Source organism: Arachis hypogaea, chromosome 18, assembly GCF_003086295.3.
Source record: "Arachis hypogaea cultivar Tifrunner chromosome 18, arahy.Tifrunner.gnm2.J5K5, whole genome shotgun sequence".
NCBI lineage: Eukaryota > Viridiplantae > Streptophyta > Magnoliopsida > Fabales > Fabaceae > Arachis > Arachis hypogaea.
Genome location: NC_092053.1, coordinates 65,972,641 through 66,044,729, shown reverse-complemented (window position 1 = coordinate 66,044,729; position 72,089 = coordinate 65,972,641). Strand labels below are relative to the sequence as shown.

Below are 72,089 nucleotides of genomic sequence, written 5' to 3'. Positions count from 1 at the left end.
TGCAAAGTTGTGGGAGCACAGAGAATATGTTTACGAGTTGAGTTGTTAGAATTTATTTCTCCCTCGCCTTGTTAGTTAGAGTTTTATTCAGAGGAGTAGGTTATGTAATTGCTTTTGTATATAACACTACAACGTATTATTAATATTAAGTATGTGAATATGTGTTGTTTGTACTTGTTGGAAAATTTATAATTTTAGTAAAACCATCAATAGATTTATGCGTAAAGGCTCAATATTAAATAGATAATAAAAGGAATTAGGTTAGTAACGCCTTACTTTTGGTACGATCATGAAGTGCTAAAATTTAGGGTGTTACATTATGGTATCAGAGCAATTTGTTCCCGTTAGAGCCTTGGGAATGGAGTGGCTATGCTCTACTGCATACTCTGAGTGTCTGTCATGCAATAGGACTTGTCCTATTGACAAGAGTTTGAGTTTCAAACGCATGATTGTCTACTGATTAATGCTGTTAGTCAACCGTTGCATCTCTCACGGTATTAGGTCTGGCCAACTTAATATTGATGATTTATGCATATGTTACTAATGTATTGTCATAGACGAAATAGAATTAATAGGTGATGTGAATTATGGGTTTTAGGAACGTTAGAAGTTGCATCTCGGGGTTGCTCGGTGATGAAAGGAAAATTATTTCGGTATAGAATTTCTCAATGAAATCTCGTTGCAAGTATAGTTCTAAACCAACAAACAATCCTCAATCAAAATTTAATATGGTTGTCACAAGAACAAACCCCAATAGAAATAACCGAAGTATTTAAATCTCGGGTCGTCTCTCAAGAAATTGCAGGGAAGTGTTCATGTTATTGGTTATGGGTTGTATATTTTTGGGGTTTTGAATAAGGGACAAGAAATGCAAATGACAAGAAAGTAAATGAAACTCAAATGATAGAAAGGTCTTGGCAAGGGTTGATAGTTAAGGATCTTTATCCTTGTTACTAACCACAACATGATAATTGCAAGGATCAATCCCATTAAGTCATCCTCTAACAAGTGAAGGAAAGTCAAATGAGCTTTATCAATCCTAATCCATAAGTTCTAGCCACCTCACTAATTAACTTAGTGGAAGCTAGAGTCAATGGACATCAATTATCAATCACTTGGACATTAGCAACTCAAGTTCACCTAAGTTACCATCCCAAGCCAAGAACACAAAAATCTACTCTAACATCCTTCCAAGCATTTTGTCAAATACTTGGGAGGCATAAAAGGAAAGCAAGATAAAATTGCAAGAAATGTAAATCTACAATTATCAATTGTAAGGAATTAACAACAACAAAGCAATTAAATAATGAAAGAAATCAAATATAAATTGCATTAACGAATAATAAAAAGAACAAGAGTGCATCAACAACCAAGTAAACAAATACAAGGAGTAAATATAAAACAAGGAAAGCAAAGATAAAGGAACAAGAAATTGTAAAAGAAAAGTAGATGAAAGCAAGAATGAAACCTAGATCTAAAGAAATCTTAATCTACATCTAACCTAATTCTAGAGAGAAGCGCTCCTTAGAAACTAACTAAAGCATGGTGAAAACAAAACTAATTGCCCCCCTTGACCCCTCTTGAATTCTGCATGTAATAGCCTCAGAAATGAGTTGGATCTGGGCCTGGTAAGCTCAGAAATCGCCCCCAGTGTTTTCACTTTAATGAGGTCACGTGCGAGCTGTGACGCGTATGCATGGGTCACGCGTACGCGTCGCTTGGCATTTTACTTCCCAGGTGTACGCGTCATGTTAATAAACCCTAATTTTGTGGTTTATATTGTGTAGAATTTGGGGGGTTTTGTCAATATTTCTCACACTTATTCACAAGAAATGCATGGCTTTGTATTCACTTCCTAATATTGCTCCATGATGAAAAATATGCTTATTTCGCCTTAAAATTGCTATATTTTGATCCTCATTTATTGCCATTCGATGCCGTAACGTATTTGTTGAGTGATTTCAGAATTAATAGGGTAAGAATGGCCTAGAAGAGAGAAAGAAATCATGCACTAAAGGAAGGAACATGAAGATTTGGATTTTGGGAAATTCAGCATTGGCGCGCACGCGCACTCCACGCGCACGCGTGGATGAGGATAGCTGGAAGTGGCGCGCAAGGATGGACGTATCTGCACGGGTCAGAGAATTCCCACCGACGCGCACGTGCACTTGGCACGCACGCGTTGATCTCAAAAGCAATCGGCGCGCACGCGCGGAAAGCTGCACGTGACCTCATTAAAGGCAATCGTGCCTGGCAATTTCTGAGGCTCATCAGGCCCAAATTCAAGCTGTTTCTGCATGGAAAAGACCCAAGGATGCTAGGGGAAAGAGAGGATCATTCATCTTTTACACTAGACAGAATTTTTAGCTAGTTTTTGGTTCTTTGTTCTTCTAAAGAGAGAAACCCTTGTTCCTCTCTAGATCTAGCTTTAATTTGATCTTCCCTTTGTGAAATCTGAATTGGATATTGTTAATTACTAGTTTTAATTGTTCAATTTGAATTCCTTAGTATAATTTTGCTTAGATCTTGTGTTAGTTTTATGAATTCTTATCAATTATCATTTTATACCCATTTCATGAATGTTGTGAATCTTGATTTGTTGATGTTACATTGATGATTTTCATGATTAATTGTGTTGTTTGAGTGATTGTATGTTGATAATTGTTAGTGGGTACTTGTTGATTTCAATTTAATTATAATTTGAACATGTCTTTTATTAATGCTCACCATGTGTTTGATGAATTATTTACCTTGATCATGGAGTAGTTCTCTTTACTCTTAGCCTAGGCTAAGGAAATTGGGTAAACTTGAGTCATTGGGTCTAATGGAGTTGATGATTTGAGAGCCCTTAGTGGTCAATTTGATAGCCATTGACGCTAACCTTCTATTAAGTCAATTAGTAGTGAGGTTAGAACTTATGGGTTGATATTGACCAAACCATTTAATGTACTTCAAGTATAGAAGTAGACTTAATGAGTTTGGTTCCTCATAATTATCAAGATATGGTTATTAGACAAGGATGGTGACCCCAATTCCTATGCCTAGACAAGAGTTTCTTTTATCATTCATATTTGGAAACCCAAATTTTTTATTACTTATCTTAGTTATAGTTACTTGTTTAGCTTAGAATAGAATCATATTGGATGTTACTTTGTTAGTTTGGAATTGCTCATATCTTGCTTAGTTATTTGAATTAATTTCTTGCAATTTAAGATTACTTGTTTGTTAAGATTCCTAGTTTAAATTCTTGCTCATGACTCACAACCCCATATTTCTAACCAATGTTGAAGCACATGTTCGCCCATTCCTTGTGAGACGACCCGAGGTTTGAATACTTCGGTTATTTCTATTGGGGTTGAACTTGTGACAACCAAATCCCTTCTAAATTTGATACTCGAGGATTGTTGTTGGTAGAGCTATACTTGCAACGTGACTTTATTGAGAAAATCTTTACCGACAAATTCTTGATACATCACATGTCACGCGTATGCGTCGCCTGGCGACCTTATCTCCACGCGTGCACGTCGATGAATGCACTCCAAATCCTTGATTTTCCATGAGTTCTTCACTTTGCATGCTTTTCTCTTCACTCCTTTGATCCATTCCTAGCTTTTTCAACCTGAATTTACTAACAAACACATCAAGGCATCTAGTGGAATCAAAGGTGAATTAAAACTAGCAAATTATAGGCCTAAAAAGCATGTTTTTACACTTAAGTACAAATTAGGAGAGAATTACAAAACCATGCTATTTCATTGAATAAATATGAGAAAATTTGATAAAATCTAGTGGAATCAAAGGTGAATTAAAACTAGCAAATTATAGGCCTAAAAAGCATGTTTTTACACTTAAGTACAAATTAGGAGAGAATTACAAAACCATGCTATTTCATTGAATAAATATGAGAAAATTTGATAAAATCTCCTAAAATCAACACAAGATAAACCACAAAATTGGGGTTTATCACTTGGTCATGTATCTTGTTCTTCCATGGTTTATCTTGAAGTTTTGTTTGGGGATTCTTTCTTGGAAAGTGAACTAATTATTCTCCAATCTTGTTCCATGTTCATATGCTATTTTCATTTGATCTTAGCTGCATACGTTTACTTGAATTCCCTGAGATATCTGCTTTTCTTAAGATGCGGTTTGGTTCTTTTGCTTCATGTCTTGCATCTTATGTATATCTCATTCCGATTGAATTTGGTTCTTTTGAAGTTCTTATTTCGAATCTTACATTCTGAATTATTCCCTGCTTGATAGTGTTCTAAACATTCTCTTGAATTTCTGTGAACCCCGTCCATAAATTTTGTTCTTCTCTTCCTAAGTTTGATATCCTTTTAGGTACCTCAAGCTTGTTTTAGAGTAACGTACGACTCCTTGGATATCTGCCTTGTGCTGTTTAAACTCCTTTTCTTGGCTCATATATTCTCTAAGGTAACTTTGGACTTGTTGATGCATCAAAGAGAAACGTAGAAATCTTTGTGAACATTGTCCTTGTTGCTTTTCCTTTCTCTGAGGTCTTGTATCCTTTTGAGTGACTTGAGACTTATTTTGGTGACACGTGCGATCGTTAGATATAGCAAGTGATATGTTAGTTCTTTAGGATACATTGTGAGAACGCAAAAGGTGGAGTTTGTAAGTGTGCGACGTCACAGGATATTGAGGAGCTTGATTCTTGCGAAGGAGTTTTATTGATGTTAGACTTGTGCCTGTTAGTGGGTTGTGGAGTGTTGATGAGGTTGAGAATTCACGGAGAATCTGTTTAATATGGTATGGTTGGGAATGGTGAAGTTACGTCATATTGAAGTTTAGGCAGCTGAAGATCTAAAGTTGGTTTGAGTTCAGTGTGCAAACGATATACCCGTCGTTCTAATACCACCTTACCTTGTAACTGACGAGCCGGTAAATGTTGGTCAAGATTACCAAAAATATTTTTCCAAATCAAAGTCACAAGTATAGTCTTAACCAATGAGATTTCCTCTAATCAGAGTTAAAAAGTGTTTCACAATTTAAATTCAATAACCGGGAGTAGAATCCCGAGTCATTTCCCTAGCTAAGAGTTGACACAAGATGCAATTTATTGGTTTGAATTTTCCTGGAGATTTTTCGAGCTTGAGAACAAGAGAAATAAATAACTAGAAATTATAGCAATAAATAATTAGCAAGAGTTGTAAAATAATCAATGTAAAAAGCCTTGGTTAGGGGTGAGAATTGAAAATTCTATCCTTATTGTCTTCCTCTAGTGTGATGGTAAAAGCTCATTGCCCTCACTTAGTTATCCTCTAACAAGTGAAGGAAAGTCAAGTGAAACAATTATCCTTAGCTCACAAGTCCTAGTCACTTCGTAGAGAAGAACTAGAGTTGGTGAGTTTCAAGCTAATTAGCAATATTCATTTACCAATCAACACTTGAATATGACAATTCAAGTGGCTCCAATCACTCAACCCCAACCAAGCAAGGAAATCTACTCCATGTATTGGATGACATTTCCTCAAACATTTGGTGAGCAAAGATAAAATACATGATAAAAAATGATAAAATAACTCAATTCAAATTACCACACAGAATAATCAACAAGAGCAAAACAAGTCACTACAAAAAAAAAGGCCTATGGTCACGGTAAAAAACCGTGACAATAGCTAGTAAAAAGGGTGACCATAGATCTATGGTCACGATTTTGGACCTATGGTCATGGTTTTTTACCGTGGCCTATTCTCTCGTGGCCATAGGTCTATGGTCACGGTTTTTTGAGCTATGGTCACGGTTTTTATGGTCACAGTTTCAATTTTCAAAATCCGACACTTTAGGCCACATTTTTTTACCGTGACCATAGGTTAATCTATGGTCACCCTCCTTAAAACCGTGACCATAGCCTATCTATGGTAACGGTTTTTCACCGTGACCATAGCCTCTATGGTCACCCCTCCATAAAATCGTGACCATAGCCCTATCTATGGTCACGGTTTTTCACCGTGGCCATAGACTCTATAGTCACCATCCTTAAAACTGTGACCATAGCCCTATCTATGGTCACGGTTTTTCACCGTGGCCATAGCCTCTATGGTCACCCCTCCTTAAAACCGTGACCATTGATGACAAGTCATCTTATCCTAGTTTTTTCAAGCATTCTTTCACTTGTTTTATAGGTTTTATACACTTTCTTGAGTTACAAGTAAGCCATTTGGATAGAAATTCATGTGTATTTGAATTCAATCAACCATGAGTAAATTGATGCATTTTCATGAAATTTTGGGCTATAATTGCTTATATGTCAAGGATGATAATAAATCTCATGATTTTAGCATAGCTTTGATTGCATTTGTTGATTGATGACAGGTGACCAAAAGGCTTAGAGGAAGGTTGAAGAAAGGGGATAGCAGAAGGCAGCAAAACTAACCCTGGAGGGAGGCCAACGTTTGCGACCAAGTTTGCCTCAAACTTGGAGGCAAACATTGGCATAGCATATGTACCAGGGGAGGCCAACGTTTGCGACCAAGTTTGCCTCAAACTTGGAGGCAAACGTTGGCATAGCATACGTACCAGGGGAGGCCAATGTTTGCGACCAAGTTTGCCTCAAACTTGGAGGCAAACGTTGGCATAGCATATGCACCAAGGGAGACCACGTTTGCGCCCAAGTTTGCCTCAAACTTGGAGGCAAACGTTGGCGCCAAATGTGATCTTGGAAGGAGTACGTTTGAGTTCAAGTTTGACCCCAAACTTGAACTCAAACGTGAATGACAGACAAAAACCTTTCTGCATAATTTCAGCAATCAATGTTTGAGTTGAAGTTTGCCTCAAACTTTGACTCAAACTTAAAGGCTCAGAGTCCAAATTGCAAAAGGGTTTTCTCTCAAATCCAAGAGCAACCAACTAAAGCTATCTTCAATCCAAGTCCATCAAGGCCAAGGCCCAAATTAAAGGCTCCAAGACCATTAAAAGAAAGTGTATAAATAGGAGTTAGTTTGATTTAGGAGGGATGTCAACTTTTACTTTTGAAATTTTCACTTCTGTTAGAATTGGAATTGTAATTTGGAGAACTTTGATCGTGGATCTGGGAGGAGAATTGAATTCTCTTCCTCTTTAGTTTTCTTGTTTTCTTTTCTGTAAGGCTTTACTGAGTCTTGGGTGTTGAGAATTGAGGAAATTCTGTCTCAATCTTACCTTGAGATCTCTTTGTTTCTTTTTCTGCATAATTCAGATTTAGTGATTTGATTTCAAGTTTCTCTACTATTTGAATTTTAATTTGTTTGCAATTGATTTCTAAATTGAATCCAGGAAGGTAGTGAGATCTAGACTCAGTTTTCTAGTCTCTTGACCCCTGAGATCTGGGTTTTCCTTTCAGTTCAGCTGCTAAGGCTTCTTCAAGCCAATTTACATTTTCTGTTTGAAATCTACTTCAATTCAATTCATCTTTTACTTTCTTGATTGTTGCAATTTAATTTTCCCTGTTTAATTTCTGCAATCCCAATTTCCAATTCCTTTTATAATTCAAACAATTTACATTTCTTGCACTTTAAGCTTCAGTCATTTACATTTCTTGCAATCTAAGTTTCTGCAATTTATATTACTTGCACTTTAAGATTCAGCTTCTTTACTTTCTTTGCCCTTTAATTTGCAGTCAATTACCCCTCTCCCTTTAAATTTCATGCAATTTAGCTTCTGTCAATTACAAATCACTCAAATCAACTCTTGTTCGCTTGACTAAATCGTCCACTAAACAAAAATTGCTCAATCCTTCAATCCCTGTGGGATCGACCTCACTCACGTGAGTTATTATTACTTGATGCGACCCAGTACACTTGCCGGTGAGTTTTGTGTTGGATCGTTTTCCACACATCAAGTTTTTGGCGCCGTTGCCAGGATTGATTAGGTTGACAATGATTAAGTAAGGTGGTGGTCTAGATTAAGCACTTTTTTTTTCTTTTTACTAAGCATACTAACTGTTTGAATCTTTGCTTAAGCTAACACTAACTTCACTCTAGCAATAGAGTGCTTAATCTTGGTTCCTGGTTCTGTGTTTTTGTCAGGAGGAAGAAGCGATGAATCCACACCTTTTGATCCTGAAACACTTCTGAGGTTGAGAAGAGAACTAAGAAATGGAGGAAAATCCAACAAATCCACAAGTGGGAGTGGCCAACGACAATGGTCAGCCCCAAAGGAGAGTATTGGCTTCATATACATTTGCTAATCCAAGGCATTGTGGGAGTAGCATCCTTACCCCAAATGTCGATGCAAATAACTTTGAATTGAAGCCCCAACTTATCAAATTGGTGAAAAACAATTGCTCCTATGGAGGAAGTCCAATAGAAGATCCAAACCAGCATCTATCTAGCTTCTTGAGGATTTGTGATACAGTAAAATCCAATGGTGTGCATCCAGAAACATACAAATTGCTGCTATTCCCATTCTCATTGAGGGATAAAGCTGCTCAATGGCTTGAAACTTTTCCAAAAGGTAACATCACTAGCTGGGAGGATCTAGTGAATAAATTCCTAGCCAAGTTCTACCCACCTCAAAGGATCATCAAGCTCAAGACAGAGGTCCAAACATTCACACAAATGGATGCAGAATCTCTCTATGAGGCATGGGAGAGGTACAAGGCTCTGATTAGAAAATGTCCCCCTGAGATGTTTAATGAATGGGACATCCTTCAAAACTTCTATGAAGGTTTGACTATGAAGGCTCAAGAAGCACTAGATCACTCAGCTGGAGGCTATTTGCAACTCATGAAAACTGCAGAGGAGGCCCAAAATCTCATTGATATGGTGGCTAACAACCAATATTTCTTTGCTCATCAAAGGCAATGCCAACCATCACAAAGGAAAGGAGTGATGGAGTTGGAAGGAGTGGACTCAATCCTAGCTCAAAACAAAATAATGCAGCAGCAAATCCAACAACAATTTGAGCAAATGGCTAAGAGGATTGATAGCCTCCAAAGTACTGCAGTAAACACACAACGCCAATCTCAAACTTCACATGGGTGGAACCAATCTGAAGAAAGTTTTGGGACATTAAATTATGAGCAATAAAGCCTTGAGCAGGTGCAATACATGAATAATACTTCAAGTTCATTCCAGCACAACTTTCATGGTGATGCACACAAGACACCCTAGAGGACTCATTCTAATTCGAGGTGGAGTGAGCATCAGAATCAAGGACAAAGGGACTTCAACTCTGGCAGCCTCAGCAACACAAATAACCAAAGCCACTCATCCAATAATACTAACCAACTCAAAAACTTACAAAACACATATCCCCAACCCTATAACAACTCACAAAACCACCAGAATAACTTTTCTACATCCACATTCCACCCATAAAATACCCTCGCACATGGTTCAAACAATCTCCAGCAACAACCTTGAACACCCCAAAACCAGTCACAAACATCACAAGACACTCAAAGGATCTCCAACTTGGAGATATTGATGGAAAAGATGATGAAGCACCAAGAGATAATGATGGAGAAAGTCATGAAAACTCAAGAGATGGCAAGACAAGATCAGGAAGTAGCAAGGAAAGATCAAGCCATAACAAGTAAAAACCAAGGAACTTTAATCAGAAATCTTGAGAGGCATATGGAACAAATGGCTAAACGAATCACAGAGATGGGTGAGAAGCAATCAAATACATCTCCTAGTGCCACTCAAGACCACCCAAGGGACAAAGGAAAAGCTACAAAGTGGAAGGAGTGCAAAGCAATCATAGTGGGAAGTGAGAAGGAAGCCATCAATCAGGAAGAACACAACAGACAAGTTCCACAAGAAAAGACAGAAGAGAGAAGTAAAGAGGATAGAAAGATCGAGAATGCAAAAAGCTTAAAGAGAGATAAGGACATCCCTGAAACACAACTACAAGAGAAGAAGGAAGGGGTGAAGCCATATATCCCCAAACTTCCATACCCTCAGAGGTTCAAAAAAGAAAATGAGGATAAGCAATACTCAAATTTCCTGAACATATTCAAGACACTCAGCATCAATATTCCTTTCTTAGAAGCACTTGAACAGATGCCATTATATGCCAAATTTATGAAAGAAGTGCTAACAAAAAAAAGACCCTTGAAGGAAGGACAGATTGTTGAAATGACAATGGAGTGTAGTGCTATTCTCCAAAGAAGTCTACCAGAGAAGAAGGATGATCCTGGAAGGTTTTATACACCTTGTACCATAGAAAACATAACTATTGAGAAATCATTCTGTGACCTTGGTGCAAGCATAAATTTGATGCCTCTATCCCTTATGAGGAAGCTTCAAATTTTTGAGTTGAAACCCACTCAAATAGCTCTTCAAATGGCTGACAAGTCCATCCAGCAAGCACTTGGAGTTGTAGAGAATGTGCTGGTAAAAGTGGGGAAATTCCTTTTCCCAGCTGATTTTGTTATCCTAGATATGGAGGAAGACCCTAACACGCCCATCATCCTGGGGAGGCCTTTCCTGGCTAAGGGCAGAGCATTAATAGATGTTGAAAAAGGGGAATTATTGTTGAGAGTGCATGATGAGCACCTAGCATTCCATGTTTTTAAAACCCTGCATGAGCCCATTCAAGAAGAAGATTTTATGAAGGATAAGGCCAGAGATCAAAGCCTGAAGGAGGCAGTCAATGAGTTAATTCCAAGACTTCTAAATCCATGCTTGAAAGAAGTAGAAATGGTGCAACAGACCAAAGAAATCAAGGAGGAACTAGATCCAAAACCCCCAGATGAGAAACTCAACACCCCAGATAAAGAGCCACCAAGGCATGAATTATCTTCTGAGAAAAAAAAGAAAAAGAGGCGAAAAGGGTGGAGAAACAAGAATATCCCCACTGAAGGCTTCTCACCAGGGGATAAAGTGATGTTAAACACCCAACCAATGAAGGTGTCTCCACAAGTATCTGAGGGCTATACTGTGAACCGGATCCTTTCACTTGAACACCTAGAGATCATCAAAGAGGAGACCGGAAGGAAGTTCACAGTAAGAGGAGAAAAGCTAAGGCACTATGTTTTTCAGCCTCCATGATCAAAGAACAAGATGTCAAGCTAGTGACAATAAAGAAGCGCTTGTTGGGAGGCAACCCAACCTGAGGTAGTTTTCTTTTCATAACTATTTTAATAAAAAGGTTAATTAGCTGTATCTATATTGCAAGAAGCTAAGTTTGGTGTTACACACCAAAATAATATAAGGGAGAATGAAGGATTCTAAGTTTGGTGTTCCACCAAAATCTCATCATAAAATGCATTCTCACTTCCTGCATAATGCTAGCTTCAAGCATTTAGATAAATTAGTTAACCATTCCACTGTTTCCTAGTTTTTAGTTCTATTATCTGTAGCAAGGAAAAAGAGTTTCACATATGGTTCAATTGATGCATGAGAACCACTGGTAAGGTACTAAGTTTGGTGTTTCCACACCAAAGTAAGTTCAAAAGCCCACAAATAATTCATACATGCTAACTAATTTTCATAAGTGCTTGGGGAACAAGCAACTTTCAATATCACTGTAGAGCATCATACAAATTTTTGGAAAAATTTAGCATCATCAATTAAAGAGATGAAAGAGGAATGTGAAGACCAGCAATGATGATGATGAGGAATAAAGCAAGTAAACTCCAAAAGGTTGTATTGTTAAATGATTATTTTGCATCAGATACTGTTATGATTGAAAGTGCTATTGTACCCCTGTCTGTCTGTCTGTTTAGTATAATTTTTCTGTAATTCAATAATTGAGATACTTGATTATTCACAACCCTATACTCTCCAAACTTGTTTGCACTCAATGTCTCAAAAAGGTATCACATGACAGTTCTTTGAAAAGAAGGATTAAAAAATTAAATAATTTTGAGGCAAGCAAAAGATTACGAGAAATGGTGGTTCTAGTTGTATGATTATGCATTGAGGTTGCATGCTTGTGAAAACTTGCATAGGAGCTCATAGGCAGGACATAGAGTTCAAAGGAATATTATGGAGATTCTCAAACATTTATTGATCCAAGAAGCAGCAAAAAAAAGAAAATAAAGAAAATACAAAAATAAAAAAAAGCATGGCCCAAGGTTCTGAGTATTAATTACTAGGCAGAAAAGAAGAAAGAAACAAGAACTCAAAGAGTTAATGTCCTAGTAAATGCTTGTGGTCGAATTGTGTCAAAGAGAGAGGCTTGAGCAAGTAAATCCCTAGGGGTGCTTTAACACCTAATACCTTAAAACCAACTGGTTTAGGAGTATTGATTGAAAGCTTATCTAAAGAGCCGCTTTGAGACATGACACTTAGAGTCAAGGCCAAAACACAGAAATTATAAGCTGCTTCAAGGTAATTACCTATAGAGAGATCTCCATGATATCAATTGGACAAAAGTCCTAAGACCTAAGACTTCCAAGATGTAGGGACTAGTAAGCACTGAAGCCCTTGCATGAGTATATAATTTAGAATTCACCCCACTGTCACTTAATCACTTCATTCACAGGATATGACAAGTTATTCTTTAATCCACTTTAATTGAAAGAACCTTCAAGCATAATTCTTTTCTTGCTTGGGGACAAGCAAGACAAACCGGACTCGATTCATGAGAGGAGAGAGATAATAATCTAATATTATTGTTATATTAGTATTATAATATTCTTGAATAATATTATAAGGTTACTTGGTCTGTTTTAGTTAAAAACAGAAAATCGGTTTAACCGGGTTTACGGTTTACTGGTGCAGCTTAGCACCAGCACTCTCTGATGACTTTAGCAATGCTAAGGCCTCATCATACATGTTCTATTCTCATAATAAATATGTTACTAGTTTCATTTATGCTAGTAGCTCAGAAAATAATTTTTAGAGATGTTTTTACGAGTATTTCGATACATCTAGTTTTAGTAGTTATACACCTGAGATATTTTAATATTATTTTAATCCACCTCCAAGCCAACCAATCAAACCTCACCTTACACCCCCAAGATCTTCAAGGCTATCTCATTTCATCATTTTGACCGAAAATAACAAGAGATAAAAGAGAGAAACTTTCATGAACACTTAATCTTCAAAGCTTGATTTCTTCTAAACTAAAACTCAAATCAAAACTCCGATTTCACCAAAATGATCCTCTCTTCTACCTCTACATAACCATATAACTTATCAAGGCTGGAAATAAGGTGAGATGGATGTCTCCCTCCCTCTTCAATTCGGTTTTCAAGGAAAACCATGCAAAACATGTGTTTTCTTGATGTTTTTCCTTAGGAATCATGCTTAACTTGACTTGAGGGCCATGAAACGTGGATTTCCAGCAAGTATAAGGTTATAAATCACTTCCTAACATTCTGAGTGAGATTTGGTTAGTTGAGGGTTTTTGGATTTAAAGTTGTTTTTGATGTGATTTAGAAGGAAAAAGTGCTTAAGGACCACCTGAAAGTCTAACCGAATTAGGAGTAGCAAAACCAGGTAGAGTTTGACGAAATTAATCTTGATTATTTGTGTTTGAGTTGTGTGAATGTTTTATGATTTGGATGTGCTAAGAATTGGTTGCATATATGATTGATTCTTGGTGAAAATTTGGTGAAATTTTGATGAAATTTGATGAAATTCAAGCTGAGTTTATGTTCTTGGGGCTGCTGGAAAAACGAAACCCTTGGCTTAAATTGAGGTTCAATTTGTGTTGAAATCATGTAGAAAAGATGGAGTTTTAGTAGCTGCTAATTTATTATGAATTATGGTAAAAATTGGTTGCTGAAAAGACTGAAAAACGGGTAAAAACAGAGAAAGAATCTGAGGAATTTATGAAGAACATGAAGAACACTTTGAGTGTGACGAAGAACAATGAAGAACAGGTTTTAGATCCTTAAAAGGGCAAGGAAGTAAAAATTTTGGTGTTTAAGGGGTTATTTAGTAATTTCTGAAAGTTAGGGTGGTTAAAGTAGAAATATTAAAAGTTACGGGTGGTAAAAAGTGAATTTTAAAGGTTAAAAGTAAAAGGTAAGTTAATTTTCGAAAATTTAGTAATAAAATAATAAATAATAATAAAATATTAAATAATAATATTTAATTAAAAATAATATTTTAATAAAAATAATAAAATAATGCGAAAAATGCTGTTTTTTGTAAAAGCTTTAGAAAGACAACTTTAAGCACAGAATCTTATAATTACCTTCATAAAATACTTAGGGAGTGGTAAGAACATATTAGTGAGGCAAAGATAAAGGAAAGATATAAAGTTAAAGAAAAGATAAAAACTAAAGAAAATTCTGTAAAGTTCTAATAACAGAAAATCAGACAGAGATTAGTGAACGAACTAGGGCAACATAGTTAGTCCTTGAATTGCGACTAGGGTTAGGTATTATATGAAAAGTTAAACTGTTTCAGTATAGACTTAATGAACCTATACTTGGGACAGGCTAACTATTCATATCGAAATTTACATAAGCTTCAAATACATATGTTAAACAGAGTAATCAAAACAGAGTAAAGAGATATAGAGGAAAGGGTAACCAGAGCAGAGCAAAGAGGCAAAGAGAAAAGAGTAATATAACAAAGCGAATAGAGAAAAAGAGTATAAAAATAAAGAGTTAAGCCTTGTGGCATGATATTCTATTGTATGTTCATCTGCTGCTTTTTCATTGGCCCTAGAGGTCCTGTAGGTCCAAGTTCACCTACAGTGAGTTGTTATTCCTGTAGGCCAAAGTTCACCTACAGTGAATATCAATTGTGTAGCTCAGGGTGTTGCTTCTATAGGCCGAAGTTCACCTACAGAGAGTTGTGATTCCTGTAAGCCGAAGTTCACTTACAGCGGCGCCATTTCTGTAAGCCGAAGTTCACTTACAGAGGTGTTATTTTTGTAGGCCGAAGTTCACCTACAGAAAGTTGTTGTGTTGTATTTATATTATTCCTGTAAGCCGAAGTTCACTTACAGGAGCACCATTTCTGTAAGCCGAAGTTCACTTACAGAGGTGTTATTTCTGTAGGCCAAAGTTCACCTACAAAAAGTTGTTGTTTTGTGTTTAGACTATTCCTGTAAGTCGAAGTTCACTTACGGGAGTGCTATTTCTGTAAGCCGAAGTTCACCTACAGAAAATAAGCCATATCTAGGACTATTTCCTAGGTAATGTCGGGCTGCAGGGTGTAAACCGACACGTGAGCTCATGGCCTGCATAGGACAGACATGCATCATACTTGGTTGCGCATTTCCTCTGTTATGATTGTTGTTTGAATGTATGCTTTCTTTGTTTTCATTCTATTCTCTGTGTCTGTGTTTTGTTTTCTTGTATTCTTTTGTTTGTGTTTTGCTTTCTATTTTCTCTATTTATCTATTTCTTCTGTCTACTGCTTCTCGGTATTTTGCTATTTATCTGCTAAACAACACGGAATTAATGAACTTAACTAATAACCCCGGCCCTACTAAGAACTCCCCAGTTCTTACCCCTTCTCTCTCCCTTCCCCCTTCAGATGGAAGCATGGGTACCCTTCCGTAGTTCGTTGATGATGTTCCACCTGACTTGAGTTTTGAAGACCTAGAACGTACTTTCCCTCGCTTTAGTAGTTTAAAGGGACTAGGTGAGTATAGAGTCTAGGCTAGCCTGGGCGCCAGCTTAGGGACTTCTTGAACAGGTCAGGACCTAGGATATTGTATGTATATATATGTATATAGTTATTATCTAGCTATGTCTAGGGGTGTTCTAACTAAAAGTCTATACTCTAATAAAGGCTGGATCACCGAATATTGTCAACTGCTTGTGATGTATTTATGTGTGGTTGTTTATAATTGTTTTATATATTATCAGTTGTGAATTGATTATGAATGATATTGTTTGTTAATCCAAACGTTTTTTTAAAAAAAAGTACCTCGTAAAATAACTACACTTTTAACAACGAATCAGGCTCATATAATAAATAATAGATAATAATTAGGTAGACAAGTTGGTAGTGCTCAGTTTCTAGTATGATCATGACGTACCAGAAATTGGGTCGTTACAATTTGGTATCAGAGTAGTTCATTCCCAGTAGAGCCTGGGGAGTGGACTAACTATGCTTCATTGCATACTCTGTTGTGTGTCTCATGCTGTTAGGGTATCTTCAAGATACATTTGGCATGAATGTCTATGAGTGCTCATTTTGGGAATGTTCGTGCCTAGCTTGAGATATTAAGACTGATCACCTTAATATTGATTGTTTGGTGTGGATAAGATCTCAATGACTGTGAATAGGCATGGTTTAATCAAGCTCCAAACGACGAATCGATGTGAGCCACAGCTATCTTCATAGCTGTTATGATCTCCACGGCTATGGCTGTGTGAGATTTGGATGCTGTAAGGAACGGACCTATCTCTTCGTCAGGATGGCTTGAAGAAAATAGATTGTTTGAACATGGATTCTGCACCTGGCTGAAATTTTGAGGGCAAAATTTTCTTTTAGGGGGGTAGAATATAAAAACCCTAATTTTCGAGTATGCGAGATCTTTTCCGAAGGCACGGATTTCTCCGGAAGATCAGTAAAGGGAACACCTCTTCTATATCATCAAGTATCTCAATCCTCATTGTCATTATGTCATCTTTAAGCTAGAACCTCTTCTGAGGCAAGCTCGATAATGCAATCGTGAATAACCTAGTTTTTGAACCGTAACAGTTGGCAGTTTTGATTCTGATTTTCGTAAATAGTCTCTGTTTGACAAACCGGACTCAATTCATGAGAGGAGAGAGATAATAGTATAATATTATCATTATATTAGTATTATAAGCTTCTTGAATAATATTATAAGGTTACTTGGTCTGTTTTAGTTAAAAACAGAAAATCGGTTTAACCGGGTTTACGGTTTACTGGTGCAGCTTAGCACCAGCACTCTCTGATGACTTTAGCAACGCTAAGGCCTCATCATACATGTTCTATTCTCATAATAAATATGTTACTAGTTTCATTTATGCTAGTAGCTCAGAAAATAATTTTTAGAGATGTTTTTAAGAGTGTTCCGATACATCTAGTTTTAGTAGTTATACACCTGAGATATTTTAATATTATTTTAATCCACCTCCAAGCCAACCAATCACAACTCACCTTACACCCCAAGACCTCCAAGGCTGTCTCATTTCATCATTTTGGCCGAAAATAACAAGAGAGAAAAGAGAGAAACTTTCATGAACACTTAATCTTCAAAGCTTGATTTCTTCTAAACTAAAACTCAAATCAAAACTCCGATTTCACCAAAATGATCCTCTCTTCTTCCTCTACATAACCATGTAACTTATCAAGGCTGGAAATAAGGAGAGATGGCTGTCTCCCTCCCTCTTCAATTCAGTTTTCAAGAAAAACCATGCAAAACATGTGTTTTCTTGATGTTTTTCCTTAGGAATCATGCTTAACTTGACTTGAGGGCCATGAAACGTGGATTTCCAGCAAGTCTAAGGTTAGAAATCACTTCCTAACATGCTGAGTGAGATTTGGTTAGTTGAGGGTTTTTGGATTTAAATTTGTTTTTGATGTGATTTAGGAGGAAAAATTGTTTAAGGACCACCTGAAAGTCTAACCGAATTAGGAGCAGCAAAACCAGGTAGGGTTTGATGAAATTAATCTTGATTATTTGTGTTTGAGTTTTGTGAATGTTGTATGATTTGGCTGTGCTAAAAATTGTTGCATATATGATTGATTCTTGGTAAGAATTTGGTGAAATTTTGATGAAATTTGATGAAATTCAAGCTTTAAGTTTATGTTCTTGGTGCTGCTGGAAAAACGAAATCCTAGGCTTAAATTGAGGTTCAATTTGTGTTGAAATCATGTAGAAAAGATGGGATTTTAGTGGCTGCTAATTTATTATGAATTATGGTAAAAATCGGTTGCTGAAAAGACTGGAAAACGGGTAAAAACAGAGAAAGAATCTGAAGAATTTATGAAGAAAACTTTGAGTGTGACGAAGAAAAATGAAGAACAGGCTTTAGATCCTTAAAAGGGAAAGGAAGTAAAAATTTTGGTGTTTAAGGGGTTGTTTAGTAATTTCTGAAAGTTAGGGTGGTTAAAGTAGAAATATTAAAAGTTACGGGTGGTAAAAAGTGAATTTTAAAGGTTAAAAGTAAAAGATAAGTTAATTTTCGAAAATTTAGTAATAAAATAATAAATAATAATAAAATATTAAATGATAATATTTAATTAAAAATAATATTTTAATAAAAATAATAAAATAATGCGAAAAAGGCTGTTTTCTGTAAAAGCTTTAGAAAGACAACTTTAAGGCAGAATCTTATAATTACCTTCATAAAACACTTAGGGAGTGGTAAGAACATATTAGTGAGTCAAAGATAAAGGAAAGATGTAAAGTTAAAGAAAAGATAAAAACTAAAGAAAATTCTGTAAAGTTCTAATAACAGAAAATCAGACAGAGATTAGTGAACGAACTAGGGCAACATAGTTAGTCCTTGAATTGCGACTAGGGTTAGGTATTATATGAAAAGTTAAACTGTTTCAGTATAGACTTAATGAACCTATACTTGGGACAGGCTAACTATTCATATCGAAATTTACATACACTTCAAATACATATGTTAAACAGAGTAATCAAAACAGAGTAAAGAGATATAGAGGAAAGGGTAACCAGAGCAGAGCAAAGAGGCAAAGAGAAAAGAGTAATATAACAAAGCGAATAGAGGAAAAGAGTATAAAAATAAAGAGTTAAGCCTTGTGGCATGATATTCTATTGTATGTTCATCTACTGCTTTTCCATTGGCCCTAGAAGTCCTGTAGGTCCAAGTTCACCTATATTGAGTTGTTATTCCCGTAGGCCGAAGTTCACCTACAGTGAATATCAATTGTGTAGCTCTGGGTGTTGCTTCTGTAGGCCGAAGTTTACCTACAGAGAGTTGTGATTCCTGTAAGCCGAAGTTCACTTACAGGGGCGCCATTTCTGTAAGCCGAAGTTCACTTACAGAGGTGTTATTTCTGTAGGCCGAAGTTCACCTACAGAAAGTTGTTTTGTGTTTATATTATTCCTGTAAGCCGAAGTTCACTTACGGGAGTGATATTTCTGTAGGCCGAAGTTCACCTACAGAAAATAAGCCAAATCTAGGACTAGTTCCTAGGTAATGTCGGGCTGCAGGGTGTAAACCGACACGTGAGCTCATGGCCTGCATAGGACAGACATGCATCATACTTGGTTGCGCATTTCCTCTGTTATGATTTTTGTTTGAATTTATGCTTTCTTTGTTTTCATTCTATTCTCTGTGTCTATGTTTTGTTTTCTTGTATTTTTTTGTTTGTGTTTTACTTTCTATTTTCTCTATTTATCTGTTTCTTCTGTTTACTACTTCTCGGTATTCTGCTATTTATCTGCTAAACAACACGGAATTAATAAACTTAACTAATAACCCCGGCCCTACTAAGAACTCCCCAGTTCTTACCCCGTCTCTCTCCCTTCCCCCTTCAGATGGAAGCATGGGTACCCTTCCGTAGTTCGTTGATGACGTTCCACCTGACTTGAGTTTTGAAGACCTAGAACGTACTTTCCCTCGCTTTAGTAGTTTAAAGGGACTAGGTGAGTATAGAGTCTAGGCTAGCCTGGGCGCCAGCTTAGGGACTTCTTGAACAGGTCAGGACCTGGGATGTGGTATGTATATATATGTATATAGTTATTATCTAGCTATGTCTATGGGTGTTCTAACTAAAAGTCTATACTCTAATAAAGGCTGGATCACCGAATATTGTCAACTGCTTGTGATGTATTTATGTGTGGTTGTTTATAATTGTTTTATATATTATCAGTTGTGAATTGATTATGAATGATACTGTTTGTTAATCCAAATGTTTTTAAAAAAAAAAAGTACCTCGTAAAATAACTACGCTTTTAACAACGAATCAGGCTCATATAATAAATAATAGATAATAATTAGGTAGACAAGTTGGTAGCGCTCAGTTTCTAGTATGATCATGACGTACCAGAAATTGGGTCGTTACACCAAGGCCCAAATTCAAGGCTCCAAGACCATTAGAAGAAAGTGTATAAATAGGAGTTAGTTTAATTTAGGAGGGACGTCAACTTTTGCTTTTGAAATTTTCACTTCTGTTAGAATTGGAATTGTAATTTGGAGAACTTTGATCGTGGATCTGGGAGGAGAATTGAATTCTCTTCCTCTTTAGTTTTCTTGTTTTCTTTTCTGCAAGGCTTTACTGAGTCTTGGGTGTTGAGAATTGAGGAAATTCTGTCTTAATCTCACCTTGAGATCTCTTTGTTTCTTTTTCTGCATAATTCAGATTTAGTGATTTGAATTCAAGTTTCTCTACTATTTGAATTTTAATTTGTTTGCAATTGATTTCTGAATTGAATCAAGGAAGGTAGTGAGATCTAGACTCAGTTTTCTAGTCTCTTGACCCCTGAGATCTAGGTTTTCCTTTCAGTTCAGCTGCTAAGGCTTCATCAAGCCAATTTACATTTTCTGTTTGAAATCTACTTCAATTCAATTCATCTTTTACTTTCCTGATAGTTGCAATTTACTTTTCCCTGTTTAATTTTTGCAATCCCAATTCCCAATTCCTTTTATAATTCAAGCAATTTACATTTCTTGCACTTTAAGCTTCAGTCATTTATATTTCTTGCAATCTAAGTTTCTGCAATTTATATTACTTGCACTTTAAGATTCAGCTTCTTTACTTTCTTTGCCCTTTATTTTGCAGTCAATTACCCCTCTCCCTTTAAATTTCATGCAATTTAGCTTCTGTCAATTACAAATCACTCAAATCAACTCTTGTTCGCTTGACTAAATCGTCCACTAAACAAAAATTGCTCAATCCTTCAATCCCTGTGGGATCGACCTCACTCACATGAGTTATTATTACTTGATGCGACCTGGTACACTTGCCGGTGAGTTTTGTGTTGGATCATTTTCCACACGTCAACCATAGCCTTATCTATGGTCACGGTTTTTCACCGTGGCCATAGCCTCTATGGTCACGGTTTTTTAAAACGGTGACTATAGCCTGTTGTTGTTTATGAGATTCAATTTTTTTAAATTATAATCACATCCCAAAATGATAATAATCACAAAATAAATCTAAAAATAAGAAATTCAAGAAATCTAAATCATAAAAGTTTCATTATAAGATAGATATGTTTAATTTTTAGTCTAAACAACACAAATCAAAATAGAGTGGAATTTTTCCAATTACATGTAATACCTCAAAAAGTACATAACATATCAAAATATTACATTTACATAACTAAAGTGGTAAGACCCATCTCATGTGATATTTGTATGGAATATATTTTCTTCATCACATCATGTCTTTCTGCACGTAAAAGAAATAAACATGTTAGATATCTTGCAAAAATGCTTTTGATGATGCAATACATATGCAGCAAAAGAAGGGAAACATTCATCCACGGTAACACTCAAGAATTATTCACAATCATCATTCACTTCAAACAGCAGCTATTGCAAGAATGCAGCAGTAGTGATAGCTTAGACTCAGAAATTCATCAAAGTTATCACTACTACACAAATAATTCAGAATTTGTTCATTTTAGTAGCAGCCAACACAAGAATAAGGCAGCAATAATACTATGCAACATCATCATATAAACCAGTTTAGCACAAAAGTAAAACAATGAAATAGCAACATAGGATCAATAACAATTTAAACCTAATCAACAGCACCAAACAAACTAATTTAGCACAGGGCAGATCAATGAAGTAGCAGTAGGAAACTAAATTAGAACATGGCAAGTCATTACGAGAACAGGAAAACCAATTTTAGATAGAATAAACATCAGAGTTCAAACCTAAATCCACTACAAAATCAATTGACTACCTAACCACCTAATTCAACTAAGCTAACCTAATCAAACAGCAACCAAAAGCATACTATTAATTTAACTAGAAGTTTTGAACAGTACTTACTTCCATATCATTTGATACATGATTTGATCCAAGTGAAGAAGGAATGCTTCGCCGCGCATCATTTGGTACACTACTCGCGTCAGGCGGAGATTGTTGGGCAGCTTTTATCATTACTTGCACTTGTTCTGCACTCATACCAAGATTGACTTGTTGCAACAACGTTTTAATCAAGTTTGTTAAACCATCCAACTTGGAAGTTAAGTTATTTTGATTTTTCTCCATAGTTGAAACCACTTCATTATGCTATTGCTGCATTTGTCGGATTTCCTTCTCCTTTTTAAGAGAGGATTTTGTGAGTGATCGACCATAGAAACAAACTCTTCCATGTCTCTTCTTTCCGAAAACTGTTTGAACTGCTTCATCATCATTGTATCCTGCTTCATCATCATTTTTTAAAAATGTTCCTATTACACACAAATAGGATCAAAATAAATGCATGCACCCAACAGCTTTAGAATAAATAAAAATAGCTAACACATTTCTTGTTTGGTGTACTTTTCTAAGAGACCAGAAAACTAACAATTGTCTCTTGTGTTCCTAAATCAGTCTCTCTTTTTTTGCTCGTACGAGTTACAACAAACATCTCAGATTGTGATGGATCTTCATTGTCCTCCTTCTTTGCACGCTACAAAGAAACCACCAACATATGATAAGTAAACACACAAAACATGAAAGATGCAAAAATACTTAAAATAAAAAGCACAAAAAAATACCAATTCAGCGCGTACTAATTCAAAACTAACTGGACCCATTCGATGATTTCATTTTTGCTTGGAACTGTTTTCACGATTTTTGTCAGAAATAACCTACATTTGTTGTAATATAAAATTAGATAGAGTTAGTTAAATATACGATACCATCATTAAAGCCAAGAGAGTTGTGAAAATAACTTACCTTGATGATATCAAGCCTCCAAAATTGAACTAATTTTTGAAAATGCAGTTCAGGTACAGTCATTGGATGATTTTTTACCATCTCTCTAAATGAGTTGTACGGTGTATAGTGATATTTCTTTATGTGTTTCTTAAATTGCTTCCATGCCTCTCCAATGGTATCTATCACCCAAGGCTCAGCATCACTAGGAATGTTATATTTAGACTACAAATAAACAACGAATAATGTTATTTTACCATACATGCTAAGCCTATTTGTAAACAATTTAAAAAGGAGAATGATCGACTCACCTTTGCATAATCCAACATTGAAGTTTTAATCTCAATGGACACAACTTACCAATTAGTATATAACAATGTGACCAAATAAGAGTTTCTTGCAAGTGTTCCCAAGAACTGACTAAACAATTGAACCTGTGTCTTTGTTGGGCCTATGGGTTTGCCATTGTACCATGTTAAATCTATTTGTGTCTCCAAAGCATGAATATGCTTGAGTTGGATGGGACCACGAATTTTTTTCTTTTTGGTACTTATTTCCAATGTCGTTACTAGAAAATATTAACAAGAATACTAATCTAATGAATAAAAGAGTAATCTACTAAATACAAGAGTCAAGTTGGTGCCTTTCACTATTTGCTATTGAAGAAAGGGATAAAGGCATTACCGAGTTGAGTGTCACTACTATCACCAACGGTTGGATTGAGCTCATCATAATCATATTCATATTCTTCATCATTTTCATCTAATGATATCCCATATTTTTCAAAAAATTCATCTAAAGTCATAGCAGGGATAAGAGACTCAATCTTCTGTTCTTCTTCGTTGGCATCTTCTTCATTCGATTCCTTCATCGGCATCTTATTGGTCGGCTTCTTGCTTTGACCCTCAGCGTCATTGGTATTTATCTTGACTTTATCACCCTCCACCTTTGATTTCTTCATTGGCACCTTCTTCCTAGATGGCTTCTTCCCACCTTGATCCTCATGTTCAATGGCTTTCATCTTGACTAGATGATTTTCTTCGTTGGAATTCTTTGTTGGCATCTTGATTTGATCCTCACCGTCTTTGATGTTTGTTATCTTCTTGGTTACCATTTTTCTTTGACCTTCATCGTCACCTCTTGTCAGAACCTTTTTCGGCATCTTGCCCTTTTTCCTTGTCTCATCTTTACTACTATTAGCCCCACATGAAGCTAAAACATGTTCCCTTTTTATTTGAAATTGTTTTAGCAAGGAATAAGCACTTGTGAATTGAATTTTTCCTAAATTTTTTACTGGACTCCTCATCTTCAAGGGACTTCTTTGTGACTCTATTTGTGATAGGGTCCTTAACCTTTTTCTTTTGGAATTTCCTTCATTGTTCATCCTGTATAAAAAAAAGAAGTCAAATAAAGTATCAATACTAACATTGCCAAAATTAAAAGAAAGAAGAAACATTGTAACACATTAGAAAATAAAGTAAACAAACATGGCAATGCATTAGAAAATAAACATGATAATGCATTAGAAAATAAAGTAAACGAACATGGTAATGCATTAGAAAATAAACATGATAATGCATTAGAAAATAAGTTAAAAAATAAAGCATCATGGACAATTTGTGCACTACCTAAAATTCAACATCACTGTCAAAATCATCAGACACTATTTCTTTGTCTTTAGGTTTGATCTTGTTCGGTGTCACATCAACAATAGTAGGTCGCACACCCTGTCAAACCAAGTCTACCTCACCAATATCACTTAAGGGTATCGGACTATTCACCGATTCATGTGGCTCTCTTATGTTAGGGTCAAACTGTAATTGGACACCAATGTTAAACAAGTCTCTGGGAACCGTTTTCATCACATAATGCTTTTGGGGAATATATAGATATTTCACATAAAAGCACTGGTGTGCTTGGCTTACCAACACAAATGGTTCATCTTGGTAACATCTTTTGTTGAAATGAACATATGTCAAACCATAATCATCTTCCTCAGCCATAAACCACTCACACTTAAATAACACAACTTTAAATTGGCTATAATAGTCTAACTCGATAATATCCATGATTCTACCATAATATCTTATATTGGCCTTGATTGGTTTTTTGTCCTTAACACTCGCAAAGCTTGTAGTTTCAGCCACCACAGTGACACCACTATTTTGCATTTTCCGCATCACTTCTCGCCGCTTAGTATGAAATATGTACCCGTTGACAACATAAGCAGAAAATGATTTTGCAACTTTATTTGGACCCTTAGATAGCTGTCGTATCCAACCGGGAACATCATCCTTCATGACACGTCTCATAAACTACTCGATAAAGTCTTCATTCTAATCTTTAATGATGTTCCACTTCCGCTTCTGCTTGTCTTGCTTTTGTTGCTTACAATGTTCTCTCCAAGGAGTGTATATTATTATGTAATACTACCAAGATTAGTCTAAGGAATAGAACTAATGAGAAGTGCAAATTTACCTCATGTAAGGCTCCACGTTATCGCAATTGTTCAATACATATGCATTAGCTTGAAGGAGTGACTTTTCGTCCAAAATAATTAGTTGCCCTTTTTTTCAACCCAATGGACTTCCCTTGTTTGTGAACAAATTTGAATCAGGATCTTTGGTTGAAGTGCCTGCATCATTATTCTGAGATATTCTGTTGAATCTTGTTTTCACTCCCTCATGCAAATATCTTGAACAAAAAGTTAAACACTCTTCAGCCAAATAACCCTCTGCAATTGATCCTTTTGGATGACTTCTGTTACATACATACCCTTTTAGTGTGCACATGTATCTCTCAATAGGATACATCCATCGAAACTGGACGGGACCACCTAACCTTAGTTCATTAGCTAAATGAATAGGCAAATAAACTATTATATCAAAAAAGGTCGGCGGAAAAATCCTCTCCAACTAGCACAAAGTCTCTACAATCTCCGACTCCAAAATATTAATCTCTTCTAACGAGATTTCTTTTTGACATAGCCGACGAAAAAAGGAACACAGGCGCACTAGAGGAATAGCAACATCATCTGGAAGAATGCTCTTGATTGGTATCTGCAACAGGTAATGCAACATGAAGTGAGCATCATGAATCTTGTAACCGTAAAGCTTTCTCTCTTCTTGTTGTACACAACGAGAAATGTTTGAAGCACTTCCATCAGGCAATTTTGTTTTCTTCAAAATACCACAAAAAATGGATCTCTCCCCTTTGGACATGGAGAAGCATGCTCTAGCAAGTTTAGTTCTTTTTCCATCCTTAGTATTTATTGGGTGAAGATTCTTTCAAATGCCCATCTCCTTAAGATCATAAAGAGCTTTTGCATGATCCTTTTTCTTTCCAGGAATATCTAATAAGGTACCAATTATACTGTCAACTATGTTTTTTTCAATATGCATTACATCAAGGTTGTGCCAGATCATACAGTGCTGCCAATATGGTAACTCAAAAAAGATTGATCTTTTTTTCCATTGGCCTTTACTTTTGCTTTGCGTCTTCCCAGAGGCATTATCTACTGACTTTAGCATACCTAGAACCTCCTCACCTATTAACATCCGTGGTGGACCCCTGAATTCTGTTATTCCATTAAAAGATCTCTTGTTAGACCTCCATGCATGGTTAACTGGCAAAAATCTCCTATGGTCCATGTAAACTGTCTTTTGGCTATGTTTCAAGTAACAAAAAGAAGTATCATGGTTACAACAAGGGCAAGCTAACTTTCCTTTCGTACTCCAACCGAACAACATCGCATACGCTGGAAAATCATTGATTATCCAAAGAAGTGCAGCATGCATTTGAAAAGTTTCAATCTTAAAAGAATCATATGTATCTATCCCTGACACCCATAGCTCCTTCAGCTCTTCGATTAATAGTTGCAAAAAAATATCAATATTATTTCCTGGTGAACAAGGTCCAGGTATGATTAAAGAGAGCATGCAATATTCTGACTTCATGGACGAGTATTTTGGAGGAAAAATAAATTTCTCCCAAAACACAAATCTAACCGGCAAGTGCACCGGGTCGCATCAAGTAATAAAAACTCACGGGAGTGAGGTCGATCCCACAGGGAGTGAGGTCGATCCCACAGGGATTGAAGGATTGAGCAATTTTAGTTTAGTGGTTAATTTAGTCAAGCGAATCAAGGTTTGGTTGAGTGTTTTGTGATTTGCAGAAATTAAATTGCATGGAATTAAAGAGAACATGAAATAAATTGCTGAATCTTAAAGAGCAAGAAATTAAATAACAGAAACTTAAAATGCAAGAAATGTAAACTGCGGAATCTTAAAGTGCAAGGAATGTAAATTGCTTGAAATGTAAAGGGGATTGGGACGTGGATTTGCAGTAATTAAACAAGGAAAAGTTAAATTGCATCAAACAGAAGAGTAAAAGGGGATTGGGATTGGATCGGATCTTATAGCAGAAAAGTAAATGAACATGGAAAGCAAGAAACAGAATGTAAATTGGAGATTTGGATCTCAAGACCCAGAGACTAGAAAACTAAGTCTAGATCTCAATGCCTTCCTAGATCCAATAAGAACAATTGCAAGGGAATTGTAAATTGCAAAGAGAAGAGATGAAGAGCAATTAACCGGAAATGAAATTCAATTAACAGTAAAGAAACAGAGAGATCCAAGATTGAGATTGAAACAGAATTTCTTCAATTCTCCAATCCAAGATCCAAGACAATTGCAATTGAAATAGAAAGCAATAAAACTAAGAGGAAGAGAAGTGAATTCTCCTTCCCCAAGACAAAGAAATTAAAGTTCACTCAATAACAAAAGCTCTCCGAAAACTATTATGAAAATTCCAAAAGGAAAGCTCTCCGAAAACTTGAATTTTATCCTATTTATACACTTTCTTCAAATGATCTTCAAGCCTTGAGTTGGGCCTTTGCTCTTGGTGGAATTGGGTTGAAAGAGGCCTTGGTTGATTGCTCTTGAAGTTTGGAGAAGAACCAAAGTGAACCAATTGAACCGGTTTTGAGGTTAGCAAAAGTTGGACCAAAAGTTGGAGCTAAAGTTAGGGGTCTAACTTTGGCTCCAACTTTTCATCAGCTAGCACAATCTGCTGGTATGGACGTTGGTGCCAACGTTAGGGGTCTAACTTTGACCCTAACGTTGGCCTTGCCTTGTGTGCTAGTGGTGCCAACGTTAGCCACCAAGTTAGGGGGCTAACGTTGGCGCAAACTTTTGCTCCTTCCCCATTGAATTTTCATGTGCCAACGTTAGCCTCCAAGTTAGGGGTCTAATGTTGGCGCAAACGTTGGTGCCCAGGGGAGAAATTCATGTGCCAACGTTAGCCTCAAAGTTAGGGGGCTAACGTTGGCGCAAACTTTTGGTGCCCAGGGGAGAAATTCATGTGCCAACGTTAGCCTCAAAGTTAGGGGGCTAACGTTGGCGCAAACTTTTGGAGCCCAAGGGAGAATTTTCAAGTTCCAACGTTAGCCTCCAAGTTAGGGGGCTAACGTTGGGGCTAACTCTTCAACCAAAAGTTTGTGCAAAAGTTTGATGCTAACTTTAGGTCCAGCTTCTTGCTTCCTGGTTCAATTTCACTTATTCCATTGTCTTCTCTTTACTCCTAGCTATTCCTTCTTGCTTCAACCCTTCTCCAAGCTTTCTTCACCTATAATTAATCAACCAAACACATCAAAGCTATGCTCAAAATCATGAGATATTCATTCTTTCACAATATGCAACAAATATAGCATAAAACCTCATGAAATGGCATGAATTCATATATGGTTGATTCAATCAAGGGAAACATGAAAATCTACTCAATTAAATTGCTTGTAGCTCAAGAAAGTGCATAATTCTAATGAAAACAAAAGAAAAAGACTAACTAAAATAGGCTAGGATGACTTGTCATCAGACATCCAAGGGGGAAAGTTTTACACCATTAAGACAACTGGCCATGTGCTATGTGACACGTTCATAGTTCGAAAAGGATTAAAACTGTCACTTGCCAAACCAAGCCTCAAGTTGCGTAGTTCTTTTGAAAAGTTTGGGTGCCGACTGTCCAAGTTCTTCCATGCTTGGCCATCAGCAGGGTGCCTTATGCAACCGTCTTTCAAACGCTGCTCATCATGCCACCTCAACGCCTCTGCTATGTTTGGGCACATAAAAAGCCTTTTAAGCCTTGGTATTAAAGGAAAGTATCTTAAGGTTTTCGCAGCAACCTTATGAACTTTATTCGAAAGCGCAAAGTCCTCTTTGTTGCCATCCGTAGTAGGAGTCTGATTATATCGAGACTCTCCACAGATACGGCAAACTGAGTCATTTATGTACTTATTCTGATACAGCATTAAAAGAAGTGGGAATGTTCAAATTAGGTATGGCTTCTTTCAAAAACTCCAAAAGGGAGGTAAAAGATGTGTTACTCCACCCATGTAGACACTTCAAGTAGTAAAGACGAATGATGAACGATAATCTAAAAAATATAGTTGTACAATTCGGATATAATCCCTCTTGGAAAAAAAGTACACAGTGGCATCTGTGGCAACCATCTCGGGGCAATGGCACTCACCAAGAAAGTACTTCGAGCTGAATTTTATTGGCCGACCTTACAAAAAGAAGCAACAGAATTCATGAAGACATGTCCACCATGTCAGAAGCATGCCAACTTTCACATCGCCCCGCCACAGGAGCTCATCAGCGTAACCTCACCCTGGCCATTCGCAAAATGGGGACTCGATCTTCTCGGACCCTTCCATTAAGGATCAGGACAAGTCAAATTCCTTATAGTGGGGGTAGACTATTTCACAAAATGGATCAAGGCAGAACCCCTAGCTAACGCCACTGCTCAAAGAAGTGAAAAATTCCTATATAGAAACATTGTCACAAGGTTTGGGGTTCCATACTCTATAACCACAGACAATGGCACTCAATTTACAGATGCAGGCTTCAGAAAGTTGGTGGCCGATCTAAACATAAAACACCAATTCACATCCGTAGAACACCCCTAGGCCAATGGACAAGCAGAAGCTGCTAACAAAGTCATATTAGCCAGGCTAAAACGGAGATTGCAGCAGAGGGTTACCTGAAACTGTATGTCGATCTCGGACGAGATTTTCTGTACTGGTCGGAGATGACGTGTCCGGCTGGTGGGTGGCAGCCGAAGCTGTCGTGTTCGACTTGTTGGACTGGCTATGCTGCTGATCCTTTGTCACTGGAGGGTGGTAGTGCCTGCAAGGGACTCCGATGCTTAAGTTAGCAAGGGTATTAAGCAGGTTTTTAGTAGAATCAGAGTATGAGTTATACCTGGGTGCTCCAGTGTATTTATAATGTTTGTAGAGTGATCTTCTAGGGATAAGATAGTTATCTTATCTTTGAGTGAAGTCATCTTATCTTCAAGAGAACCGCCCTTATCTCTATGGGCTTAGGCTGCCTTTGGATTTTGGGTCGTATTCCTCTGTTTGGGCCCTATTTGGGCTTTTTTTGGCGATGTTGGCCGAGCTCTTTGAAGAGGTCGGATAGTCTGACCTGAAGAGGTCGGTCGACTTGTCGCTAAACATTCCGAGTCGGACAGCTCGACCCATGGTATAAACAGTGCCCCTGCTCGAAATCGGTCTTTTTTTTGAGGTCGAGTCTTAGTTTTAGGACTTCGATCCTTCTCTGGTGAAGCTGAACTCGAGCATTTTGTCGACTTCTTCTTTGTAGAGTTTCCCTTTGAATGCGGAACGTTTTTCCTTGATTTTTTGAAACAGTCATTCCTTTCGTTCTTTTGAAACGCGCATTTTTCTGTCTTGGGAATGTGCGAGGGTTTTAATAACCCATTAACTCTTCCCTTTGCTGTTTTTCCCCCTTTCTTCACTTTAAATTTTTACTTTTCTCAAAGATTTGGCTTCCGTTTCTTCTTCTCTCTTGCTCACTGTAACTCTATTTTTCGCCCTTCTATTTTCTGGTTTGCCTGGGACTCTTCGTCTTTTACGCTTTCGTGCTTCTTCTTGTGGCACCGTTGGTGACTGTTTTGTTCTTTCAGAGGGTGACCTTCGGCCTCGCTATTGCTTCATCTTCTCAGTGTTCATTGTCTCGTCCCTTTTTCAGGTATTTTCTTTTCTTTCTTCTTTGTTTTATTTTTTGTGAAAGTTTTGATCTTGCTTGAATCTACGTTGGAAAGCTTTGAACCTTTGTGTTGTCATGCTTGATTGTCGCTATGGTGCATGTTTTTTAGAGTTCCTTTGCCTTGTGTATGCCCCTTAGCGCTTTCCCTGATAGTTGATGCTTTTAGGGTTTTGAATGTTGTTATTGCCTCAGCTTGTGTCACCATTTTTGGAATTTTGGGATGATGAAACTGTTTGATTCTTTGGAAAAGGATTGCGCCTTTTGGTGATTTTGATCTGTTTTTATGTTGACAGCTTCCTTAGTAGTTTTGTTGAAAGATGACTTCTTTTGATGGCTTTTTTGAATTTTGTGGCTTTCTTGTCGGAGTGTCGCTTTTTTTTGAAAAAGGGTTATTTTCTTGTTAGGAGGTGTAGAGATGTAGGCTTGTAGATTTTCCTGAGTCTCTGTTCCATAATTGCCTCTAAATGATGCCCCTGGATCTTTGGTGGGGGTCCTGGGGTTTCCTTTTGTTGCTTTGTCTGACTTCTTGACCCTTATATGCTTTAGTTCGAGTTGTATCCATTGATGCCCGAGTTACTCTTTTTGACTTGCCCGAGCTGTTTGATTAGTAACCCCTTTTCCTTTTTCTTACTGTAGGATTTTAGTTGACCTATGTCGTCTCGCAAAAATATTATCGAGACCTCTTCCAGAGTCCCCGAGGGCATGTCGGACTGGCTGGACTCCCTCGTGTTGATGTGTGTTTCTGTGGTAAATTTTGAGTACTGTGTGGAGCTGAGAAAACATCACAGGATTTGTAGTAATCGGGAGCAGGAGAAAAATTATGAGCTAGTAGCACCTGATTCTGATGAGAGGGTCTGTTTCCCTACTTCGGTCCAGGGGGAACGTCCCTTCTTTTATGCCTATGACTATTTCTTCAGCCAAATGAACATTACCTTTCCTTTTACTCCTTTTGAGACTAATTTGTTGTGGTTGTGCAATGTGTCTCTATCCCAACTTCATCCGAATTCATGGGGTTTTGTTAAGATTTTTTAGTTGTTGTGTCAGGAACTAGATGTTAAGCCTTCTCAAACCCTCTTTCTTTACCTTTTTGTTTTGACCAAACTCGGGATTTGTGCCAAAAAGAAAGCTTCCTGGGTTTCTTTTCGGTCTGTCCAAGGAAAGAAAGTATTTTCGATGTATGATGAGTCTTTTAGAGACTTCAGGAATTATTTCTTTAAGGTTCGAGCTGTTGAAGGAGCTCGCCCCTTTTTTCTGGATGAGAATGACGAGCCCGCCTTTCCTTTAGAGTGGCAAAAGAATGTTGTGGTGTCGAGGTATTCGTGGGAGATGTTGGACGAGGTCGAACAGGCCTTTGTTAATGTGTTGGAGGAGAACTGGGGACAACCTCTTTATCTTGACACTAAAAGGTTTTTAGGGGATCCCTCACTTCTCCGAGCTGAGCTGGGTAGTGGTTGACTTATTTTTCGTTTTGTTTTATTTTTGTCGAGCTTGTTCTTTTTCTTCCAATTTGTAACTGGGTTTTTGTTGTATTTTTTCAGAGATGGTTAAAAACAATGATTCCATGAAGGCCTTTAAAATGGCGAGAAAGGCGACTGCGGCCCTAAACATCTCGGCCAAGGTGGCTGGGGAAGGATCCTCTCATGCTTTGCCGAAGCCATCGGTACCGAGCTCTCCTGGACTGAGGAGGATGATTCCTACCCCTCGGGTTCATTTGGTCGATCCTCCACAGACCTCTGCTGCTACCTCTTCTCCTGCCAGCGCTCCTCTTCCAAAAAAACAGAAAACAGCTGAGCCTTTTAACCTTGATGCCCCTGACTTCGATGCTGTCAAGTTTGTGGACCAGTAAATTGGTCCTTATGGTGCCATCCCTACTGACGATGTTTCTCTTCTTCGCCATCTGGATTTTATTACTCAGAGCAGCATCAAGATGGCACACATGGGGGCGACTTTATATCGCACTGCCCAGGATCTTCCCATTCATGCTACAAAAGGCCTTTATGGAGGAAGCTAAGTTGGAGTTCGACCGGATGAAGGGTTTGAAGGAAGAGCTCGAGGTGAAAGTGGCCAAGTTGGAGAAAGAGTTGGAGGGGTAGAAGACTCGGGCTATTGCTTTGGCGGCTTCTACCAAGTTGTCTGAAGATATGGCTTTGAAGCACAAGGAGAGTTATGTCACAACCTACAGGGAGATGATGGGTCTTAGAGAGGATTTGGTGTCTGCCCGAACTGATTACGCCGAGCTCCAGGGTCATCTTGTAGGGAGTGTAAATGCTGCTTATGAGAATTTGAAGGATCAAGTTCGAGTTCTTGCACCCGAGCTAGACCTTACTCTCTTCAGCTTGGACAACATCGTAAAAGATGGTAAGATCGTCCCTGATGATCCTGATGATGATTATGATGATGATGTCGACCCTCCTCCTGTGCCTTCTGCCAAAGTCTCCATTGCGCCGACTTCTTCAACTCATGCAGGTGGTCATCCCGAGTCGGATCCTGATTGTCAGATCTTGAACCGGGATGATGGGACGGTAGATACGGTGCCTCTTCAGACTCGCCCTCCTTCACCCCGTGATGCTGCAACTGAGAAATCTTTGGATCCTCAATAATTATTTCTTGGTGTTTTTCTATATAGCCCGGCTTGTGGGCTTTGAACTTTTTATATTTTGTAATTTGTGGTTTCTAACTGCTGGATACTTTTAGTTGCTTCTCTGTTAGCAACTTTATTTTTGGAAAAACAAAGGTAGTTTTTCAGGCTCTTTGGGGTTGACTTCAGGTGGCCTCTTGAGTCCTGTTATTATTATAACCTTGTTTCTTGTGTGATATGCTTGTCTGCACCTATCTGACACCTTTTAGGTCTTTGGGAGTGTTGGAGCCTTGTTGTCCGACCTCTTTTGATTGCCTTCGTACTTTCATACTTGTAGCTTGATTCTTTTGAGGTCATGGATTTCTCGATCCAACTTGTATGCCTTCTGTCGGCCGACTTCTTCATCTCGGCCTGAAGTTATTTCTAGTAATCCATTTTGTTTGGACCTTTGTTAGGTCTCTTCCATGGATTTACCTTTAACTTTTGACATCTTGGTTGGGCCGACTTCATCATGTCAGTTCCTTCTAAGTTATTTCTAGTAATCCATTTTCTTGGACCTTAGTCAGGTCTCTTCTATGGATTACTTTTTTATAACTTTTTTGGTTTGGGCCGACTTTGTCATGTCGGTTCCTTCTAAGTTATTTCTAGTAATCCATTTTCTTGGACATTGGTCAGGTCTCTTTTATGGATTACTTTTTTATAACTTTTTTGGTTTGGGCCGACTTCATCATGTCGGTCCCTTCTAAGTTATTTCTAGTAATCCTCTTTTTTGGACCTTTGTCAGGTCTCTTTTAGGGATTACTTTTTATAACTTTTGTTCCGGGCCGATTCATCACGTCGGTCCCTTCTAAATTATTTCTAGTAATCCTCTTTTTTGGACCTTTGTCAGGTCTCTTTTAGGGATTACTTTTTATAACTTTTGTTCCGGGCCGACTTCATCACGTCGGTCCTGACGTGTATTTTCGGAAAACGAAAAACGAATCCCAAACACACAAAACTAACCGACAAGTGCACCGGGTCGCATCAAGTAATAAAACTCACGGGAGTGAGGTCGATCCCACAGGGATTGAAGGATTGAGCAATTTTAGTTTAGTGGTTGATTTAGTCAAGCGAATCAAGAGTTGATTTGAGTGGTTTGTATTCGACAGAAGCTAAATTGCATGAAATTAAAAGGGAGAGGGACAATTGCAGTAAATTAAAGAGCAGAGAAGGTAAATGTGCTGAATCTTAAAGAGCAAGAAAGTAAATGGCAGAAACTTAGAACGCAAGAAATGTAAATTGCAGAATCTTAAAGTGCAAGAAATGTAAATGGCTTGAATTGTAAAGGGAATTGGGAAGTGGATTTGCAGAATTTAAACAAGGAAAAGTAAACTGCATTAATCAGACAAGTAGAAGGTGACTTGAATTGAACCGGATCTAAAATGGAAATATAAATGAACTTGAAAAGCTTTAAACAGAGAATTTAAAATGCAAACTCCAGATCTCAGGACCCAAGAGACTAGATAACCGAGTCTAGATCTCAATGCCTTCCTAGATCCAAATGTAGAATTCAATTGCAAGAAATAGAGAAAAGTAAATAGCAAAATGAGTAGAAGAAGAGATAATGAACAGAAATTTAAATTCAATTATGCAGTAAAGAAAACAGAGAGATCTCAGGATGAGATTGAAACAGAATTCCTTCAATTCTCCAACCCAAGATCCAAGACAAATGTAATTGAAATTGAAAACAAGAAAACTAAGAGGAAGAGAATTCAATTCTCCTACTCCGAAACTCAGAAACTCCAAACAACTTAAAACCAAAAGCTCTCCAAAAACTACTCAGCAAAAGTAAAAGGAAAAGCTCCCTTAAAACTTAAATCCTAAGCTATTTATACACTTTCTTCAAATGGTCTTCAAGCCTTGAATTGGGCCTTTGCTCTTGATGGAATTGGGTTGATAAAGGACTCTGTTGATTGCTCTTGGAGTTGGAGAGAAACCCATTGTGAACCGGGCCAAGAATCATAAAAGCTTGAGTAAAAGTTTGAGGCAAACTTTTACTCAAACTTTTTATACCAGCTGCCCTCATTTGCTGCTACCAACGTTTGGGCTAAAGTTTGAGGTCAAACTTTAGGCCAAACGTTGATCCCCTCGTGTATATGTGTGGCGCCAACGTTTGCCAAAAAGCTTGAGGCAAACGTTGGCGCAAGCTTTTCTCCTCCAGGGTGTGCAAGTGTGGCGCCAACGTTTGCCAAAAAGCTTGAGGCAAACGTTGGCGCAAGCTTTTCTCCTCCAGGGTGTTGGTTTTGTGATGCCAACGTTTGCCAAAAAGTTTGAGGCAAACGTTGGCTCAAGCTTTTTTCTCCAGGGTGTTTTTAACTCTTCCAAAAGTTTGAGCTAAAGTTTGAGGCAAACTTTGGCTCAAGCTTTTTTTTCTCTGGGGTGTTTTCAATTCTTCCAAAAGTTTGAGCTAAAGTTTGAGGCAAACTTTGGCTCAAGCTTTTTGTTCTCTCTTGCTCCTAGCCATTCCTTCTTTCTTCAACCTTCTTCAAAACTCTTTTCACCTATCATCAATCAATCAAAACAATCAAAGCTATGCCCCAAATCATGAGATTGTGTTTCTTTCATAATATATGACAATTATAGCACAAAATCTCATGAAAGTGCATTAATTCATCCATGGTTGATTGAATCAAAGGAAACATGGAAATCTACCCAATTGGCTTGCTTATGGCTTAAGAAAGTGCATAAAATCAATTGAAAACAAAAGAAAAAGACTAGTGAAAATAGGCTAAGATGCCTTGTCATCACAACACCAAACTTAAAGCTTGCTTGTCCCCAAGCAAGAAAGGGATTATGCTCAAAGGTTCTTTTAATTAAGACGGATTGAAGAATAACTTGTAAGGTCCTGTGAGTGAAGTGATTAAGAAACAGTGGGGTGAACTCTAAATTATATGCTCATGCAAGGGCTTCAGTGCTTACTAGTCCTCACATATTGGGGGTCTTAGGTCCTAGGACTTTCATCCAAATGATATCATCGAGATCTCTTTATAGGTAATCACCTTGAAGCAGCTTATGATTCTTGTGTTTTGGCTTTGACTCTAAGTGTCATGTCTCAAAGCGGCTTTTTAGGTAAGCTTTCAATCAGTACTCCTAAACCAGTTGGTTTTAAGGTATTAGGTGTTAAAGCACCCCTAAGGATTTACTTACTGAAGCCTCTCTCTTTGACATAATTCGACCACAAGCATTTACTAGGATAACAACTCTTTGAGTTCTTGTTTCTTTCTTCTTTTCTGCCTAGTAATTGATGCTCAGAGCCTTGGGCCATGTTCTTTTTGTTTTTGTATTTTCTTTATTTTCTTTTGTTTTGTTTGCTGCTTCTTGGATCAATAAATATTTGAGAATCTCCACAACACTTCTTTGAACTCTATGTCCCGCCTATGAGCTCCCATACAAGTTTTCATAAGCATGCAACCTCAATGCATAATCACATAACCAGAACCACCACTTCTCCTAATCTTTTGCTTGCCTCAAAATTGTTTAATTCCTCAATCCTTCTTTTCTAAGAACTTTCATGTGATGCATTTTTGAAATATTGAGTGCAAACAAATTTTGGAGAGTATAGTGTTGTAAATAATCAAGCATCTTGATTATTGAATTGCAGAAAAACTATACTAGACAGAAGGACAGATAGGGGTATAGTATAACTTTCAATTACAGCAATATCTGATAATGAATAATACAACCTTTTGGAGTTTACTTGCTGTCCTCTTCCTCATCATCATTGCTGGTCTTATCATGCATTCTGAGAGTTAATTCTCCTTGCTCTACGTCTATGATAGCCCTGGCAGTGGCCAAGAACGGTCTCCCAAGTATGATGGAGTCACTTTCATCCTCATCTGAATCTAGAACCACAAAATCTACAGGGTATATGAATTTGTCCACCTTGACTAGAAGGTTTTCAATTACACCTCTGGGGTATACCATTGACTTATCTACCAGCTCTAGAGACATCTGTACCGGTTTAACTTCCTCTATACGCAGCTTTTTCACCAAAGAGGAGGGAATTAAGTTAATACTTGCTCCTAGATCGCACATTGCCTTAGTGATGGTTAATTCCCCAATGGTGCAAGGCAGCAAGAAGCTCCCAGGGTCTTCAAGCTTAGGAGGAAGCCCTTTTTGAATCAAAGCCCTGCATTCCTCAGTAAGCAGTATGGTCTCTTTCTCGTCCCAACTTCTTTTCTTGCTGATAAGCTCCTTCAAAAACTTGGCATACAGAGGCATTTTCTCAAGTGCTTCAGCCAAGGGAATATTGATCTCCAGCTTTTTGAAAGTCTCAAGGAATTTGTGAAAATGTTGGTCCTTAGTCTCTTTGTTGAACCTCTGGGGATATGGCAGTGGAGGTGTGATGCTCTTTCCTACTTGCTGATGTCCCTGAATCACTTCTTTTGAACTGTGTGGTTGGTTGTTCTTCTCTTTGAGTTTCTCAGTGCTCTTGTTTGGCATCACAACTTGATCCTTGGCTTCATCTGCCTTTGTTTGCTTTTCATCTTCTATTGGTCTTTTGCTGCTCTCTGCTTGCTTCTTTGTAGTGTCATTGTTGCTCATCAATGTTCTCCCACTCCTTAATTATATCGCCTTGCATTCTTCCTTAGGATTTGGGATTGTGTCACTCGGCAGTGAGCTTGAAGGTCTCTCAATAGAAATCTGCTTGGAGATTTGCCCAATCTGCCTCTCTAGGCTCTTCATGGAGGCTTCATGGTTCTTGGTTGTCATTTCCTGGTGTTTCCACATTTTGTCTATCAAAGTTTCCAAGTTAGTGAGTCTTTGAGATTCAGGTGATGCTTGTGGTGGGTTGTGAGATGTGGATGGTGGATGGTAGGCATTTTGGTTGGTGGGTTGGTTATTGGATTGGTAATGGTTGGGGTTGGGGTAGTTGTTTTGAGGTTTTCTGTAAGGGTTTTGGTTTGTTTGCTGCTGGTTGTAGTTTTGGTTGTTTCTTAAAGTGTTTTGGTTTGAGTTCCTCTGCCATGGTTGTTGGTTCTGGTTGTGATTATCTCCCCACCTGAGGTTTGGGTGGTTCTTCCAGGATGGATTGTATGTGTCACCATACACTTCATTCTGTCCAGAGTTTTGGTTATGCATGTACTGCACTTGCTCCTGTTGTTGCTCTTCTTGGCTTTCTTCATTCTGCACCCATACAGTTGATGGTTGGCTTGTGTTTACAGCTGCTACTTGAAGGCTATCAATCCTTTTGGCCATTTGTTCAAACTGTTGTTGAATTTGTTGCTGCATCATTTTGTTTTGAGCTAAGATTGAGTCCACTCCTTCTAGCTCCATTACTCCTCTCCTTTGTGATGGTTGGCGTTGCCTTTGATGCGCAAAGAAATACTGATTATTAGCCACCATGTTAATAAGATTTTGAGCTTCTTCTGCAGTTTTCATCAGTTGCAATGATCCTCCAGCTGAGTGATCAAGTGCTTCTTGAGCCTTTATAGTGAGTCCTTCATAGAAGTTCTGTAGCTTGTCCCACTCAGTGAACATTTCTGGTGGACATTTCCTCAGCAGGGCCTTATATCTCTCCCATGCTTCATACAGATTTTCAGCATCCAATTGCGTGAATGTCTGCACCTCAGTCTTCAACCTGATGATCCTTTGAGGGGGGTAAAACTTGGCAAGAAACTTGCTCACCAAATCATCCCATGTGTTAATGCTTTCCTTCGGAAATGTCTCTAGCCATTGAGTGGTCTTGTCCCTGAGAGAGAATGGGAATAACAACAGCTTGTATATGTCAGGGTGCACTCCATTGCTTTTAACTGTGTCACAAATTCTCAAGAAAGTGGATAAATGTTGATTTGGATCCTCCAATGGTCCTCCCCTAAACGAGCAGTTGTTTTGGACCAATGTGATGAGTTGTGGCTTCAGTTCAAAGTTATTTGCATTGACATTAGGGGTGAGAATGCTGCTTCCACAATGTCTAGCATTTGCAAAAGTATAGGAGGCCAGTACTCTCCTCTGTTGTGGGTTATTGTTAACCCCTCCTCCTGGATTAGATGGATCTCCTTCCATCTCGTGATATTCTTCCTCAGATTCTTCCTCTCCAACAATATTTTTCCCTCTTTCAGCTCTTCTTATCCTTCTAAGAGTTCTCTGGTCAGTTTCAGATAAAACAGGAGTGGATCTCCCTGTACCTGACATACAAACAAAACAAAAGAAACACCACCAGTAACACTTCAATCTATTGCTAGAATGAAATTTAGTTAGCTCAAGCAAAATTTCAAACAGTTAGTGGGTTAGTCCAAAGATTGAGAAACAAAAAATAAAAAATAAAAATGCTAGATCTAGATCTCCACTTCATTTAATCATTGTCAATCTATTTCAATCCCCGGCAACGGCGCCAAAAACTTGATGTATATTTTCGGAAAATGAAAAACGAATCCCAAACACCCAAATCTAACCGGCAAGTGCACCGGGTCGCATCAAGTAATAAAACTCACGGGAGTGAGGTCGATCCCACAGGGATTGAAGGATTGAGCAATTTTAGTTTAGTGGTTGATTTAGTCAAGCGAATCAAGAGTTGATTTGAGTGGTTTGTATTCGACAGAAGCTAAATTGCATGAAATTAAAAGGGAGAGGGACAATTGCAGTAAATTAAAGAGCAGAGAAGGTAAATGTGCTGAATCTTAAAGAGCAAGAAAGTAAATGGCAGAAACTTAGAATGCAAGAAATGTAAATTGCAGAATCTTAAAGTGCAAGAAATGTAAATGGCTTGAATTGTAAAGGGAATTGGGAAGTGGATTTGCAGAATTTAAACAAGGAAAAGTAAACTACATTAATCAGACAAGTAGAAGGTGACTTGAATTGAACCGGATCTAAAATGGAAATGTAAATGAACTTGAAAAGCTTTAAACAGAGAATTTAAAATGCAAACTCCAGATCTCAGGACCCAAGAGACTAGATAACCGAGTCTAGATCTCAATGCCTTCCTAGATCCAAATGTAGAATTCAATTGCAAGAAATAGAGAAAAGTAAATAGCACAATGAGTAGAAGAAGAGATAATGAACAGAAATTTAAATTCAATTATGCAGTAAAGAAAACAGAGAGATCTCAGGATAAGATTGAAACAGAATTCCTTCAATTCTCCAACCCAAGATCCAAGACAAATGTAATTGAAATTGAAAACAAGAAAACTAAGAGGAAGAGAATTCAATTCTCCTACTCCGAAACTCAGAAACTCCAAACAACTCAAAACCAAAAGCTCTCCAAAAACTACTCAGCAAAAGTAAAAGGAAAAGCTCCCTTAAAACTTAAATCCTAAGCTATTTATACACTTTCTTCAAATGGTCTTCAAGCCTTGAATTGGGCCTTTGCTCTTGATGGAATTGGGTTGATAAAGGACTCTATTGATTGCTCTTGGAGTTGGAGAGAAACCCATTGTGAACCGGGCCAAGAATCATAAAAGCTTGAGTAAAAGTTTGAGGCAAACTTTTACTCAAACTTTTTATACCAGCTGCCCTCATTTGCTGCTACCAACGTTTGGGCTAAAGTTTGAGGTCAAACTTTAGGCCAAACGTTGATCCCCTCGTGTATATGTGTGGCGCCAACGTTTGCCAAAAAGCTTGAGGCAAACGTTGGCGCAAGCTTTTCTCCTCCAGGGTGTGCAAGTGTGGCGCCAACGTTTGCCAAAAAGCTTGAGGCAAACATTGGCGCAAGCTTTTCTCCTCCAACTTGATGCGCATAAACTAGTTATGCCACGATTTAGGAAATTGCACGATCGGCAAAATTCCTTCCGGCAAGTGCACCGGTTATCGTCAAGTAAAAACTCACAATAGAGTGAGGTCGAATCCCACAAGGATTGGTTGAATGAGCAATTCGGATTAGAAGTGTGTCTAGTTGAGTGGAATCAAGAATTAGATGAGAATTGCGGAATGTAAAATTGGCGGGAAACGTAAATGACAAGAAATTGAAATGGCGGAATCTTAAATTGCATGAATTAAAGAGCAGAAGCTAAATTGCTGAAATTAAAAGGGAATGGGGGTGATTGCATGAATTGAGTTGCAGAATGTAAAGAGAAAGTGGAAATCGGAGATGGGGAATTCATTGGGTTATAGGAGATATTGAGATCTCCGAATCAAAACATGTTTATCTCTTCCTCAACCAATGCGTTCATTGAATTTTGCTTGGCAATCTTATATGATTGGATCCCAATCCCTTGGCTCACCAATTCTCTCTAAAAACAAACAAATTCCCAATCCCTTGGTTTAAATGTTCATAAGAAGAGATGATGCTCGATCACTGATTATACCACACAGTTTCATGAACCACAATTTGGTAGGATTACATGTCACAATATCCATCCAAACCCCAATCCAATTCACTGTGAGAAAGCTTCTCTAGCATGAATCCTCCATTCCTTTCCCAAGGTTCCGAAGGATTCCAATTATGGGTAGTTTCTTTCCCAAGACAACTACCCAATGGAATTAGATCGAGAAGCTTTCTAACAAAATTCAAGAGAAAAGATTGAAGAAGAAGATAAACTATTATTGATTCATTGAATTACAATAGAGCTCCCTAACCCAATGAAAGGGGGTTTAGTGAGTCATAGCTCTGAATTCAATTACAAAGGTATGAAAACTAGCAAAATGAAAAGGTAAAAGTCTTTTTTCCTAACTTAAATTCTATCCTATTTATACACTTTCTATATTGAGCTTCTGTTGTGTTTCTTGGGCTTTGAGGCCTCTCCCTGCTTTCCTTTTGCTTTGGGTTTATGATCCATAATCTTGATGAGGCTGCTGATCCACATTCTGTAACATTCATTGAGCCAACTTAGTGATAATCAAGTAATGACACATGACTCAACAAATTGAAATTCCAGACTCATCAATCCTTCAGGCCCAATCCCATAAACCATGATATTCAATTGGGTTTCATACCAGAGTAAGTTTAAGTTAATGTTTGTGCTCAAATGCTAACTTAAACTGCAATATTTTTGGCCCAGAAACCTTTTCCAAGAGTGGCGTTTAAGTTGCAGTTTAAGCTTAAACTGCAGCTTAAACGCCAGACACTTCCAGTGATGCCTTTTGTGGGAGCACGTTTAAGCTTCAGTTTAAGGTTAAACTGAAGCTTAAACGTGGAAATGGAAGAAGGCAGCCCTGGAGGGTAACGTAGTCGAACACGTTTAAGCTTCAGTTTAAGGTTAAACTGAAGCTTAAACGTGGAGATAGGAAAGGCAGCCCTGGAGGTCGAATACGTTTAAGCTCCAGCTTAAGGTTAAACTGGAGCTTAAACGTGGAAGCGGAGAAAGGTAGCCCTGGAGGTGTCGAACACATTTAAGCTCCAGTTTAAGGTTAAACTGGAGCTTAAACGTGGAAGCGGAGAAAGCAACCCCTGGTGGTCGAACACGTTTAAGCTCCAGTTTAAGGTTAAACTGGAGCTTAAACGTGGAAATGGAGAAAGTAACCCTGGAGGAGAAAACTTGGTCGAACACGTTTAAGCTCCAGTTTAAGGTTAAACTAGAGCTTAAACGTGGAAATGGCTCCCTGGTGCATTTCCCATTTCTGGCGTTTAACTTCCAGTTTAAGGTTAAACTGGAGGTTAAACGCCACTTTCACCCTTTCCTCAGCTTTCATGATTTTGGCCGTTTAAGTTCCAGTTTAAGCTTAAACTGGAACTTAAACTCCACATGTGATATTCAAGCTTCCTTTATTGATTTTTGTTGCTTCCTTGCCTAGCCTCTTCTTTCCTGAAATCATCCAAACAACTGCATCAAAGTCTTGCAAATTTTCATGAGAATCTTCCATTCATAGCATTCAAGTAATATAACTAAAAACTCATGAAATTTGCATAAAAATCATACTGTTTGGATGGTTCATTGCTTTGTTATTCATTTAACCATTCTTGGTTACTTTAAGCTCAAGAAAGTGCATAAAACAACTAAAACTAACAGAAAAATGCTAGTGAAACTCGCCTAAGATGCCTTGGCATCACAACACCAAACTTAATACTTGCTTGTCCCTAAGCAAGTCCTGAGTTATTTGAGAAGAAAGTATGAAACAGAAAGCAATTACATTGGCTATATTAGTAAGCACTTGAAGTTCATCAGAAGGGTTTTATGCAGAAAGTTGCAGCATCACTTTTTCATTCTTATCAGGTAAGATTATCACTTTTTCATTGCATTCATCAAACACTGCTATGGCCTCTTGTTATTCTTATGTCCTTGGCACTTTTCTCTTCTTTGTTTTTCTTTTCTTTTTCTTTGAGCTCCTTTGCTCCTTGTTTGCTTAGTGTCATGTGTTGCACACGCCTTTGGCATTTTCTTTTTCTTATCAGTGCACTACACATATCCACTGCAGGCATTTTAGTTCACATTTCTTCTTGAGACATTGGTGCCCAGCACCTCTTTGTGTGACTAAGTGTTTTGTATTTAGGTTGCTCTTGATAATGGACTTTTGGTTGATAATCCCGGGTTAGTTAACCCAAGTTACCAAGTGTTGAAACACTCCTCAGAACCTATTCATCCAAGCATATCCTTAATACATAAACACCACAGGCATTTGTCTCAGAAGTTCAAACCATTGGTGCCTAGCTTATTTTCTCAATTTTTTTTTTTTTTTTGCTTTTTGGTTGCCCTTTTTCAGTGGCTTTTTCTTCTTCTTTTTCTTTCTTTTTCATGGCCAAAGACATTTATTCATCAAGATCCATAGACAGTTTTCAATTTCTACACAAAAAAATGATAATTCTACACTCTATTTCCAGTGATCTGACTAAACAATCAAGCATGCATACCACCACTTAATTCTACTTGATTTGTCACTAATTGAGCCAAGTTACTTTTGTTCAAACTTTTCTTTTATTTTTGGAAACAGAACAAGCATGGCAAGCATTTGTTTAAGAAGGTGAAGTTATATCCAAACATCTAGGCATTCACTTTATTCAAAGCAATAAACAGACAAACATACTAGAAACTTCACATAAAACTTAAATGACTTATAATGAAAGAAAGCTCATAAAGACAATTCACCAATTATCATTTGATTATTAAGGAACGATACCACCTCTCATTTATTGCTTGGTTCTTCTTGATTCTTGGGATCCTGCTTCTTCTTGCTTTCTACCTCTTTTTGACCACTTGCTCTTCCTTTGTCTTTTCTTATGAGCTTTTTCCAGAATCCAGCCTTTTTCATTGTTTCTTCCACTCCTTTTTCAAGGATCATTGCCTTGTTTATTTCTCCTTCTTTCCTCCCTTTGAAATACTCATCAAAAGCTGGGAATGCTGGGTCCATCTTGTGTAAATGTTCCCCTATGTAGTTAAGCTTGATTTGAGAACCGATGTTGTAATTAGCTTGAACTGAGTATCTTGCATTCTGTAAAGTGGTGGCTTCCTTGATTGCCAAGACATTGGCATCTTGGTGTTGGCATATGTGGCTGAAGGATTCCTGTAATTGTAAATTCTGTTCCCTTTGCAGATCTAAGAATCTTGATTCAAAGTTCCTTTGCATATCCATCATTTTTAGATGAAAGTCCTCTTGTCTCTCCTGAGACCTCATGTATTGTTGAGACATTCCTTCTATGATTTCCTGCATTCTGCTCATATCCATGGGGTCTCTGGGAATTTGTTGTCTTCTTTCTGGAATTCCTTGCTCTTCTTGTTCTTCTTCTCCTTCTTCTCCCTCTTGTCCTTCTTGCTCTGCTTCTTGCTCTGCTTCTGCTTGTTGCCCTTCTTCATTTCTTCTCTTTGTATGTCTTGGAGCAATTGGGCCAAGAGTCATTCTGTACGCAGTTATGGCCATTCCAGGATGTAGCCAATTAGGTCTTTCATCTTCAAGTGGTACTTGGGCATCGATGCATAGTCTAATGATGGTGCTAGGGAAGTGGAGCCAGGATTCAGGATCACTTTTCTCACTAAGCTCTTATATCTGTTCAGCAATGAGTTTATGAACTTTGATCTCCCCTCCCACCATAATGCAATGTAGCAAGATGGCTCTTTTAGGGACTATTTCTGAAGAGTTTGCAGTGGGTAGGATGGATCTCCTAACTATTGCATACCACCCTTTAGCTTCAGGTGTTAGGTCTCCTCTTCTCAAGACTCTTGGAGCCCCTCTTGTTTTTCTCACCCATTCAGCTCTGATGGCACAAAGGTCTTCAGCAATAGTCGTATAGTCAGGTTCTCCTATCATCCTTTCCTCATAACTTGCTTGGCTGAAATGTATGTTTTTCAGGCCAAGAGTTTTCATGATTGCCTTGGGGCTGAAGTCAACTTCCACCCCTCTCACATAGCTTTTGTATGTGGGTTTCAAGGTTGAATCCTCCCTCACTGCATTTGCATAAAACTCTTTCACCAGGTTGATGTTGATTCTAGTGATTGGCTTAGTCAGGAGCTCCCACTTCCTCTTTTTTATCTTCTCCCAAACACCTGGGAACTCATCCTTTTCAAGGTCAAAGGGAACCTCAGCTAGTACCGTTTTAGGTCTCATCCATTCAGCTTGAATCTCATGGAAAACTGATTTGTATCTCCATGCATCGAATTCCCTGTTCTCCTCCATTGGCTGCTTGTCTTTTCTTCTTTTGTGGCTAGATGAGGCTGCCATTGGTTCTTTAGTTTTGGTAAGTGACAAGCTAAAGTTGACAAGGTGAAGCAAGAAGTGTTGTTGGAAGTGTGGTGAGGTTGTTTTCGGCAAGAGATAGTTATGCTATGATGAAAGAAAATGTGCATGAAGGAGATTTGGTGGTGTGGAACTCGTTCCCCAAGTGGTTCTTTATAGTGCCCGTAAGTGAAAAATGGACGGCTAGGGTGATTTGTGAAGGGTGGCTTGATGGTAAATATATGAATTAGGGAAAAGGACGAATTGCTTTTCATTTTCTTGGAAGTATTCTGAGTGCATTAGGTTGTACATGTAGCTATCTTTTCATGCAGAACTTCCTTTTCCCATGTGTTAGTTTCAAAGACTTGTGAACTTCCTTTTTGACCAAGCACCGTACCTCTCCCCTTGTCTTTTTCCTCCATTCTTATCCTTCCTTTTGTACCTGCACAAACAAACAAATTTGCTATCATTTTTTTTTTTTGGTCATGTGAATAATGAATAGTACTTGTACATGTTTTTCCTTCTTTTGAATTGTAAATCAATGATTGACTTCCTGAGCTTATAGCCGTGACCTTTGTATGTATGCACACTTATTACTGGACACCAAACTTAGTGTTTGGTAATGTCTCCTGATGACATGAAATCATGTTGGTTGTCCTTAATGAATGTGCATAATTCTAATAAATCATAGTCACTTTGGCTCTTTGATCCTAAACAATTTCACTACCTAAAGTAATTGAAATCAAAGTATTAAAACATGCAAATGGTATACTTGTCATGAATTTCTAAATCCAGAGGATCTTCTTGCTTTTCATTAACTGTGTTCAAAAGGAACACCAAACTTCATGTTTGGTCGTGCATCTTGAATGAAAGAATGAATACAATTTGAATAAGATTTGGGAGTGCCTTCAGGCACACCAAACTTAGAGACCAATTGTAATTTACATGCAATGTTTAGTGCACTTTATCAACAGTTGTCCTGAGGATTCAAGTTCATGCATAAGAAACCATGCTTTATTAGATGCGAAGCAAAACAATAAAGAGTAAGGATACTAAAACATGGGTTGCCTCCCATGAAGCGCTTCTTTAACGTCACTAGCTTGACGGTTGTCCCTTGTTAGGGTGGATTGTAGTGCTTGATGTCTTCTCCTCTCACTATGAAAACGTCCCCATTTGATTCCTTCATGACTTCTAAATGTTCCATAGAAAGAACTTTCCTGATTGTGAACACTTGAGGGAGCTGGGAAGGAATGGTTTTAAGGCCAGGTGGAATTGGCAAATAATGACTTGATATCACTTTATCTCCCGGAGAGAAACCTTCAGTGGGAATTTTCTTGTTTCTCCACCCTCTTGGCAATTTCTTTACAATTCTTCCCTTTCTCTTGAGGATTTCTTCATTGACCCTTATGCCATGAGGATCTTTTTGATCTGTTTCTATTGATTCTTGTGGCTTTAACTCTTGCAATTCTTGTTTGCCTTCCAAGGACTGTTTCAGAATTTCAGCTGCTGGATTGTTTTCCTCCAAACACAGATGGCTACTATCATCCTTAGGCTTTTCAGGTTCTGATTCAGGCTCAGATGCAGGTTTGAAAATATTGAAATTGAGCTGTTCATCATGTATTCTCAAAATTAGCTCTCCTTGTTCTACATCTATGAGCGCTCTAGTGGTGGCTAGAAATGGCCTTCCCAGAATGATAGGGTGTAGGTAGCTTTCCTCCATGTCCAAAATGACAAAGTCTGTGGGGAGGAAATAATTTCCCACTTTCACCAGCACATTTTCAACTACCCCTTCAGCTTGCTTCTGAGTTTTGTCAGCCAGTTGTATGATTACATCAGTGGATCTCACCTCATTCAGTTGTAGCCTCTTCATAAGAGTCAGAGGCATCACATTTATGCTAGCTCCTAGATCACAGAATCCTTTGTCAATTTTTGTTTCCCCTATGATGCAGGGGATATGAAAACTTCCTGGGTCTGTTTTCTTAGAGACTATGTCCTTCTTGATGAGGGCACTGCACTCTTTGTTCATTATTACAGTTTGTCCTCCCTTCAAAACTCTTTTCTTGCTCAGCAATTCCTTTAAATACTTGATATGTGTAGGCATCTGCTGGAGGATCTCAAGGAAGGGAATATTGATATGGAGAGACTTAAATGTCTCTAAAAACCTTGAATAGGTTTTCCCTTTTTCACCTCCTCCTAACCTCTGAGGAAATGGTGCTTTTGGTTGGTATGTTTCCAGCATGCCTGTTTGCAGTTCCTTGGCTTGTTCAATTTCACCTTCCTGCTTAGCTTCTTCCACACCTTCCTTCAAGATTTCTGGCTCCTGTTCTGAGGGTCTGATTCCTTCTTCTTCTGAGACTTCCTTCAATGTGGTGATGGCCTTGCATTCTTCCCATCTCACTCTCTTTTGTTCCCCTTTAGGATTCTTTTCTGTGTCACTAGGGAACACTGCAGTTGACTTGGGGGCCTGTTGAGATAGCTCTCCTACTTGAGACTCCATCCTCTTGAGTTTTTCACCATGGTTCCTTAAGGTAGATCTCACATCATCCCTAAAGTTTTTCAACTCACTTATGTCCTGACCCATGTTTGCAAGCACTCCTTCTATCCTGTTTAATTGATCTTGAAATTGTTGGTTCGGATTAGGTTGGGTAGGTTGATTATTTTGGCCATGATATGATGGTTGGGAGTAAGTGTTTTGTGTGGCTTGGTATGATCTTTGGTTGGAGTTTTGGTATGTGGAATTGTTATGTTGGTTGTGGTTGTAAGGTTTGTGGTTTTGTGGTTGGGTTTATTGGTTCCCCCACCCAAAGTTTGGGTGGTTTTTCCATCCTGGATTGTAAGTGTTGGAATGTGGATCATATGATTGCCTTTGTTGGTTTCCCACATAGTTGGCCTCTTCCCAATCACCTCCTTCAGTGCTTTCTTCCTCTTGATCTTGTGTGTGTATTGCAGCCACTTGCTTTGTTTCTAATTTCCTGGTGAGCTCTGCTAGTTGCTTGGCAAACACCTTGTTTTGGGCTAAAATTGTATCAACATGGTTCAGCTCCATGACTCCCTTAGTGTTGTGTCTCTCTGAAGCATAGTAGTACTCATTCTCAGCCACTATCTCAATCACTTCAATGGCTTCTTCCACAGTCTTTTTCCTATTCAATGAACCTCCTGATGAATGGTCTACAGCCTTCCTTGATTCATAAGAAAGTCCATCATAGAAAATATGCAATTGCACCCAGTCATGGAACATGTCTGGTGGGCATTTCCTTGTCAAGTCCTTGAATCTCTCCCATGCCTCGTAGAGAGTTTCACCATCTTGTTGTCTAAAAGTCTGAACCTCAGATCGAAGCCTATTGACCTTTTGTGGGGGGTAGAAACGTGCCAGAAACTTGCTTTCCACCTCATCCCAGGTTGTTAGGCTCCCCCTTGGGAATGATTCCAGCCACTTAGCTGCCTTGTCCCTAAGTGAATATGGGAACAAGAGCAGTTTATAGGTATCTTCCTAGACTCCATTGGACTTCACAGTGTCGCAAATTCTCAGGAATTTTGTGAGATGTTGGTTTGGATCTTCATTAGCACTCCCACCAAATGAACAATGATTCTCCACAAGTGATATTAGCTGTGGTTTGAGTTCAAAATTGTTGGCCTGAATGGGTGGTTTCTGAATGCTGCTACCACAATTCCCAGAGGTTGGGTTTATGTATGAACTAAGAACCCTCCTCTCGGGAATGGCATTGTTTCCATCAGCTCTCTCATGGTTGTGAACTTCTCTATCCATGTTGAGATCTAGAGCTTCCTCAAAATTGTCCTCAGATTCTCCTTCAGATTCTTCTTCTCCCAGTACTCTCTTCCCTCTTGCTTCCCTTCTAAGTCTATGAAGGGTCCTCTCTGGTTCGGTATATGGAGGAGTTGATGTCTCTCCTCTCCTACCTGTCATACAAGAACACAGCACAGGCAACAAACAAATGAAATACTCTTGGTTAATGGAAGAGTATGGTTAGAGTAGTTGAGGAATTAATTCAAATAGTTAGTGAGTCAGTGAGTTAGTTGCTTGAATTTAAAGGCATAAAGAAAGAAAGCATGTAACAGAGTGCAGAAATTAAGAATTCAACAAGTAACTTGAACTGAATTAACAAAGCAAGAAAAATGCTCAATCTAGTTAACTTCCAATTTGAGAATTGTCAATCGAAAACCAATCCCCGGCAACGGCGCCATAAACCTGATGTGCATAAACTAGTTATGCCACGATTTAGGAAATTGCACGATAGGCAAAAGTCCTTCCGGCAAGTGCACCGGTTATCGTCAAGTAAAAACTCACAATAGAGTGAGGTCGAATCCCACAAGGATTGGTTGAATGAGCAATTCGGATTAGAAGTGTGTCTAGTTGAGCGGAATCAAGAATTAGATGAGAATTGCGGAATGTAAAATTGGCGGGAAACGTAAATGACAAGAAATTGAAATGGCGGAATCTTAAATTGCATGAATTAAAGAGCAGAAGCTAAATTGCTGAAATTAAAAGGGAATGGGGGTGATTGCATGAATTGAGTTGCAGAATGTAAAGAGAAAGTGGAAATCGGAGATGGGGAATTCATTGGGTTATAGGAGATATTGAGATCTCCGAATCAAAACATGTTTATCTCTTCCTCAACCAATGCGTTCATTGAATTTTGCTTGGCAATCTTATATGATTGGATCCCAATCCCTTGGCTCACCAATTCTCTCTAAAAACAAACAAATTCCCAATCCCTTGGTTTAAATGTTCATAAGAAGAGATGATGCTCGATCACTGATTATACCACACAGTTTCATGAACCACAATTTGGTAGGATTACATGTCACAATATCCATCCAAACCCCAATCCAATTCACTGTGAGAAAGCTTCTCTAGCATGAATCCTCCATTCCTTTCCCAAGGTTCCGAAGGATTCCAATTATGGGTAGTTTCTTTCCCAAGACAACTACCCAATGGAATTAGATCGAGAAGCTTTCTAACAAAATTCAAGAGAAAAGATTGAAGAAGAAGATAAACTATTATTGATTCATTGAATTACAATAGAGCTCCCTAACCCAATGAAAGGGGGTTTAGTGAGTCATAGCTCTGAATTCAATTACAAAGGTATGAAAACTAGCAAAATGAAAAGGTAAAAGTCTTTTTTCCTAACTTAAATTCTATCCTATTTATACACTTTCTATATTGAGCTTCTGTTGTGTTTCTTGGGCTTTGAGGCCTCTCCCTGCTTTCCTTTTGCTTTGGGTTTATGATCCATAATCTTGATGAGGCTGCTGATCCACATTCTGTAACATTCATTGAGCCAACTTAGTGATAATCAAGTAATGACACATGACTCAACAAATTGAAATTCCAGACTCATCAATCCTTCAGGCCCAATCCCATAAACCATGATATTCAATTGGGTTTCATACCAGAGTAAGTTTAAGTTAATGTTTGTGCTCAAATGCTAACTTAAACTGCAATATTTTTGGCCCAGAAACCTTTTCCAAGAGTGGCGTTTAAGTTGCAGTTTAAGCTTAAACTGCAGCTTAAACGCCAGACACTTCCAGTGATGCCTTTTGTGGGAGCACGTTTAAGCTTCAGTTTAAGGTTAAACTGAAGCTTAAACGTGGAAATGGAAGAAGGCAGCCCTGGAGGGTAACGTAGTCGAACACGTTTAAGCTTCAGTTTAAGGTTAAACTAAAGCTTAAACGTGGAGATAGGAAAGGCAGCCCTGGAGGTCGAATACGTTTAAGCTCCAGTTTAAGGTTAAACTGGAGCTTAAACGTGGAAGCGGAGAAAGGTAGCCCTGGAGGTGTCGAACACGTTTAAGCTCCAGTTTAAGGTTAAACTGGAGCTTAAACGTGGAAGCGGAAAAAGCAACCCCTGGAGGTCGAACACGTTTAAGCTCTAGTTTAAGGTTAAACTGGAGCTTAAACGTGGAAATGGAGAAAGTAACCCTGGAGGAGAAAACTTGGTCGAACACGTTTAAGCTCCAGTTTAAGGTTAAACTGGAGCTTAAACGTGGAAATGGCTCCCTGGTGCATTTCCCATTTCTGGCGTTTAACTTCCAGTTTAAGGTTAAACTGGAGGTTAAACGCCACTTTCACCCTTTCCTCAGCTTTCATGATTTTGGCCGTTTAAGTTCCAGTTTAAGCTTAAACTGGAACTTAAACTCCACATGTGATATTCAAGCTTCCTTTATTGATTTTTGTTGCTTCCTTGCCTAGCCTCTTCTTTCCTGAAATCATCCAAACAACTGCATCAAAGTCTTGCAAATTTTCATGAGAATCTTCCATTCATAGCATTCAAGTAATATAACTAAAAACTCATGAAATTTTCATAAAAATCATACTGTTTGGATGGTTCATTGCTTTGTTATTCATTTAACCATTCTTGGTTACTTTAAGCTCAAGAAAGTGCATAAAACAACTAAAACTAACAGAAAAATGCTAGTGAAACTCGCCTAAGATGCCTTGGCATCACCAGGGTGTTGGTTTTGTGATGCCAACGTTTGCCAAAAAGTTTGAGGCAAACGTTGGCTCAAGCTTTTTTCTCCAGTGTATTTTTAACTCTTCCAAAAGTTTGAGCTAAAGTTTGAGGCAAACTTTGGCTCAAGCTTTTTTTCCTCTGGGGTGTTTTCAATTCTTCCAAAAATTTGAGCTAAAGTTTGAGGTAAACTTTGGCTCAAGCTTTTTGTTCTCTCTTGCTCCTAGCCATTCCTTCTTTCTTCAACCTTCTTCAAAACTCTTTTCACCTATCATCAATCAATCAAAACAATCAAAGCTATGCCCCAAATCATGAGATTGTGTTTCTTTCATAATATATGACAATTATAGCACAAAATCTCATGAAAGTGCATTAATTCATCCATGGTTGATTGAATCAAAGGAAACATGGAAATCTACCCAATTGGCTTGCTTATGGCTTAAGAAAGTGCATAAAATCAATTGAAAACAAAAGAAAAAGACTAGTGAAAATAGGCTAAGATGACTTGTCATCAGGTTCCTTCTAAGTTATTTCTAGTAATCCTCTTTTTTAGGGCTGGCCAGGCCTCTTTCCAAGGATTTACTTTTTATAACTTTGGTTATTGTGATCGACTGGTCCAACTTCTATACGTCGGCCTGTCTTTAAGTTATTTTTAGCAACCCATTTTTATTAAGACCTCGTCAGGTCCTTTCCATGGATCACTTTCGATAACTTTTTGCATTATTTTGTTTTGTCGCCTTTTCATCTTTGCTGATTTCGTAGAAATTGGGTTTGATCCCATTTAGTCGACCTTTTGATGAATTCGGTTTTCATCTTCGTTGGTCTTTATCATGATCGAGCAGTGAATTTGATTTTCACTTTCTGCTAATCTGTAGCTTTATAATCGGGAGATGAATTTTTACGTTTCAGATTAATGCGTATTGAGGATTTGTAGATAATCTCAAAAACTTTATTTAAAATAAAGAAAATGCAAATATATACATGTGGGCATTCTAAGTCAGGTAGTTCATGGATCTTGGCTTGGCACCTCATTAAAAAACCTTTTCAGGAAAAAGATTGCACCTTATCCTAAGATCCTTATTACCTCTAGCTATAATACCTTCGTAGGTTGCAGGCGTGCCATGACCTTGGAAGCTCTCGCCCTTCGAGTTTGGATAGCCTGTAGTAGCCCTTTTCAAGTACTTCTATGACTCGGTAGGGTCCTTTCCAGTTTGCTGCTAGCTTTCCTTCTCCAGGTCGGGTCGTTCCGATATCATTTTGGATTAGGATGAGGTCGTTCTCGGAAAAACCTCACGGTACTACCTTTTAATTGTATCTTGAAGCCATTCGACATTTTAATGCCTCTTCTCTTATTCGAGCTCTTTCTCAGATTTCTGGAAGTAGGTCGAGTTCTTCCCTTTGAAGTTGGGACTTGGCCTCTTCATTGTAGTGGATCACTCTGGGCGACCCTTCTTCGACCTCTACTGGGATCATTGCCTCCATTTCGTAAGCTAATCGGAAGGGTGATTCCTTTGTGGTGGAGTATGGATTTGTCTGATATGCTCATAAGACTTGTGGGAGCTCTTCGGCCCAGGCTCCCTTTGCATCCTGCAATCTCCGTTTTAGCCCGGCTAATATGACTTTGTTAGCAGCTTCTGCTTGTCCATTGGCCTGGGGGTGTTCTACGGATGTGAATTGGTGTTTTATATTTAGATCGGCCACCAACTTTCTGAAGCCTGCATCTGTAAATTGAGTGCCATTGTCTGTGGTTATAGAGTATTGATGAGCAGATAATTTATACGCTTTTTAGCATTATTTTTACATAGTTTTTAGTATAATTTAATTAGTTTTTAGTATATTTTTATTAATTTTTAAATAAAAATCACATTTCTGGACTTTATTATGAGTTTGTGTGTTTTTCTGTGATTTCAGGTAATTTCTGGCTGAAATTGAGGGACTTGAGCAAAAATCTGATTCAGAGGCTGAAGAAGGACTGCAGATGCTGTTGGATTCTGACCTCCCTGCACTCGAAGTGGATTTTCTAGAGCTACAGAAACCCAATTGGCTCGATCTCAATTGCGTTGGAAAGTATACATCCAGGGTTTTCCAGCAATATATAATAGTCCATACTTTGCTCGAGTTTTGATGACGCAAACTGGCGTTTAAACGCCAACTTCCTGCCCTATTCTGGAGTTAAACGCCAGAAACAGGTTGCAAATCAGAGTTAAACGCCAGAAACAGGCTACAACTTGGCGTTTAACTCCAAAAAGAGTCTCTACATATGAAAGCTCAATGCTCAGCCCAAGCACACACCAAGTGGGCCCGGAAGTGGATTTCTACATCATTTACTTATCTTATGTAACCCTAGTCACTAGTCGAGTATAAAAACTACTTTTAGTGATTTATTTTATATCTTTTGTTCACCTTTAGATCATTTGGTACATGTTTAGGGGGCTGGCCATTCAGCCATGCCTGGACCTTATTCTTATGTATTTTCAACGGTAGAGTTTCTACACACCATAGATTAAGGTGTGGAGCTCTGCTGTTCTTCATGAATTAATGCAAAGTACTATTATTTTTCTATTCAACTCAAGCCTATTTCTTCTCTAAGATATTCATTCGCACACAAGAACATGATGAATGTGATGATTATGTGACGTTCATCACCATTCTCACCTATGAACGCGTGCCTGACAAACACTTCCGTTCTACATGAAAACAAGCTTGAATGCATATCTCTTAGCCTCCTGATCTACGATCAGAGTCTTCGTGGTATAGGCTAGAATTATTGGCGGCCATTTTTGAGATTCGGAAAGTCTAAACCTTATCTGTGGTATTCCGAGTAGGATCTGGGAAGGGATGGCTGTGACGAGCTTCAAACTCGCGAGTGCTAGGCGTAGTGACAGACGCAAAAGGATTACTGGATCCTATTCTAGCATGATCGAGAACCGACAGATGATTAGCCGTGCGGTGACAGTGCATTTGGACTATTTTCACTGAGAGGACGGGATGTAGCCATTGACAATGGTGATGCCCAACATACAGCTTGCCATGGAAAGGAGTATGAAGGATTGGATGAAGGCAGTAGGAAAGCAGAGACTCAGAAGGAACAAAGTATCTCCATACACTTATCTGAAATTCTCACCAATGAATTACATAAGTATCTCTATCCCATTTTATATTTTAATTATATTTTATTTATCAACTCACCATAACCATTTGAATCCGCCTGACTGAGATTTGCAAGATGACCATAGCTTGCTTCAAGCCGACAATCTCCGTGGGATCGACCCTTACTCACGTAAGGTTTATTACTTGGATGACCCAGTGCACTTGCTAGTTAGTTATATCGGAATTGTTAAAAAGAACTAAGATTATGAACGTGCGTACCAAGTTTTTGGCGCCGTTGCCGGGGATTGTTCGAGTTTGGACAACTGACGGTTTATCTTGTTGCTCAGATTAGGTAATTTTATTTTAATTTTAAGCTTTTTGTTTTTATTATTTTAATTTTTTTCGAATAAAAATAAATAAATTATTCTATGGCTTCAGAATTTTTAAGAATGAATTCTAGAGTTTCAAGATGATCTGTTGAAGTCTGGCTGGCTGTGAAGCCATGTCTAATCTTTTGGACCGAGGTTTCAACTCATCATCACAAGAGCTTTTTTGATTCTCGTCAATTCAGCTGTTGTATGCCTGATTTGTATCTTAAAGCTTGGCTGGCCATTGGCCATGTCTAGTGTTTTGGACCGGAGCTTTCACTGAAAGCTTGGCTGGCTAGTAATCCATGTCTAATTCCTGGACCGGAGCTTTAGACTAACATTGCATGATTCCTGGAATTCTCATTAAGAATTTTGAAATCCTTATTTTTCTTTTTCAAAATAATTTTCGAAAAGTACCAAAAAAATTTAATAAAATCATAAAAACCAAAAAAATTTGATGTTTCTTGTTTGAGTCTTGTGTCAATTTTTAAGTTTGGTGTCAATTGCATATTTTTAATTTTCACTACAAATCTTCGAAAATTCATCATATGTTCTTCATGATCTTCAAGTTGTTCTTGATGATCTTCTTTGTTTTGATTTTTGCATTTTCTTGTTGTGCATCTTTTCTTGTTTCTCATATACATTTTCAATTTGTTAGTGTCTCAACATTAAAAATTTTAAAGTTTGGTGTCTTGCATGTTTTTCTTTTCCTAAAAATTTTCAAAAATAAGTTCTTGATGTTCATCTTGACATTCAAAGTGTTCTTGGTGTTCATCTTGACATTCAAAGTGTTCTTGCATGCATCATGTGTTTTGATCTTGAATTTTCATGTTTTGAGTCTTTTTATTGTTTTTCTCTTTCTTCATTAAAAAAATTTCAAATATCAAAAAAATTATCTTCCCCTTTTTATCTCATAAATTTTCGAAAATTTGAGTTGACTTTGTCAAAACTTTTTAAAATTTAGTTGTTTCTTATGAGTCAAGTCAAATTTTCAATTAAAAAAATTCTATCTTTTTCAAAAATCAAATCTTTTTTTTATTTTTCTTTCATAATTTCTAAATTTTCAAAATTTATTTCCAAAATCTTTTTCTTATTTCTATCTCATATTTTCGAAATTAATGCTAACAATTAAAGTGATTGATTCAAAAAAATTTTAAGTTTGTTACTTGCCTACTAAGAAAGGTTCAATCATATCTTTTTGTTTCTTGTTAAGTCAAGTAATCAACTTTATTTTTTCAAAATCAAATCTTTTTAAATTCTTTTTCAAATATATTTCAAAACAAATTTCAATCACATCTTTTTCAAAATCAATTTCAAAATCTTTTCTAACTTCTTACCTTTTAAAAATTGATTTTCAAATCTTTTTCAATTAATCTTATCTTGTTTGATTCTTATCTTTTTCAAAACTACCTAACTAATCCTCTCTCTCTAATTTTCGAAAATCACTAACCTCTTTTTCAAAATTTCTTTTCATTAACTAATTATTTCAAATTTTAATTTTAATTTTATTTCTTTTCGTATTTTCAAATTATAACTAATATCTAAAATAAAAACAAAAATATTTTTATTTTATTTTACTTAATTTTCGAGTTCTTCTCCCTCTCATCTCCTTCTATTTATTTATTTATCTACTAACACCCCTCTTTCACTCAAAAATTCGAACCCACTCTTCTCCTCTGTGTTCAAATTCTTATCTTTTCCTTCTTCTATTCTTTTCTTCTTATACTCATATAAGGAATCTCTATACTGTGACATAAAGGATTTCATATTTTCTTTTCTATTCTCTTCTTTTTCATATGAGCAGGAACAAGGATAAGAACATTCTTGTTGAAGCTGATCCTGAACCTGAAAGGACTCTAAAGAGGAAGCTAAGGGAGGCTAAAGCACAACTCTCTGGAGAAAATCTGACAGAAATTTTCGAAAAAGAAGGAGATATGGCCGAAAATAATAACAATGGTGGAAATGCAAGGAAGATGCTTGGTGACTTTACTGCACCAAATTCCAACTTACATGGAAGAAGCATCTCAATCGCTGCCATTGGAGCAAACAATTTTGAGCTAAAGCCTCAATTAGTTTCTTTGATGCAACAGAATTGCAAGTTTCATGAACTTCCATAAGAAGATCCTTTTCAGTTCTTAACTGAATTCTTGCAGATCTGTGATACTGTTAGGACCAATGGGGTTGATCCCGAGGTCTACAGGCTTATGCTTTTCCCGTTTGCTATAAGAGACAGAGCTAGAATATGGTTGGACTCTCAACCTAAAGATAACCTGAACTCTTGGGATAAGCTGGTCACGGCTTTCTTAGCCAAGTTCTTCCCTCCTCAAAAGCTTAGCAATCTTAGAGTGGATGTTCAAACCTTCAAACAGAAAGAAGGTGAATCCCTCTATGAAGCTTGGGAGAGATACAAGCAACTGACCAAAAAGTGTCCCTCTGACATGCTTTCAGAATGGACCATCCTGGATATATTCTATGATGGTCTGTCTGAATTATCAAAGATGTCATTGGACCATTCTGCAGGTGGATCTATTCACATAAAGAAAATGCCTGCAGAAGCTCAGGAACTCATTGACATGGTTGCAAATAAACAGTTTATGTACACTTCTGAAAGGAATCTTGTGAATAATGGGACGCCTCAGAGGAAGGGAGTTCTTGAAATTGATACTCTGAATGCCATATTGGCTCAGAATAAAATATTGACTCAACAAGTCAATATGATTTTTTAGAGTCTGAATGGAGTGCAAGCTGCATCCAACAGTACTAAAGAAGCATCTTCTGAAGAAGAAGCTTATGATCCTGAGAACCCTACAATAGCAGAGGTGAATTACATGGGAGAACCCTATGGAAATACCTATAATCCCTCATGGAGAAATCATCCAAATTTCTCATAGAAGGATCAACAAAAGCCTCAACAAGGCTTTAATAATGGTGGAAGGAACAGGTTTAGCAATAGCAAGCCTTTTCCATCATCCTCTCAGCAACAGACAGAGAATTCTGAGCAGAATCCATCTAGCTTAAAAAATATAGTCTCTGATTTATCTAAGGCCACTCTAAGTTTCTTGAATGAAATAAGGTCCTTCATTAGAAATTTGGAGGCACAAGTGGGCCAGCTGAGTAAAAGAGTCACTGAAACTCCTCCTAGTACTCTCCCAAGCAATACGGAAGAGAATCCAAAAAGAGAGTGCAAGGCTATAACCTTACTTGGTGTGGTCAAAACCCAGAGAGGAGAAGAAGGACGTGAATCCTAGTGAGGAAGACCTCCTGGGACGTTCACTGACCAATAAGGAGTTTCCCTTTGAGAAACCAAAGGAATCTGAGGCTCATCTAGAGACCATAGAGATTCCATTGAACCTCCTTTTACCATTCATGAGCTCTGATGACTATTCATCTTCTGAAGAAGATGAAGACATTGTTCAAGGGCAAGTTGCCCAGTATTTAGGAGCAATCATGAAGCTGAATGTCAAGCTATTTGGTAATGAGACTTGGGAGGACGAGCCTCCATTGCTCATTAATGAACTAAATATCTGGGTTCAGCATACTTTACCTCAAAAGAAATTGGATCCTGGTAAATTCCTAATTCCTTATAACATAGGCACCATGACCTTTGAGAAGGCTCTGTGTGACCTGGGGTCAGGCATAAACTTAATGCCACTCTCTGTAATGGAGAAACTAGGAATCTTTGAGGTACAGGCTGTCAAATTCTCATTAGAGATGGCAGACAAATCCATAAAACAAGCTTATGGACTAGTAGAGGACGTGTTAGTAAGGGTTGAAGGCCTTTACATCCCTGCTGATTTTATAATCCTAGACACTGGGAAGGATTGATGCGCATAAACTTGTTATGCTACGATTTAGGAAATTGCACGATCGGCAAAATTCCTTCCGGCAAGTGCACCGGCTATCGTCAAGTAAAAACTCACAATAGAGTGAGGTCGAATCCCACAAGGATTGGTTGAATGAGCAATTCGGATTAGAAGTGTGTTCTAGTTGAGCGGAATCAAGATTTAGATGAGAATTGCGGAATGCAAAATTGGCGGGAAAACGTAAATGACAAGAAATTGAATGGCGGAATCTTAAATTGCATGAATTAAAGAGCAGAAGCTAAATTGCTGAAATTAAAAGGGAATGGGGGTGATTGTATGAATTGAGTTGCAGAATGTAAAGAGAAAGTGGAAATCAGAAATGGGGAATTCATTGGGTATAGGAGATATTGAGATCTCCGAATCAAAACATGTTTATCTCTTTCTCAACCAATGCGTTCATTAAATTTTGCTTGGCAATCTTATATGATTGGATCCCAATCCCTTGGCTCACCAATTCTCTCTAAAAACAAACAAATTCCCAATCCCTTGGTTTAAATGTTCATAAGAAGAGATGATGCTCGATCACTGATTATACCACACAGTTTCATGAACCACAATTTGGTAGGATTACATGTCACAATATCCATCCAAACCCCAATCCAATTCACTGTGAGAAAGCTTCTCTAGCATGAATCCTCCATTCCTTTCCCAAGGTTCCGAAGGATTCCAATTATGGGTAGTTTCTTTCCCAAGACAACTACCCAATGGAATTAGATCGAGAAGCTTTCTAACAAAATTCAAGAGAAAAGATTGAAGAAGAAGATAAACTATTATTGATTCATTGAATTACAATAGAGCTCCCTAACCCAATGAAAGGGGGTTTAGTGAGTCATAGCTCTGAATTCAATTACAAAGATATGAAAACTAGCTCAATGAAAAGGTAAAAGTCCTTTCTAACTTAAATTCTATCCTATTTATACACTTTCTATATTGAGCTTCTGTTGTGTTTCTTGGGCTTTGAGGCCTCTCCCTGCTTTCCTTTTGCCTTGGGTTTATGATCCATAATCTTGATGAGGCTGTTGATCCAAATTCTGTAACATTCATTGAGCCAACTTAGTGATAATCAAATAATGACACATGACTCAATAAATGGAAATTTCAGACTCATCAATCCTTCAGGCCCAATCCCATAAACCATGATATTCAATTGGGTTTCATACCAGAGTAAGTTTAAGTTAATGTTTGTGCTCAAATACTAACTTAAACCGCAATATTTTTGGCCCAGAAACCCTTTCCAAGAGTGGCGTTTAAGTTGCAGTTTAAGCTTAAACTGCAGCTTAAACGCCAGACACTTCCAGTGATGCCTTTTGTGGAAGCACGTTTAAGCTTCAGTTTAAGGTTAAACTGAAGCTTAAACGTGGAAATGGAAGAAGGCAGCCCTGGAGGGTAATATAGTCGAACACGTTTAAGCTTCAGTTTAAGGTTAAACTGAAGCTTAAACGTGGAGATAGAAAAGGCAGCCCTGGAGGTCGAACACGTTTAAGCTCCAGTTTAAGGTTAAACTGGAGCTTAAACGTGGAAATAGAGAAAGCCATCCTGGAGGTCGAACACGTTTAAGCTCCAGTTTAAGGTTAAACTGGAGCTTAAACGTGGAAGCTGAGAAAGGTAGCCCTGGAGGTGTCGAACACGTTTAAGCTCCAGTTTAAGGTTAAACTGGAGCTTAAACGTGGAAGCTGAGAAAGGTAGCCCTGGAGGTGTCGAACACGTTTAAGCTCCAGTTTAAGGTTAAACTGGAGCTTAAACGTGGAAATGGAGAAAGCAACCCTGGAGGAGAAAACTTGGTCGAACACGTTTAAGCTCCAGTTTAAGGTCAAACTGGAGCTTAAACGTGGAAATGGCTCCCTGGTGCTTTTCCCTTTTCTGGCGTTTAACCTCCAGTTTAAGGTTAAACTGGAGGTTAAACGTGGAACTGCCCCCCTTGGTGCCCTTCTCACTTCTGGCGTTTAACCTCCAGTTTAAGGTTAAACTGGAGGTTAAACGTGGAAATGCTTCTTTGGTGAGACTTTCATTCTGGCGTTTAACCTCCAGTTTAAGGTTAAACTGGAGGTTAAACTTCAATTCCAGCATTTCTTAGCCTTCCTGATTCTGGCGTTTAAGCTCCAGTTTAGGCTTAAACTGGAACTTAAACTCCACATGTGATATTCAAGCTTCCTTTATTGATTTTGTTGCTTCCTTGCTTAGCCTTTTCTTCCCTAAAATCATCCAAACAATTGCATCAAAGTCTTGCAAAATTTCATGAGAAATCTTCCATTCATAGCATTCAAGTAATATAACTAAAACTCATGGAATTTGCATTAAAATCATACTGTTTGGATGGTTCATTGCTTTGTTATTCATTTAACCATTCTTGGTTACTTTAAGCTCAAGAAAATGCATAAAACAACTAAAACTAACAGAAAAATGCTAGTGAAACTAGCCTAAGATGCCTTGGCATCAAGGATGAGGATGAATCCATCATCCTTGGAAGACCCTTCCTAGCCACAGCAAAAACTGTGATTGATGTGGACAGAGGAGAGTTGGTCCTTCAACTGAATGAGAACTACCTTGTATTTAAGACTCAAGGTTCTCCTTCTGTAACCATGGAGAGGAAGCATGAAAAGCTTCTCTCACTGCAGAGTCAACCAAGGCCCCCACAGTCAAACTCTAAGTTTGGTGTTGGGAGGCCACAACCAAACTCTAAGTTTGGTGTTACACCCCCACATTCAAACTCTAAGTTTGGTGTTGGGTGGTCCCAACATTGCTCTGATTTTCTGTGAGGCTCCATGAGAGCTCACTGTCAAGCTATTGACATTAAAGAAGCGCTTGTTGGGAGGCAATCCAATGTTATTTAATTATATCTATTTATTTTCCATTGCTATTTTATATTTTTTTTAGGTTGATGATCATGTGAAGTCACAAAAACTACTGAAAAATCAAAAACAGAATAAAAAACAGCATTAAAAATAGCTCACCCTGGAGGAAGAGCTTACTAGCGTTTAAACGCCAGTAAGAAGCATCAAACTGGCGTTTAACTCCAGAAAGAAGCATTAAGCTGGCGTTAAACGCCAGAAACAAGCACCAGACTGGCGTTTAACGCCAGAACAGAGCATGGAATTGGCGTTAAACGCCAGAAACAAGCAGCAAGCTAGCGTTTAACGCCAGACATGCATTCTAAGGGCGTTTTGCATGCCTACTTGGAGTAGGGATGCTAAGTCTTTGACCCCTCAGGATTTGTGGACCCCACAGGATCCCCACCTACCCCACCTCTTCTTCTCTCCTCTTCACACCTTCTCATAACACTCTTACCCAAATACCCTTCACCAATCACCTTATTACCTCTTCCCCAAATACCCTTCACCAATCACCTTATTACCTCTTCCCCATAAACCCCACCTACCTCCAAAATTCAAATACTTTTCCCTCCCAAACCCAACCCTAATGGCTGAAACCTACCCTTCCCCCCCACCCCTATATAAACCCCTCAACACTACTCCATTTTCACACATTACAACCACCACCTCTCCCCCTTGGCCGAATACACCTTCTCCCTCCATCTCCTTCATTTTCTTTTTCTTCTACTACTTCCTTTCTTCTTTTGCTCGGGGATGAGCAAACTTTTTAAGTTTGGTGTGGTAAAAGCATTGCTTTTCGTTTTTCTATAACCATTAATGGCACCTAAGGCCAGAGAAACCTCAAGAAAGAGGAAAGGGAAGGCAATTGCTTCCACCTCTGAGTCATAGGAGATAGAGAAATTCATCTCAAAGGTCCATCAAGACCACTTCTATGAAGTTATGGCCAAGAAGAAGGTGATCTCTGAGGTCCCTTTTAAGCTCAAAAAGAGCGAGTATCCGGAGATCTGACAAGGGATTAGAAGAAGAGGATGGGAAGTTCTCTCTAATCCTATTCAACAAGTCAGAATCTTAATGGTTTAAGAGTTCTATGCAAATGCATGGATCACTAGGAACCATGATCAAAGTAGGAACCCAAATCCAAAGAATTGGCTTACAATGGTTCGGGGAAATTACTTAGATTTCAGTCCGAAAAATGTAAGGTTGGCGTTCAACTTGCCAATGATGCAAGAAAACGCACGCCTCTACACTAGAAGGGTCAACTTTGATCAAAGGTTGGACCAAGTCCCCATGGACATATATGTGGAAGGAGCTCAATGGAAAGTTGACTCAAGAGGCAAACCAGTTCAATTGAGAAGACCGGACCTTAAACCTGTAGCTAGAGGATGGTTGGAGTTCATTCAACACTCAATTATTCCTACTAGCAACCGGTCTGAAGTTACTGTAGACCGGGCCATCATGATCCATTGTATCATGATTGGGGAGGAAGTGGAAGTTCATGAGATTATACCTCAAGAACTCTACAAGGTGGCTGACAAGTCCTCCACTTTGGCAAGGTTAGCCTTTTCTCACCTCATTTGCCACCTCTGCAATTCAGCTGAAAATTGACATAGAGGGAGATATCCTCATCAATGAGGACAAGCCCATCACTAAGAAAAGGATGCAGCAAACAAGAGACCATGGACCTCTACTTTATGACGAACTCCGTAACGGTTTAAGACAGAATCCAGCTGTCTGTTGCAGAAATGACTACCTCCATCACTAATTAGTGCCCTAGGGACACCAAATCTGCTGAAGATATTCTTTTGGAGCAATTTCATTACTACTCTGGGGTCATTAGTGGGTGATGCTATTGCTTCAACCCATTTAGACACATAGTCTACGACCACAAGGATGTAGGTGTTTGAGTATGAAGATGGGAAGGGTCCAATGAAATCTATACCCTATACATCAAACAACTCAATCTCTAAGATTCCTTGCTGAGGCATGCCATGACCATGGGGGAGTTTGCCAGCCCGTTGGCAACTATCATAGTTATGGACAAACTCTCTAGAGTCCTTAAAGAGACTGGGCCAGTAGAAGCCACTTTGGAGAACCTTGGTGGCTGTCCACTCACCTCCAAAGTGTCCTCCATAGTCTGAGCCATGGCAATGCCATAGAATTCTCTGTGCCTCTTCTTCAGACACACATCATCGGATTATTCCATCCGAGCATCTCTTAAAGAGATATGGCTCATCCCACAACTAGTTATTTGCATCATGCATGAGTTTTTAAGCTTGTTGCCTGGTAAACTCCTTGGGAATGAACCTTAGAGCCTTGTAATTTGCAATATCTACAAACCAAGGTGCTGTCTAGATGGAAAAGAGTTGCTCATCTGGAAAGGTTTTGGATATGTCAGTCGAGGGTGGAAAGGTCCCTGTTACTGGTTCAATCCTAGACAAGTGGTCAGCCACTTAATTTTCTGTGCCTTTTTTGTCTCTAATTTCTATATCAAACTCTTGCAGGAGTAATACCCATCTTATGAGTCTGGGCTTAAAGTCCTACTTAGTGAAAAGAAACTTTAGAGTGGCATGGTCCGTATAGATAATTACCTTAGATCCTACTAGATAGGATCTGAACTTGTCAATGGCATAAACCACTGCAAAGAGCTCCTTTTCTGTAGTAGTGTAATTTTTCTACGCATCATTTAGTACACGACTAGCATAGTAAATGACATGCAAAAGCTTGTCATGTCTCTGCCCCAGAACTGGGCCAATGGCATGATCACTGGCATCACACATCAGTTCGAATGGCAAGTCCCAATTGGGTGCAGAGATGATAGGAGCAGTGACAAGCTTGGCTTTCAGGGTTTCAAAGGCATGCAGACATTCTTGGTCAAAGACAAATGGGACATCAGTGGCTAAGAGATTACACAGGGATTTTGCAATTTTCAAAAAATCTTTTATGAACCTCCTATAGAATCTTGCATGTCCCAGGAAACTTCTGATTGCCTTGACATTAGTGGGTGGTGGCAATCGTTCAATCACTTCCACCTTAGCTTGATCTACTTCTATTCCCTTGTTTGAAATCCGATGTCCAAGAACAATGCCTTCAGTTACCATGAAGTGGCATTTTTTCCAGTTTAGAACTAGGTTTATTTCTTGACATTTTTTCAGAACTAGGGCCAAATAATCAAGGCAGGAGTCAAATGAGTCTCCAAAGACAGAGAAGTCATCCATGAACACTTCAAGGAACTTCTCTACCATATTAGAGAAGATGGACAGCATACATCTCTGAAAGGTGGTAGGTGCATTGCACAAGTCAAAGGGCATTTGCCTGTAGGAAAATACGCCACATGGGCATGTGAATGTTGTCTTCTCTTGATCTTGTGGATCTACTGCTATTTAATTATACCTTGAATATCCATCCAGGAAACAATAAAATGCATGCCCTGCTAGTCTCTCTGGAATTTGGTCAATAAAAGGTAAAGGAAAATGATTCTTCCTGGTGGCGTTATTTAGCCTTCTATAGTCAATGCACATACGCCACCCTGTAACTGTCCTTGTAGGAATCAGTTCATTCTTTTCATTGTGAACCACTGTCATGCCTCCCTTCTTGGGAATAACTTGAACAGGGTTCACCCAGGGGCTATCAGAAATCGGATAGATAATCCCAGCCTCCTAGAGCTTAGTGACTTCTTTCTGCACTACTTCTTTCATGGCTAGATTCATTCGCCTTTGTGGTTGTACCACTGGTTTGGCGTCATCCTCTAATAGGATTTTATGCATGCATCGGGTCAAGCTGATGCCCTTAAGGTCACTTATAGTCCACCCAAGGGCGGTCCTATGTGTTTTGAGCACTTTAATTAGTGCTTCTTCTTCCTGTGGTTCTAAGACAGAGCTTATGATCACAGGATAAGTATCTCCATCTCCCAGAAATGCATATTTCAAGGAGGATGGTAATGGCTTGAATTCAAACTTTGGAGTCTTCTTTTTTTCCTTATGAGTTTCCAAAGGATCCCCCAAGTCAGGCTATTCATCAGTAAGGATGTCATTCAGCCCTTCTTGAGACTCTCAGCCATGTTTACCTCTTCCACTAGGGAATCAATGAGATCAATGCTCATGCATTCCTCTAGGGTGTCTTAATGCTGCATGGCTTTTACAACATTCAGTACGAACTTCTCCTCATTGACTCTCAGGGTTACTTCCCCTTTTTTCAACATCAATGAGGGTTCGTCCTGTAACTAGGAAGGGTCTCCCTAGAATCAAGGGTGCACTCTTGTGCCCTTCTATGTCCAACACTACAGAGTTAGTGGGAAAAGCAAAGGGTCCAACCTTGACAATCATGTCTTCGATTACTCCTGATGGTATCTTAATAGAACCATCAGCAAGTTGAAGGCATACGCGGGTTGGTTTGACTTCCTCAGTCAAGCAAAGCTTCTTTATTAATGAAGCAGGTATTAGGTTGATGCTTGCACCAAGGTCATATAGAGCTGTCCTTGTACAAGCATCACCAAGAGTGCATGGTATCATAAAACTCCCAGGATCTTTAAGTTTCTTTGGTAAGCTGTTTTGAATGATTACACTGCACTCTTCAGTAAGGAGGACTGTTTCTGTCTCTCTCCAATCCTTCTTATGACTCAAAATGTCCTTCATGAACTTAGCATAAGAAGGTATCTGTTCAAGAGCCTCTGCAAAAGGGATCTTGATCTCTAGTGTTCTGAGATAATCCATAAAGTGGGCAAACTGTTTATTTTTTCCTCTTGACAGAGTTTCTGAGGAAATGGCATCTTAGTCTTATACTCATCAATCTTAGTTGATGAAGCCCGAATGCCATGTGTGTTGGAAGGGGGGTTACTAGCATGCTTAGGAGGGTTGTGATCAGTATATGACTGGCCTCCCTTGCTTGGGAGTTCAATGCCCATATTGCTGCCCTCTTCCTGGCGTTCAACGCCAGGGACACTACCCCCCTATTGGGTATTCAATGCCAGGGATGGATTCGCCTTCTTGGTGTTGAATGCCAATCACATTCTTCTTTGGGTGTTCAATGTCTTTAGAGACATCTTGGACATCCGTATGGTGTTCCTCTATAGGCTTTTCTTTCTTACTGTACTGAGGTTGGGTGTTTAAGGATTTCCCACTCCTCAGTTGAATAGCCTGACATTCCTCTGTTATCTGCTTAGATAACTGTTGTCTTGTTTGACTCAACTGAGCTTCTATATTCTTGTTAGAAGCTTGAGTTTCTCGCAAAGCCTCTTGCAATTCCAGTAGTTGCTGGGTAAGGGCATGCAGTTGCTGAGTCAATGGGTCATCCTCTTCTGGAGGGTCAGGTTCACTAGAGACCACCTTAACCTCTCCTTTCATAGAAGTCTCAGCAGATGAGTACAGATCCTGATTAGTAGCAACTATCTCAATAAGCTCGCTAGCCTCTTCAACGGTCTTTCTCATATGTATAGATCCACCAGCAGAGTGGTCCAAAGACATTTTAGCCATGTCTGAAAATCCATAATAGAAGATGTCTAATTGTACCCATCCTGAAAATATTTCAGTGGGACATTTTCTTAGCATTCTTGACGATTGGATTTCTGCTAGTAAAGAATTTTTTATAAAATTAATCGCGTTGCAAGTATAGTTTCTAAACCAACAGAGAATCCTTTCATACAAAAGTTTGGTTGTCACAACTAACAAAACCCAATAAAATTTATAACCGAAGTATTTAAACATCGGGTCGTCTTCTCAAGGAATTGCAGGGAGGTGTATTTATTATTGGTTATGAGTTGTCTGGGGAATGTTGAGTTTGGGCAATAGGCACAAGCATATGATTGTAAATTAAAGTAATGAAAATTAAAAGAGGTTTATATTATTCTAAATAAAAAAGCCTTGAATGAAAGAATGATTAATTAGAAGAAAATAAATTACTAATTAGAAAAACTCTTGGCAAGGTATGAGAACTGGAAATCCCATCCTAGTTATCCTTATCAGGTGTGATGAGAATTGGCTTTTGCTCCCACTTAGTTAACCCTTACTAAATAAAGGAAAGTCAAATGGACTAATCAACTTGATTCCTCAAGTTCTAGTCAACTCCTATGGAAAGACTAGCTTTAGAGGGATCCAAATCAACCAGCAAGAATTCCAATTTTCAATCAACAGCTGAGTTTGACAACTCAAGTGTCGGCAATTACTCAACCAAAGCCAAAAAGGGAAAAATCTAAATTATTTATATCATAAATAGAAGAAAGCAATCATAAATCTGAAATACCTCAAATTGCATTTAAACATAAATTCAAATCTAACATGAAGAGTTCATAAGCCAATTTTGGCAACATAAATAATTACCAAGTGAAATAGAGCAACTAAAGTAATAGAGTAAATAAAAGTATAAGAGAACATAAATTAAAGGAACATTGAACCTGGAATGAAGAAGAAATCCTAAAAACTAAGAGAAATCCTAATCCTAAATCCTAAGAGAGAGGAGAGAGCCTCTCTCTCTAGAAACTACATCTAAAACCTAAAATTGTGAATTATGAATGTTGTATATTTTGTTTGAATGCATTCCCCCACTTTATAGCCTCTAATATGTGTTTTCTGGACCAAAAATTGGGTCAAAAACAGCCCAGAAATTGCTTCCAGCAATTATTGGTACGTACAGGTCGCTGCAAAGTCACGCGGGAGCGCCGTCCACGCGTTCGCGCAGATTGCATTTTTTCTAGGTCACGCATCCGCGTGATTCACCGGTGTGTGTCACCTATATTCGGGGCAGCTATGGCAAATTATATATCGTTGCGAAGCCCCGGATGTTAGCTTTCTAAGACAACTAGAACCGCGTCATTTGGACCTCTGTAGCTCAAGTTATGATCGATTTAGTACCAAGAGGTCAGGCTGGACAGCTTTAGCAGTTCCTTCAGTTTTTTGTATTCCTTCCACTTTTGCATGCTTCCTTTCCATCCTCTAAGCCATTCCTGCCCTATAATCTCTGAAAATACTTAACACACATATCACGGCATCGAATGGTAATAAGAGAGGATTAATATTAGCAAATATAAGACCAAAGAAACATGTTTTCAATCATAGCACAAAATCAGGAAGGAAAATGTACAACATGCGAATTGTATGAATAAGTGTGAGAATAATGGATAAAATCTACTAAGCACAGAATAAACCCCAAAAATAGGGTTTATCAACCTCCCCACACTTAAACATTAGCATGTCCTTATGCTAAGCTCAAGAGAAGCTATAAGAAAGTGAAGAGGAATGGTAGAATGTATAAAATGCAACCTATGAATGCAACTAAATGCAGAATGCTTTTTCCTACTTGGTTAAAAGTAAACAAATCCTTCAAGAACAAATATGAACTGGATTTCACTAATTCAAATTACAAAATAAAGTACAAGTAAACTTGTAAAAGAAAATAGCTTGTGAAAGCCAGGAACAAAGAATCGAGCATCGAACCCTCACTGGAAGTGTATGCACTCTAATCGCTTAGGTGTTTAAGGTTCGATCTCTCAATTCTCTACTAATCTTGCTTTCTAAGGCTTGCTCTTCATCTAACAATCAACGAAAATTTAATGCATAAATACACATTTCAAGAGGTCTTTTAAGGGTTGTAATGGGGTTAGGGTCAAGGTAGGATTGTATTTGGCCAAGTGGACTAAAATCTGAATCCTTAATTAACTTAAACTTTCCACCTAACTTAGACAATCCATGTAATCATAATACCATATCTAACTATCCATTAACCATGTTTTCCACATATTCATGCATTCTAATTTCAAGTACAGTACATATGCATTGCTTTCAACACTTACTTTGGGGCATTTTGTCCCCTTTTATTTATTTGCTCTTTTTCTTTTCTTTTTTCTCTTTTTTTTTATATATATGCCTATATTTTTTTCTTTTTTTTTCTTTTGTTTTTCTCAATGCATATTTCTAAATTATTGAATGCATGAACATGTCCTAAACATTTCTTTCACATTTTCAAAAAGATATATAACACCTAATTCTTAAACCAAATGTTTCCAAACCCACTTTTCCCCAACTTAAATCATGAACACTCTCACTAGTCTAAGCTAACCAAGGATTCAAATTAAGAACATTATTATTTTCCGCTTAGAGTTAGTGATGAGCTAAAGTAAAGAATAAAGGGGTAAAATAGGCTCAAAATTGGTTTGCAAGGGATAATGAAAGGTAAGGCCATATGGGTATGTAAGCTTAGTGAAATAAGGCCTCAATCATGTAAGTGTATGCATATATCAAATAATGGAAATATAGAATTAAGCAAGACAAAAATCACAATTTTAGAGAGAGAAACACACACCAAAAATAAAATATTGGTTGATAAAATGCAACCAATTCAAATAAGCTCAAAATCTCACAGGTTTTGTGTGTTCGAGCTCTAAACCATGTTCCAAAATAATATTTTTTCAAACAATTTTAACAAAAATTTTAATTTAAATTAGTGAAATGCTATAAAAAGTTTCTTGAAAAAGAAAATATTACTTTAACCAAGTGGTAAAATATGCACAAAATCAAACAAATATACAATCAAACATGCAAATGCAACAATGAACAAACAAAGAAAATAAAACATTGGTGTTGAGAAGAAAATAAATAACCCACGGAATTCGGTATCGACCTCCCCACACTTAAAGATTGCACCGTCCTCGGTGAATGCTAAGATGTGCAAGTAGATGGGCGGCTCCGCAGCTAGTGCTCTTTTTGTTCCTTTCCTTGCCGGTGGTTTGGGAGTAGCTTTCTCTTTACCCTTCTTGGTGGCCATTCTGAAAAGGGAAAAAGAAAGTAACTTTTAAAGCTAAAGGTTAGAGCAAGGAAGAGGGTGGTACAAGTGATAAACAATGCACGGTAAAGAAGGATGTCGTTAACACATGGTCATGACTACATGTTAAAAGTTCATCAGTGTAAATATAGCAAGTGCATGTGATGGCAATTAAATGCAAGATGTTTATTAGCATGCCGACAAAGGCATGAGTAGCATAGATCAAGCATTAAATGTCCAAGTTTGATTATCAACTCTTTCAAACTAACAATCTGTTTGTATTGACAATTATATTTATTCAATAAAATATAAAAGGGGTTTTGTGAAAAACAGGCATTAGAGTAGTAAGATGGAATAATATAAAATAACGTGGAATGCCATACGGGCTTTTTCACAAACACATAGCATGCATTGAAAATATGTTATTGAAAGTAATTATATTGAACATGCTAGCAACCCTTTAAGAAGTAATATTAATTGTCAAACAATTCCACAATAACTCATAAGCAAAATATAGGAGAAAATAATCACCCAATTAAATTTCTAACACCAATTAAAGGAATAAAAAGAAAAAAGAAAGAAAAAAAATATAGATAATGAAAGTAAAAAGAAAAAGAAGAAGAAAACATAAATAAAAATAAAAAAGTAAAGAAAGAAAGAAAAGAACCTTGATGATGGATGTGAAAAATAAGGGAGGAGGAAGTAAAAATTGAGAAAGAATAAAGAAGGAAGAAGAGAGAAGAAAGAAATAAGAAGGGAAAGAAAAGATTTGGATTTGGGGAAGAAAAGATAAGATATCAGGCGCTGATCTGGATAAGCTGTGCGTCGCAT

At 38.1% G+C, this 72,089-nt stretch overlaps 1 non-coding gene across 1 annotated transcript; it reads left to right on the top strand.

The window, feature by feature from the left end:
- Positions 1 to 49,125: 49,125 nt before the first annotated feature.
- LOC112774622 (small nucleolar RNA R71) lies at positions 49,126 to 49,229 on the top strand. The gene has a single exon (XR_003189099.1). It is a non-coding gene; the product is annotated as a small nucleolar RNA R71 (small nucleolar RNA).
- The last annotated feature ends 22,860 nt before the right edge of the window (positions 49,230 to 72,089 follow it).